Consider the following 71,323-nt stretch of genomic DNA (forward strand, 5'->3'; position numbering starts at 1 on the left):
TATCAAGGAGGAAAAAGTGGTTACCAAAACAGTCAAGTTGGTATTTGGGGAGGATATAAGGTGGGCACAGTTACCAGTGAATTGTAGCATGAGGTTGGTGAGAGATATTGTTAGGGATCGGTTTCCTGGCTTGAAGGGTGTTCTTGTGAAGTATAAAGATCAGGAGGGTGATTTGGTTACAATCACTACTACTGATGAGCTAAGGGTGGCTGAATCATCGGGTGATCTGCAGGGTTCACTTAGATTATATATAACAGAAGTCAGCCTTGATCAAGAACCAGTTTATGAAAAAATAAGCAATGAGGAGGGATCTGAGGGTGATAGAAAATCAAGTAATGTTATTGAGAATGGTAATATTGGAAAAGGTAGAGAAGTGGAGAAGGGGATTACTTCTGTTGAGAACTGGATAATCCAATTTGCTAGGCTGTTCAAAAACCATGTTGGTTTTGATTCTGATTCGTACTTGGATCTTCACGAGCTTGGTATGAAGCTATACTCGGAGGCAATGGAGGATACTGTAACAAGTGATGATGCTCAAGAACTTTTTGGCATTGCTGCAGATATGTTCCAAGAGATGGCTGCTTTGGCATTGTTTAACTGGGGAAATGTTCATATGTCTAGGGCAAGGAAGCAAGTGTCATGTCCAGAAGATGCTTCAAGAGATTCCATTATGGAGCAGATTAAGGCTGCGTATGATTGGGCACAAAAGGAGTATAGGAAGGCAGAGATGAGATATGAAGAAGCTCTGAAAATCAAACCTGATTTCTATGAAGGTTATCTTGCACTTGGCCAGCAGCAGTTTGAGCATGCAAAGCTCCATTGGTATTATGCAAGTAGGAGTAAGGTTGACCTAGAAAGTGACCTTGCAACAGAGGTTCTTCAGCTTTATAACAAGGCTGAAGACAGCATGGAAAAGGGAATGCTTATGTGGGAGCAGATGGAGGAGCAACGTCTAAATGGACTCTCCAAAGGTGATAAATATAGAGCTGAGTTACAGAAAATGGGATTGGATGGTTTATTTAAAGATATATCTGCAGACGAAGCTGCTGAACAGGCTGCAAATATGAAGTCCCAGATTTACCTCTTATGGGGTACCTTGCTGTATGAGCGTTCTGTCGTCGAATATAAGCTAGGACTTCCAACTTGGGAAGAATGTTTAGAGGTTTCTGTTGAGAAGTTTGAACTTGCTGGAGCTTCTCAAACAGATGTAGCTGTTATGATGAAGAACCATTGTTCCAATGAAACAGCTCTAGAAGGTAAAATCTTATGCAAAAGATTTTACTTCCTGAATCTTCTCTCTCTCTCTGTCTCCCTCTACTGAGTACCAGATAAACATATTTATAAGTTTGACATTTGCTTGCAGGTTTGGGGTTCAAGATTGATGAGATAGTACAGGCATGGAATGAGATGTATGATGCTAATAGGTGGCATATTGGCATTCCTTCTTTCCGGCTTGAACCATTGTTTCGTCGACGGGTGCCTAAACTTCATTCAATCTTGGAAAATGGAGCTTTCTTTTGATTGGGTATTCTTTATAGGCATTGAAACTTTGCTGCAGTTTTCCATGGTCCAATTTTTTGAAGCCGTGTAGTCGCATGCTAAGGTAGGTAATCACAAATCTATTCAGGATTGCTGACATGATTTAACTGTCTCCCTATTGCATGAAACCATTAAACCACCACTGTCTAAGTATATGTAATTTTCTATTGGGAAATATGATTGGAAAGTTTGTCATTTAGACTGACGCTGGAAGCACCATATCTCTTACTCTCCAAGCTTTGGTTTTAAGTGGTCTTATTAGTTGGTATTAAGTGGTCTCATTAATGTCATTCTTAAAACATTTTTGCTATGATAATTACCATGTTATTGGAATTATTCCCATGGTAAGTGAAAGATAGCAAAATTCAGTTGTCTTGGTTATGGAGACTAAAGACCTAGTAGTATCTCGATTAGTCATTGTTTGTCTTATTGTGGCATCCGTGAGTGGAGATTGTGTAGAAATTAATATCTGTCTATGTTAGAAGGCTAGTAGCAAACTTCGAATGAATTCTTAACTGTCCTTGGTATCTATTGAGCTTGCTTCACCAATAATATAGTGTATGAATTTCTGATTTCTCCCAATCTAACATGTCATTGATGTCAATGTACTGTGACTTGACTGAATAAAACATTAATCTCTTTCATTCTCTTTGTGATTGCAGGTCTGTTATTTTTCCTTTTAATCTTTGGACTGTCATATTCAGCGTCTCGTTTCCTATGGCAGGAATCAAAAAGTTTGCCTAGTGTCGGTTTTTGAATGTGAGATTGGGTGATTGGGTTTATTTTCCCATTTTCTTAAAGATTTTTTTATAGGAGAGTTTTTTACACTGTTTATGGGTAGTGGGTATATGATTGGATTTGGATTTGTTCATTTAAAAAGAATAAGCAATGGGGACCTTATTTTGCTGTGTTACTCATTGGGGTTTGTTAATTATTGTAAATTGTAATTTGTAACAATCTGTGGCTGTTTTTTTTATTTTTTATTTTTTATTTTTTATTTTTTATATGACAGGGAAAAGGTTTTATTTAATAGATTCATATACTTGTTTTACACTTTTTGCCATGTTTGTTAAAAAAGGAATGAAATCTACTGGTTTTGTTTGATCCCGTCAGTGGTCAAGAACCAAACGACCTTGCAGGTAGAAATGTCCTCTGTCATTATGAATCAAGCTCGGAGAATTTTTATTTTTATATTTCTGTTTTTCATTATCTGGGTCTTCATATGCATAGATTCTTTATACAGATTGGTCCAGTGCTTTTTACATATACTTTCTGTTCTCTAATAATTAGATAGATACTTTATTGAAAATTTTAAATTTGTTACAAAAGTAATATGTCGGTAATCGTCAAATTTACATGCCAACAAAGTTTAGTTGTTCTTGAATAAGTATCTCCAACTTCATATATCATAAGCTAATATTATCATCTTATAAGATCTGAAAATGGAGATAAAAAGTATTAACCAAAAGGTTACATGGTTTAACTAATAAGATGGTACTTTTTACTAAAATCTTAAAATTTATATCACTAGAAAATTGAACATTTATGTATATAATCTAAAATCTTAAAAATTGTGTCACTAGAAAATTGAACAATTATGTATACAATTCAAAATAGAAAGAATATGTATAATTACCAAATAAAAAAAAAAAAAAACTATGTGTATATGTGTAATTACCAAATAGAAAAACTATATGTATGATTACCAAATAGAAAAAACTATGTGAATATGTGTAATTGCCAAATAGAAAAATTATGTGACAACGTAGTATACTCTATCTATAATAGCAATGTCAATGTATTGGCTAGTGAAAAGACCACTATTTTTCTCTAACTCAATATTCAATTTCTTAAACTCAAAGATAAAAAATAAATAAATAAATAAATACAGGAATAACTATATTTTATTGTTATAGTTGTTTGCACTTTGCCTTCCATGTTAAGAAACTCTTCGTATTGCCCCTTCTAACTATTACTTGTCAATTAAGTCAAATTAAGCATTATTAACCAACAGAAAAAAAAAAAAGGGTCAAATCAAGCATTTGAAGGATGATTATAATGATTTGTTGAAATCAAACATACACAGTTCTTCTACCTCTTCTTAAAAAATTTTAATGGAAAAAACTCTCTTCAAATTATTTTGGGATCCGTTTTTGATGTACCTGATAAAAATAAAATTTTAGTTTATGAAGTTTTGTATAATAAAACTTTTTAAAAAAAATTTTTTATTAAAAAGCTAATAAGTGTTTGGTTGTAAATAAAAAAGCTGTATTAAATACTCATTAAGCTGTATTAAATGCTTATTAAATTTTCATATAAAATATAAAAAACAAATTTTAGACTCTAAAACAGTTTAAAAAAACTTATTTTTTAATCAATAAGTTCTTATTAATTTTTGTCAAATATTTTTATTTTTTGATAAAAAAAATTTTAACCTTTAAATAAAGCTTTTAACTAAAAAAACAAATAGAGACTTATTCTATCTTATTTTACATTTTACTTCTTTTATGACATGTATGATTAATTTTACCAAAATTATTAGGAAAAATTGCAAAATTATAAACTAAATTAACATAAAATAAAAATGTTCGAGGGTAATGTGAATGATTTTGCAGCTTGGTGGCGAGTTGCAAAAGATTTTTTAATTGTTTTTTTTCCTTCTTTTTACAAAATGTTGCTTGAATCCACTATTTACTACAAAAGAGAAATGGAAATTCAAAAAATTATATAGTTGAAGAAGGTCCCAAAAATATATAAGTTGTGAACCTGTGATAAATAATATACAGAAGAGTGCCAGATGCAATCGCTTTTTCGTTTACTTCAGCACTTCCTGCTTTAGGAAGGTTGTCACTTTCTTCATTACTTTTTCAACAATACTAACATAATCAATGTACAGTAATGACCTTTTGCAGGTAATTACAATATTACCACTCTTCGAAACGATATACATCTAATATTATTTATTATAAATAAAAAAAAAGATATAAATTTTTTGGGTCAATTAAAAGAAGATACCGATTTAATAAAATTAGCATAGAATAAAAAAATAATATAACATAACTTATTTCAGTAATTCAAACACGCTCATATATATATATATAGTCTATATTTATTAAGACTAATATTTATAATATTTAATTTTTTACGAATCATATAAAATATTTTACTTTAAGATATTACTTTTCTAATATTTTTAGTAATTTGCTTTATATAAATACTTTTTATTCACAAGTGAAAAGTAAATGTTAATTGTTTTGGTTTTTACAGTAAAAATAAAAATATTTTAAAGAAATCAATTATTAAAATAATTTGCATTTTTTACTATTTATTAATTTTAGTTTATTGGTATTTTAATTTTTATTTAGGCTAAACAGTAAAAATATTTAATATTAAAATCAATGTAAATTGACCGTCATTTGTTGAAATGGCAATATTATAATTGTCTGCAAAAGAAAGGTAATCGTGTCATATTGATTATGGTATTGTTGTTGAAAAAGTAACGAGAAAAAGTGGTAGTCTCCAAAGGCCGCGAGTGTAAAAGTAAAAAAGCTTTTGCAAACCCAGCATTCCTCTAATATATACATATATATATATATATATATATATACACACATGTGTATAGTTATATACACTTGAATCAATATACGTGCGTAGTATATATCATCATAATATATAATTTTAAAAATAATATATAATAATTAGTAATATATGAAATTTTTTTTATCTATTATATTAATTTTATATATTATATAGATAACATACATATATATAATTATATAATATCATAAATAAAGGTTAAATAATAATATTTAACCTTTGATATTGCTATGTATTTTATGCATGTTTACATATAAAATTTTTAATTATATTATATGTTATTTTGTTATAAAAAATAATTTAAAATAATATGAAACAGTAAATTAAAAAGAAATAAAAGTTAAATATACTAAAACTGATAATAATAATAATAAAGATAAAAGTAATAATAATAACATATAATAAAAATTTAGAAAACAAAATTGTTTATCCATTAAAACCATTTTAACACTATTAATTTTTTATTTATTACTGTATCTTGCTAGTATTAACCTGGTTAATAAAATCAACCTGTCCAATTATATTTGAAAATTTATTTAAATATTTTATTTTTACTAAATATATTTAAATCTTAATTTTTTCATCTATATCGTAAAAATTGGTTAAAAATGAAAAGTTTAACAGTTATATATAATACTGTTCAATTATAAAATATACATTCAAAATTATTTACCAGTCTAATTTTTTCCACTTATAAAATTTAAATTTAAATTCAAATATATTTATATATTTTTTATCTATAGAATTCAAATTTAAATTCAAATATATTTTTTTATTTACTATAATAATTAATTTTTCTATATTAAATACTCATAATATAAATTAACTATGTTTATTATTATTATTATTTTCCCAATAAAAACTTTTTTACCTAATAAAATAATTTATTTATAATTACATATATTTTATGAACATTAAATAAAAAGATCAATTTTATTATTAAAATCTATATATTTTGATATTAAAATTCTATTATTATATATTCATATATATATATATATATTTATATATGTATATATAAATAATATATTATTCGATAAATAAATTTATTGAATATTTTATTAAATTTTAGTATATTGTATATATATAATCAGTTTCAAATAAAATTTACCTTATTTTGTTAAATGTTCATTCTTAATGATTAAAATTTAAAATTTAAAAATTAGTTTAAAACATATAATATTAATTTAATGATATATTAAAATTTTATTTAATAAAAATAAATTTATCGAATTCCATAATTAATAAATTTTATTTTAAATTTCAGCATTTATACGAATTAAGGATTGAATAATAAAGTTTTTATATTAGAACTCATATTAAGAATCCTCTTACTATATATATATATATATATACACACAACAAATATGAAGTTTTCATTTTTTAACTTTTTAATCATATTAGGGTTGAAATTTAAAATTGTATTTAATAAGTATCATATTTTTATAAATTTAATTTTTTCTAAATAATTTAGTATTTTAATAAATTTATATTTGATTATTTTATAAATTTCAAATTTTAATTCGATATTATTCAATAATCATTAAAAAAAAAAATTCCTTCATCGTTATGCTTAATACATAGTGGTAAAAAAAAAAAAAAACAATTGATATCCAAATTTTGGTTTAAACATTTTTAACGACACTATTCACAAAAAAAAAAAAGAAAAGAAAAAAAAAAGAAAAGAAAAGAAGCATTTTTAACAACACTAAAAACCAAAGCGGATGTTTTTTTTTTTATTTTTTATTTTTTATTTTTTATTGCATAGGAATTTGATACGCTATCTATCGTATTCCATCACCAGTCAGAGCGTCATAGACTAAATTTACATTCTCCAACAAGGCACACACCCTTTCTCAGCAAACCAAAAAAGCAAAGAAGAAAGAAAGAAGAAGAAGCAAAGTACAGCATACAAACCCATCTCAAACCCCAAATCTCGTTTGCAGTAATTTTAGGGTTTTCTTACTCAATTTTTTTATTTTTTCGATGGAGAAGGTCAGAAGAGCATCGCATGCTGGTTCCTGGTACTCCGACAATCGTAAGTCTTTTTTTCAAATTTTTTTTTTAAATTTAATTATCCGTCAGTTTTATCGCCGATTAAATGGAAGGAAAACGGGTAAATCTCCGTTTTGATGAAGTCTCTGACTTTCAAAAAGTTAAAAGAGATTTGTTTTCAACGTTATTAGGTCGGTTAATTTCTATACGAATTCCATGGAATTCGATTTTCAAGTGGTTTTTTTTTTTCTTTTATTTTTTTGGCGATTGCTTTTTTCGGAAAATTACTTGTGTAGACAGTTGTGAAGGAAACTGAGGAAAATAAAAATGTAAAGAAGAAATGATAATGGAAAAGAATTCCTTGTTTGTAATTAAGTATTTATTTATTTATTTTAAAATTCCAGCTAAAATTAAGACCACGTTAAAAATTTGATAGAAATAGGAGAAAATAGCTTATGCATGTAGTCTCTTATACTGAAGCTCACATGTGTTTGGAATGGCTATTCAGAATTTCATTTGCTTTCCACTGTTGGGTGATAGCGCATATAAACATTGGGAAGTGATTCTGATGTAAAATAAATTCTGCAGAGTTCCGAAGGTGCTTCTAACATTTTGTATCTTATTTATTTATTTATTTTTCAGCTAAAAAATTGACAGAAGAGCTTGAAGGATGGCTGAGAGCCTCTGGCCTAACTAAATCTCCTGATGTACGAGGTGTCATTGCTCCGTAAGTTATTATTATCCACCTATAACTTGCTGTTTTGTTAACAAGCATGGATGGAAGTACTTATGCATTCTAACGCTATATCATGGGTCAGGCATGCTGGTTATTCTTATTCGGGTCGTGCTGCTGCTTATGCATTTGGAAACATTGATCCCACTAACATGTAAGTCATGTTCTCGCTGCCCCAGTAAAGAGTAAAGCTTATATGGAGATCATTGATTTTATAACTCTGGCATTGTTCTGACTATGAATTTGATTTATTTAAGTAGTTATTTATAGACTCATTCTAGACTTATTAAGGGTCAGTTAAGTATGGAGCTCTCAACTTTGTTGCTAATACGCGAGGGAACTTGTAATTTCAGTTCTCGGGTGTTCCTTCTTGGGCCATCTCATCACTATTACACTCCGAAATGTGCTCTTTCAAGGGCTTCAGTTTACAAGACACCTATAGGGGACCTACCTGTTGATTTGGAAGGTATAGTTATTTTATTGTTCATTATCAGCTTCAAACAACCAACATTATTTTGTGTTGATACCTTTTCCTCATTCCCTTCAGATTACGTGTCCTTAATATGTCTTCAGTGGAATGTTGGATAGTTTGATTTGTTGAAATTAATCATGCACTCACTTATAATGTCTTAGATGATTTAACTTCGATGGTGTTTGTTTTTATATTTGGCTGTCAAAATCATGTTGCTTTTATATTTCAGTGATCGAAGAGCTAAAAGCTACGGGAAAATTTGAACTAATGGATATTCGTGTTGATGAGGCTGAACATAGCATGGAAATGCATCTGCCCTATCTTGCTAAAGTGTTTGAGGGGTATTCCTTTTCCCATATGTTGGTGCTATTCTTTAATGATTTTTCACTGTTGCTGACTTTTGTTGATCTTTATGCAGGCACCCAGTTAAAGTTGTACCCATTTTGGTAGGTGCTCTTAATGCTGAAAATGAAGCCATGTATGGAGAATTGCTTGCCAAATATGTGGATGATCCCAAAAATTTCTTCTCAGTGTCGTCAGATTTTTGTCACTGGGGATCTCGGTATGTCCCTTTTTTAAACCAATAGTATGTTACTATATCTTATAATCCCAAGATTAGATGGCTCTTTTCCCGTATTACCTTGAGACAGACATTCATGCAAGTGTAGTGAGTGTAACTATCTATCTCTTTTCAACCTTTGACTTCTTGCAAAATTGTCTTGCATCCTACTTCTCCATTTCGCCTATTCAAATCCACATTCTTCCTTTTGGAACTACCAAAATTGTCCTTGTTTTGGAGTTTTTATAATCAGTGCCATTTCTTGGATATCATGTTACATTTGGCATTCATTAATATAACTTATTCCTTAGTTTGATAGCGACTCCATTAAAGTGTGTATGCCTTACGCACAGATACACATATTTTTAAGAGTAAGAGGTTATTGTTTGTTAGCTATGAAGTGTTTAAGTAATATCTAAATACTTTGGTGAGTTCATGTCATGTGCACACTCATTATTTTTTCTTATCGGAATGTTTTCTACATATGCTTGTGAACTTGGAAGTTAATGTCATGTGCACACTCATTTTTAATTGCAAGTTCATTTTGTATATAATTAATTTTTTCTATTTTACTCAGATTCAATTACATGCACTATGACAAGAAACATGGGGCCATATACAAATCTATTGAGGCGTTGGACAGGATGGGCATGGATATAATTGAAACAGGAGATCCAGATGCATTCAAACAATATCTTTCGGAGTATGATAATACAATATGTGGACGCCATCCAATTAGCGTTTTTCTCCACGTAAGTGCCTCATTTTTTATTTTTATTTTTACTCTTTTTTATTTTTTATTTTTTTTTGGTCTGTGGAAAGGATGTTGATGTAGAATCCTCCATTTTCATTTTTGCATGAAGGCATGTCGTCCTTTGGTAGGTCGTCTAAGTGTAAAAACAAATATGATTATAATTATTATTTTTTAAAAATTTTGTATCAAAGAAAACATTATTATAGTGAAATCAATCTTATGGCTCTTTTTATGTTGCTTGAAACTATTAATCATGTTTAGAGGAAGAAATGTAGGGATTCTGAATCTGATAATTTAGTCAAATTCTTAAGAGCATTCTTACTTATACGGCCCAAGGTTTTTGCTGCTTCCTTGTTTGTATTTTCCCAATAATAAATAGTTGAAATTTGTCCATCATTTCTGAATTTCTTCAGATGCTGAGGAACTGCTCAACAAAGATAAAAGTCAATTTTCTCCGATATGAACAGTCTAGTCAATGCAAAAGTACAAGAGACAGCAGTGTAAGTTATGCATCAGCAGCAGCAAAAGTTGATGCTTGAAGATGTAAAAAGTACAAGTACTGCAGTATCTCCCTTGGAAACATTCAATAATATAAATTTCATTCAATTGACTACTATTTAAGTAAATGCATCTCTAAAAACCTTATGTTCCTTGTGTGTAAATTGACACTGACCATATGATGATGTTGGGATCTTTATTATCTAATGACCTCTGAGCGAGTTAATGATTTTTCTCTTAACACTCCTTGAAGATTCCCCACAAAATTTCCAACCTCTAGCCAGTGTCTAGTGCCTGGAAGCACAGTATTTATGATTGCAGAATTGACTATTTTTCTCTATTTTGATTTGTGTTAATGTGTACTCCTTGTAATTAGGTAGTGAAAAGGAATGAATAGGTGCGTGGTGATGGCTGATTTAGTGTAGCTTCATCATGGGAGATGTGTTGGACATAGTCTTATTATGATTGTGGTGATATTGTGCAAATGTCTGAACCTTGGCTGTTTTGCTTATTGCAAAAGTAACTGTTGACGGGTTGAACTGTTTGATTTATGGTGTTTTGGCATTGGTGAGAAATTTTCAAAGAGGGCAGTGACATTTGGACTAAAAGAAAGTGAGAAAGTTTCAAAAGAGAGGAAGTGAGAAAGTTTTTTTTACTATACCATTCGTATTGTGTATGTATTTATGTGGTAATTCCGCCAATAGAAAGTAAGAGAATACGTATTTAATTTTTTACATGCTTAAGGTAGAGTTCATTCCACCACGGGACCTTTCAACTTTGAGTCTTTAAGAGGCTAATGGTAGATGATCAATCAACTCATCTTTAGGGGGTCAAAAGCTGTTTCTTCTTTTTCAATGACATAGCAATCACCGTTGCTGAGGCCAACAGCAAACTGGTATGGTTTCTTTGGATGTGCAGCAATAACCGGTGTGTGCCCAAAAGACCTGCATATATAGGCAACCATTTTATTAAATCATATTTGTATGTAAACCATAAAAAAATAAATTGAGTGATAAAATTAAATTTTGGTGAGAATTTAAGAGAACAGAGAAACAAATATAGGGGACGAGTATTTGTGGTGAGATTTTTGAGGTCTTGATTAATGGAGTACCTGTTTTTCTCCATGTAAACCTCGCCTAGAATTACATAAAGCGGTCCTAATGTCGAACCATCAAAAATGATTATATCTCCGTTGCAAAAGCTAGCGTATACTTGGCCATCACATGAGAATTTTGCAAAGGAAATTGGTATACGAATAGATGGAGTCCACTGGAAGCAGAAAGAAAGACATTTTATTGTAACTACATCTTCAACAAGCAGCTTACTTTAAAATCATTCACCAAAAATAGACTTGAGAGAGAGAGAGAGAGAGAGAGAGAGAGAGAGAGATAGAGGACACCTTAAGTTCACATTTTAGTGTATAAGCTCTATAAATTGCAAGGCGATATTTGTGTACAAGAAGAAAATGTCGCTGATCCTGGTGAAACCAGATGTCGATGTATAATGTTGGTCGAAGAAGCAATAATGTCTTTAGCCTTTTCTTCCACCGATTTACATTCCATGTAAAAATCTGCAGATTGTCACAACATTAAAAATCAAATTCCCATGAAGCTCTCAATGCAAAAGGAGAAAGAAATTGGATAGTGACCTTTGCATCGGCACCAGACGAAACAAGTATATTCAGAGCTTTTGAGAATGCAAGGCCAGTAACTCTTCCAGTGTGACCCACAAGCTCAGCTTCAATCTGTAAAATGAGAGCAATGAATCCTGAGTCTCATTTTTTACATTGACATATACATATATTTATATATATATATATATATATATATATATATAATCACAATTTACTTCTTTACATGAAGGAAAAAAAAAATAAATAAAAAAAATAGTACCTCCTTTGAAAGACGGTTATATATTATTATTGTGGAATTTCTCATTCCAATAGCAACTTTGTTGCTATCAGGGTCAATAGCAATGCATGTTGCTGCAGGCGGTGGAGGCATGATGCTATCCTCTTTCTTTGTTTTACAAAACAAAATGTGAGAAATATGATCAGTTACGTCCCAAAATACTTGCCAAAATGACTCAGCAAAACCAAAATATGTGAAGCATTTGCTAAAAGACAAAAATTTGGAGTCGAGAATAACAAAGTAGTTAAATTTAAGAGATTAACCGAAGAATATGTTATGTTTACAAGCTCAAAATGATGCATAATTATTAGTTTTAATTTCAGATGTGATAGTTGTGAATGGTCTATAAAAATGTCTGACACAAATCAAAGCTGTGTATGTTTCCAACACTTCATAAATTTAAAGAAAATTGTTACCATACTTTTGTCCATGGAAAAGTGCTAGAACACCATTTTTGTGGTTACCTCTAATGTTTTCATGTTGAACACAGAAACTTTCCCTCCAGAGGCTGAATAGAGATATGAATCATTCGTGCTCAAAGCAAAGTAGGGATCAACCACTTCATGGTTGATGCCTCCATATTCATTCTTCATCGTGAAGGCATCCTTTGGTTGACATATCCAAGGTCGATCGATGGCATTTACCTATGTTAAGCCTCGCATCATAAGGACCGTATTACTTAATGTATTCTTAATGGAAACCACTTACACAATCTTACTCCTGTACCTGCCCTGGCCATTTCCAAAGTATATGAGCATTTGTTAATAGCAACAAAACTGCATCACCTTCATTTGTGTAGGTCAGCGCTGATATCTGCCTTGATTAAAAAAACAAAAAATAAAGCTAATGAAAACCATTTTGGAATTTCTTTATTTAACTATTTTTGGCATAAATTCTCAAATCATTCAGTTTCATAGATTATGACATAACTAGAACAAGCACGATAACACAGCACTTTTAGGTAATTACATTGGCAAGAGAATTTTTTTAAGTGTAGTAATTTACTGCCTATCAAGGAACATGGTTCAGCTAGACAACACATCAAGCCTGCTAGATATGCCAAATGAAAATTGAAAAATAAAAAAACAAAGTCATGACAAGATAAGAAAGTAGGACAAGAAATGTATTTAACCAAAAAAGAAAAAAAAAGAAAAAAGAAAAAAAAAGGACATACGTCGTATCCTTCTGTATAACTTAGCCGCATACATTGCCATTTTATACCCACCGCATTATTCAGATATGTATCCTGAAGAAAGACAATTAAATTTGTAGGATTCACCACAAATCCTTAGGAGACATACTATACATGACATTGAAGGCCTATTTCAATTATGGAATGATGAAGAGGAAAGAAGAAGTCAGTTTAAATTAATCTCGCATAGGATATATAGACAATATGCAAGATGAGATAAAACCAGATACAGCAATTGGTTTAATATACTGACCTTTCTCTCAGTTTTAGAGATTTTGCTAGATTCAGCGTCATCCAGATCACTTGTTTATAACAAAAAACAAAACAAAAACCACAATCAATTTCCAAGATCATATTCTGCTTTTATTGGCAACAACAACCAATGTTGTAATACCAACCTCTGGCTTTTGATGCTAGGAGACTTCAGCTTGCTATTGAAAAGGGGATTTGCCTCAATTATGTTCTTAAGTTGTAGAGCTGTATTCCTCCTAAGAGACTCAAAATCCTCAAACTCCAAGACTGATTTATGTTTCCTGTAGAATGTAAAGAAACTCAATAGAACATCTTACATTTACCATATTATGTGAATTCATAAAGCTCCTAACGAAGTTGTACCATATATCATCTAATTTCAAAAGCTGAGCCATTTGTTTGAAGAAATCTCCATTAATTGGCTTAAACATTACAAGATCATTTACGAGGATCTCTGTAGCCTTGACATGGTCCTTTCTGTTGACATAAAACAATTCCATGTCAAGGCAAGGGATGCCATTTCTATGAAAGTGAGTACTTGAGACCAAATAGAAGTGAAAAAAAAAGTGAGAAATTAGATATTGAAAAATTACCTGTCCAGTGCCTCAAGGAACTTACACTTCCTGATTAGCAAAAAGATATCATTTGAGTAGCTATTGTCACCAATCTTTGTGAAACCAGAAATATATTTCTCTGCCTCATCCCAGTTCCCACTTAGCATCATCTCCTCAAAATATTTCATGTCAAAGCAATAGCCACTTTCAACCCTAAACATAAATGCACAAATTATTTAGCAGTATCATTTGCCTAGATTGATCATCAAGCAGAATGAATGATTCTCAGTTGCTTTATAACAAAGCGAAGGCCACAATCAATTGCAGCAACAGCCAGTAATGTATTATTACCTTTGGTTAAAGAGACACTGCAAACTCTGGCTCACAATGCTAGGAAACTCCAGCTTGCCAATGAAAAGGGGATTCATTTCAATCATCCAATTCAGTTGTAGCACTGTATTTCTACTTGCATTCCCTAAATTCCCGTACTTGGAGAGTGAATCATGTTTCCTGTAGAACGTAATAAAACTCAACAGAAAATCTTGCATTCACTATATTATGATAAATCACAAAGCTCCTAAAGAAATGATACCATATATCATCTAATGTCATAAGTTGAACCACTTCTTTGTAGAGATCTACACTTCTATCACTAAACGTTTTAAGATCCTTCTTGAAGATCTCCAAGGCTTTGGCACGGTCATTTCTATTGATATAAAACAATAATGTCAAGGCTAGCAGGGATGTCATTTGTATGAAAGTGAGTACTTGAAACAAAAGAGAAACGGAAAATTTATATAAACATAAATATATATATATATATATATATAATGAACAATTACCTGTCCAGTGCCTCAAGGAATTTATTCCTTCTGATCAGAAAATAGGTCTTGGTTGAGTGCTGATTGTCATCAATTTGTGTGAAATCAGAAAGATATTTCTCTGCTTCATCCCAGTTTGCACTTAGTACCATCTCCTCAAAATATCTCCTGTTAAAGTAGCATTTACTTTCGCGCTCAAACCTAAACATAAATGCACAAATTAATTAGTAGTATAATTGAAAGGAAAGTTGTTAATGAGTGAAAGTATAAACAGGAAACTTACATATGAGCAGTTTCTTTGTAACCTTTCTCATTAAAAAACTTCAACACTGAGAAGATGAGCTCTTGATTAGGATTATACATCTCTGAAACCATCAAAACATCCACTTCTGTTATAGAGCAATAAACTCTACTTAAACAGAAGTAAAATAAAGTTTAGATGTATTTTGTCAAATTTCTTTAACCGGCTACATAGAACAATTTCGCTCACCAATCTTTTACTAATTTGTTTAATGCCTAACGTGATGATTAAGTAGTACAGTTTCCATTAAAAAACAAAAAAAATTGAGTGCAAGAAAAGAAAATTGAAGGAATGAACTTTCATAACAATCACAGATTACACAGCAACCAAACTAACCTTGAAGATTATATCCAAATGGAGACGAATCCAAAATTAAATTGAATCTACCTATCAAAAAAGTGTTAAACTAAAGAAAAATTAATAACTTAGTTATATTTGGGAATCAAATTAATAACTCTGTTAAATCAAATCAATAACTCTGTTGACAAATAGAAATTCTGTTTCGTTATAGACAAAGAACACTATAATTATAAAGCAGAGGAAAAAAAACCCATCGAATAAATTATGGAAAGCACTTCTTCTGAGCTAATTAACTTACTAAATAACCGAATCATGATCTGCTAAAAAGTACTATTGGAAAATCAAAACTTAAATTGGAAAAAAAAAAAAATTCGATTAAACAAAATATGGGTTCCACAGAAAAGAAATTAATGTGTTTCCTTATGAATAAAAAAATACCACAATATTTATCAAGAAATTCATTATCTTGATAATTGAAATGCAAAAAAACCTGGGTGACTAAATTAAGGAAACCAATATATATATATATATATATATTTTTTTTTTTTGGTGCTAAGTAGCAAAGGGAAACCGAATCATTTTCAGCTAAGAAGATGAAACTGGAAAATGAAAGATAAAACACAAACTTACAAGAAAAGAGACAGAAAAAAAAAAATGATCAAACAAGGAAGAAATTAAAGCTTCGATCAAGAATTGAAGAAAGAAGAATTAGAAGAAGAAAAATTAAAAAATGGAAGCAGACCTGAAGCTCAAGAAGAAGAAGAAGAAGAAGAAGAAGAAATTTCCAGTCTCTCTGATTTTCTCGCAGGAAAATTTTAGCTCTCTGATTTTCTGGCTGGAAAATTTAGCTCTCCGATTTTCTCTAAGCGCTGTACTTTTACCGGTGAAAGAAATTCTGTGAAAACAGGCGCGCGATTACGAAATATTTAGATAAGTATGCGTGATAAGTAGATCTACGTATAACAATAAGTAAGGTAGCATATAAGTTTGTTGGAGATAGTAGTTATAGTCCGTTAGATGGGTCCCGCTCAAAGCGAGAAGGGGAATGGGGACGTGAGTGATTTTATTTTATTTTTGTCTTTTTCTTTTATTGGAATCCCCAAAAAAAAAAAAAAAATTTTGTTTCAATTTCCTTCTTATTTTTATTTCACTAGAAGCAATATCTCAGAAAATTTTTATTTTTTGTAACGCATTGAAAATTTAAATTTCCAAGGTACACTATTCAGTTCGAGCGCATAGGAGTTGATAACTATATATTATTGAAACTTTTAGGAGATGAGATGATTGATATTAATTATGGACAGTAGGGAAAAAAATGAATAAGATAATAGTTAAATCACAAATGTGCATTATATGTGTATATATATATATATATATATATTCTGATCAACATGAGAATTTTATTCATAAGAAAGACGAATGACATCCATTCAATCATGTCATATGGTTAAGTAATCATACTCATTTTAATACGATTGTTAACACACGATTCCTCTTCTATGCTTCGTGGCTTGAACAATTTCATGAATTCTCAACCAAAATTCATTACAGAGAAAAAAGATTACCAAATACTCCAGCCACTTCAAGGTGGTGATGTTTCTTCAAAAAAAAAAAATGTGTATATATATATATATATATATATAGAGAGAGAGAGAGAGAGAGAGAAGTAAATTAAAATTTGACAGTTTTTTTTAGAGAGTCATTCAAATCTTCAAAATGGCTTCCGACTTTTTAGAATCATATTGGAGGCAGAGAGAATTGCTTGAAATCCCCATTGATATTGTGTATTATGTCTTAATTCCACCAGTAGAAAGCAAAAAGAAGGCATATTTTACATGTTTTACATGCTTAAAAAAGTAGCTTCTTTTTTTCAGTCCATTATGGGACCTTTCAACTTTGAGTACGTAGAGGCCAACAGAAGATTATCAATCTACTAATCTTTAGGGGGGTCAGAAGGAGCTTCAGGAGGGTCAAAACCTTCTGCTTCAATGACATAGATATCACCATTAGAGAGGCCAACAGCAAAGTGGTATGGTTTATTTGGATGTGCAGCAATGACTAGGGTGTACCCAAAAGGTCTGCATATATAGGCACAACCATTTTATTATATCATGTTTGTATATAAACCATTAAGAATTGAGTCATAAAATTAAGTTTTGATGAGAATTGGGAGAACGGAGAAACAAGTATAAGGCGCCATATATTTGTGGTGAAATTTTTGTGGTTGTGCTTGATGGAATACCTGAATTTAGCAACGTACTCTATGGACGAAATATTAGAAAGCTGATCTAACGTCAAACCATCAAAAATGGCGATATCTCCGCTGCGAAAGCTGGCATATACAATTTGGCCATCACATGAAAATGTTGCACTGGAAATTGATGCAGAAACTCTTTTAGGCCACTGGAAACAAAAAAAATGAAGACATTATTATTATTATTTTTCTACCAAACAAACAGTTTACTTTACAGCCAATACATGCTATGCTTATCAGTATCTATGTGTGTGTGTGTGTGTGTGAGTGAGAGAGAGAGAGAGAGAGAGAGAGAGAGAGAGAGAGAGAGAGAGAGAGAGAGAGAGGGAGAGAGAGAGAGAGAGAAGGGACACCATCTTTACGCATTCTAGTTTACTAGCTTCATAAATTGCAAGGCGATCCGCGTGTACAAGAAGGAAATGCTGCTGATCCTGATGAAACTGGATATGGATGTGTGACTTTCTTTGAAGACACAGTGTTTCCTTTTTCGTTTTCTTCCACCCATTAACATTCCATGCAAGAATCTGCAGATTGTCAAAACGTTAAAAATCTAGTCCAGGCCAGGCCATGAAGCTCTCATTACAGTCTTTGTTAACTTCAAATCCAAAAGAAAAAGAGATTGGATAGTGACCTTTTGACCAATACAACAAGAAACTAGCATATTCAGAGTTTCGGAGAATGCAAGACCAGTGACCTTTCCAGTGTGACCCTGAAGCTTAGCTTTAACCTGCCAAATCGTAGCAATAACAAAGTGTAATTGCAAATTACTTGTTTACATATAAAAAAAGGGAAAAAGAAAAAATACCCTCTTTGAACGGTGGTTATATATTATTATTGAGGAATCGTTCATGCCAATGGCAACTGTGTTGTCATCTTGAGGGTTGATAGCGATACATATTGCTTCAGCAGATGGTAAATTCATGATGCTATCCGCTTTCTATGTTTCGCCAAACAAAATGCAAGAAGTATGATCAGTTAGATCCTAACATACTTGCCAAAATCACTCGGCATATAGGCAAACCAAGATTTATTTTACTAAAAGATTGAAATATGGAGTCAGAATAACCAACTAATCGAAGTTGAGCGTGTTTCTGACACTTCATAAGTTTATAGAAATTGGTTACCATTCCTTTGTTCATGGAAAAGTGCTGGAACTCTATTTTTGAGGTTACCTTTAATGTATTCATGTCGAACACATAAACTTTCCCCTCAGATGCTGAATAGAGATATGATTCAGTTCTGTTAAAAGCAAAGCAGGCTGGAACTGCTTCCTGGTTGATGCCGTCATATTCATTGTTCATTCGTAAAGCACCATCCAGTAAACTTACCCAGGGTTGATCCATGGTATTTACCTACATTAACTCATCCATCACATGGATAGCATTACTTATTGTATTCTTAAATGGAAATAACTATTAAGATATTGCTCCTGTACCTGCCCTGGCCATTGCCAAAGTTGATGAGAATATTTTGCTAGAGACAAAACTGCATCACCTTCATTGGTGTAGGTCAGTCCCAATATCTGCCTTGATCGAAAAGGAAGCTAATGAAAACCATTTTGCTACTTCTTTATTTTAAATATTTTTATCACTAATTGTCAGATCATTTAGTCTCATATATTATGACATAATTCATCGGTATTTTAATAACCATCAACCACTATATTGGTCTAGAACATCTGCATAGAATGTTGATTACTAATCGAATGCATATAAACATTGTAATTGTCACTTGCTTGAAGATGATTGAAACACCATGATATCAGAAGTTTTACATAATTTGATGTAACAGTGCGTACTTATAGTTGACCACAGGAAAAAAAATAAAAAATAAAAAATGGATACCCAGAACAAGCACAATCAGAGAGCCATTTGGGTAACTATTTTGGCAGGAGAATTTCTAAAGTTGTCATATATTGCCTGCCCAGTGGCATGGTTCAGATAGAAAACATATTAAGCCATCTAGATAAGTGATAAAATAAAAAGCAAAGGCATAATGAGATAAGAAAATAGGAGCAAAAACTGCTTTGGATGAAAAAACCAAAAAAAAAAAAAAAAAAAAAAAAAAGAGAAGGGGGTCATACGTTGTATCCTAGTACATATGTGGACAGCAGCAAAGATTTCCATTTTAAATCCTCCACATCTTTCTGATATGTAGCCTGCAGAAAGACAATTTAATTTATGGAATCATGAAGAGGAGAGAAGACACTAGTTCAAATTAATCTCACATAGAATATATATATATGTTATGCATATATATATATATATATATCGATCTTGTGCAACAGGGGAATAAACCAGATAACCAAGTTGGTTTATGGTACCAACCTTTCTCACGGTTTCTGAGATTTCCCTTGATTCACCATCTTGCAGACTGCTTCTCAGTTATTTATAAGAAAACCAAAGCCACAATCAATTTCCAATATCATATTCCCTTTTTATTTGCAACAAGAGCCAATGATGTACTACCAACCTATGGCTTGCAATGCTGGGAGACTTCAGCATGCCAACTAAAAGAGGATTTGCCTCAATTATGTTCTTCAGTTGTAGAACTGTAATCTTCCTTAGAGACTCAAAATCCCCATACTCTGAGATTGATTTATGTTTCCTGTGGAATGTAATGGAACTCAATAGAACATTTACATCACCATATTATGAGAATTTGTAAAGCTCCTAAAGAAGTGATACCATATATCATCTAATTTCCAAAGCTGAACCATTTGTTCAAAGAAATCTCCATTAATTTGCTTGAACATCATAAGATCGTTCACGAGGATCTCAATAGCCGTGACATGATCCTTTCTGTCAACATAAAACAATTCCATGTCAAGGCAAGGGATGGGATGCCATTTGTATGAAAGTAAGTACTTAAAACCAAAGAGAAACTGAAAAAGTGTTATTGAACAAGTACCTGTCCAGTGCCTCAAGGAACTTACACTTCCTGATTAGCAAAAAGATATTGTTTGAGTAGATATTGAAACCAGTTTGTGTGAAATCAGAAATATATTTCTCTGCCTCGTCCCAGTTCCCACTTAGCATCTTCTCCTCAAACTTTCCCATGTCAAAGCAACATTCACTTTCAAGCCTGAACATAAATGCACAAATTAATTAGCAGTTATCATTTGCAAAGATCCACCATCATGCAGAATGCTTCTTAGCTGTTTGTAACAAAACAAAGGCCACAATCCATTGCAGCAACAGCAAATGAAAGGGGGACCAGGAAGATGGTATTACCTTTGGTTAAAGAGACACTGCAACCTTTGGCTTGAGTTGCTAGGAAACTTCAGCTTGTCAATGAAGAGGGGATTTTTCACAATTGTGTGGCGCAGTTGTAGCACTGAACTCTTCTTTAGATTCTCAAACTTCTCATGCTTGGAGAGTGAACGATGTTTCCTGTAGAATGCATATAAACTCAACAGAACATCTTACATTTACCGTACTATGATACATCACAAAGCTCCTAAAATAGTGGTACCATATATCATGTACTCTCAAAAGTTCAACCATTTCTTTGTAGAAATCTTCATTTCTATTGTTAAATGCTTTGATATCCTTGTTGAAGATTCCTACAGCCTTGGCACTGTTCTTTCTGTTGATAAAAAGGAAAAAGGAAAAAAAAAAAAAAAAAAATCTCCTTGTCAAGGCCAGGGATGCCATTTTTATGAAATTAAGTACACTTGAAACCAAAGAGAAGTTAAAAAAAGTGAGATATCAGATACTGAGCAATTTACCTGTCAAGTGCCTCAATGAACTTGCACTTCCTGATCAGCATAAAGATTTCATTTGAGTGCCTATTGGCATCAATTTTTGAGAAACTAGAAAAATATTTCTCCGCTTCATCCCAGTTTCCATTTATCACCATCTCCTCAAAATATCTCATGTCAAAGAAACATTGACTTTCACGCTCAAGCCTAAATATGAATGCACAAATTCAATAGCAGTATCATTGACAAGAAGTTTGTTTATGAGTGAAAGTATAAACAGGAAACTTACATGTGAGCCGTTCTTACGTAACGTTTGTCATTAAGAAACTTCCACACCCAGAAAATGAGCTCTTCATTAGGAGCAGACATCTCTGGAACAGTACTATTTTACCTCCAAAACCTCAAGAACCATAAAAAAAATCCACTTCTATCAGTTGCGTTTCATATACATACCAATAAAATTTGCTTAATAGTTCAGATGAATATTGTAGGCAGATTTCTTTACCAATGTAAAAATAGATCAAAATGTCACCAACAAAAATTAAATGGAATCAACCTATCAAGAAAGTGTTAAATTAAAGATTTAAAGTTTAATCGAATTATTGCTTTGTTGTATTTGGGAATCGGGTTAGCAAATGGAAATTCTGTTTCGTTATAAACAACACTATAATTGAAAAGCCAACCAAAAAAAAAAAAAAAAAAAAAAAAAACTATAGATTGAAACCATTTCTTCTGTTCTAATTAAGTAACTAAGTAACGAAATCATGAACGGCTAAAAAATACAATTGGAAAATCAAGATTAATTAAAACCAAACCTTAAATTCGGTTAAACAGCATCTGGGTACCACAGACAAGAAATTAATTACTCTGTTCATTTATAAATAAAGAATACTACTATAAATATATTTATATACATACATACACATATATATATATATATATGAAGAAATTTAATATGTTTATAATCGAAAAGCAAAAAGAAACCCAGTTTATGAACTAAGGGAAAGCCATTTCTTCCGTGCTAGAGAAACTAAGAAACTGAATCATGATCAGACAAGAAGATGAAATTAGAGAATGGAAGATTAATTAAAACCGAAACTTACAAGGCAAAAATTCGTTAAAACGAAAAAGAAATTAAAGCTTTCTATCAAGAATTGAAGGAAAAAGAATAAGAAGAAGAAAAATGAAAATGGAAGCAGACCTGAAGTTCAAGATGAAGAAGAAAATACCTCCAATCTCTCTGATTTTATCGCCGGGAAAATTTATCTCTCTGATTGTCTCGTTGGAAAAATTGAGTTCTCTGATTTTCTCGCTGGGAAAATTTAGCTCTGGTTATCCTTCTACTACCGTGTAACAAATTCTGGGAAAAAGAAAAAAAGCAAAAAAAAAAGCCGCGTGATTAAGAAATATTCAGATACGGGAGCGATAACTTGGAACCAAAATAAGTAGTTCTACTTATAATTTAGTCACAGAGGGTAGTTACAGTCCATTGGGTGGGTCCGGCTCAACCAAAAAATAACTATCTTTTAAGTTAGTTAGAGAGGGCAGTTTTGTCTTTTGATGAATTGAAAGAAGTTTTGGAGGGACACTGCTCGATTTGAATATAAATATATAGTTGATAACTATATATTATTGGAATGCAAAAAAAATAAAAAAATAAAAAAAAAAACTATATATATATATATATATTTTATAGTTCTAAGAGCATCTCTGTTTAATGATTAGGCGGGCATGAATTCGAATAATATAGACAAAGATTTTTGGATAACTTGTAAAATAAATGATTTGTTCAATATATATGTACATATTTTATTTAAAAAAACTACATATTATTGGAAATATTATACGGGAGGTGATTTTTTTTTTTTAAATAATGGAAGATAGGGAAAATTTCACCCCAAAAAAAAAAAAAAAAACACTGTTCATTTAGTTAATATATATTTGTATGGCTTGAACAATTTCATCAATTATTAACCAAAATTGATTGCAGAGAAAGCTAATCAAATACTTCACCCACTTCAAGGTGATGCTCTTACAAAAAGAAGTAAACTATATTTGACAAAGTTTTGGAGAGTCATTCAAATCCTAAAACTTGTTTGAATTAACTATTAAGTGAATGCAGAGTGATCCCCCTAAAAAAAAAAAAAAAAAAAAAAAATCCTGGAGGCATAGTTGCGGGAAATCCCCAAAATCATACTTAAATTACAATTATATTAGTAGGGTTCATCTATAATGCAAAAAAATAATTCATATCTTATATATATAACAGAAATGTAATTGTTCCAACTTCCAGGTACCGTTTGTTAACGTATTTGTTTTTGTTTTCGTTTCTGCTCTTTTGTTTTTTTTTTTTTTTGTTTTTTTTTTTTTCATTATAAATTGTGTGTTATTTATTTATTTCAATTATTTGTTAATATTAATTAGTAATAAAAATAAAGAGAAAAACAAATTAAAACATAAACATCATCAGAAACACAAATAATTTTCTTTTTTTTTTGTTTTTTAATATTAATAATTAATCGATGTAACTAACAAATTTTAATTATCACTAACATAAACAAACAATTTTTTTTTTTTTTTAGATAAACACTATCGAACAATTAAAATAAATTGGAAAACTTTTTAGCAGGAACAAATAGACATGACTCTCCGCAAAAGCTTTGATAACATGTAGAAATTAATATTTATAACTAATCAAAGAAATAATGTTGAATGCAATAATTCTATTCCCGTGATGTACCAATTTATACAATGGTACGTGAGTTCTTAGATAAGAAATTAATGAAGGATTATCCCACAGTTATAATACATTCGAGATTCATAAATAACATAAATACATTTGAAATTGAAATACACAACATAATTTAAATATATCACAATTTATCCTAACACCATACACAATTTACTAATTCAGTAAAAGATTTAAAAAAAAAAAAAAAAAAAAAACCAAACACGTTAGCAAATGGAACCTTAGATGTTAGTTTTGGTATATAAATCAAACAAATTCAATTATGTAAAAAAGAGTATGAGCTAAAATTACAGAGAGAAAAAGTACGAAAATTGTTTACCATATCATTTTGAATCATACAATCAATCTCAATATCATGAAAGAATGCACATATACATTTTTACATCACTAGGAGTATTTTGTTCACTCCACCAGAGAATCTGGCACCTTTGAATCATCAAAATCCCATTGACCTGTAGGGTTTGAAGGTTCAATAACACATACTTCGCCACTTGAGAGGCCAATAGCAAACTGTGCTGATTTTTTTGGATGTGCAGCAATAACGAGTGGGTATGAAAAGTGACTAGTGGCAACCAAATATACAAATGATAAGTTTTGGTGAATTGAGAGAATGAAAGAATTATAACACCTAATTGACAAACAGTAGCATATACCTTCCAAAAGAATGAAGGTAGGTATTGGGAGAAATTTGACAAAATGGTATTAGCTCCAGAGCATCGAAAATGACTATCATTCCATTCTGAAAGCTAGTATATACAATTTGGCAATCAGCTGAGAAAGTTGCACTGGAAATTGGTCCGGACAGGAATCCTTGAGCCCACTAAAAGCAAAGCAAAATATTATTAACCATTACTTCAACTAACAGTATATTGTGAGAGAGAAAGACAGAAACAGACATAGAGGACACCACTACCTTAACACAATTTAGCGTATCAGCTTCATAAATTCCAAGGAAGTTCTTGTGTACAGCAAGAAAATGCAGTTGATCCTGGTGAAATTGGATGTGGGTGTCAGACAGTGATTCCAATTTCTTCCCACCAACCTGCAAGAATGTGCTTTTCCATTTTTTCCACCGTTCAAAATTCCATGCAAAAACCTGCAGATGACACAGTATTAAAAATCACATTCATATTACCCATGAAGCTCCCATAGATGGAGTGTCACATCTGAATCCAAAACAGTAAAACAAAAAAAATTGGAGTCTTGTTTTTTCACTTAACAATATAGTTCATGCTAATGGTTTGAATGCATACAATTGGACCACATCTGGGTAAAGGAGACAGGCAAGTAGGAAAAAAAAAGGGGGGGAGAGAGGGGGGGAAGAAAAAGGAAAAGCAGAAATAACTAGAATCTCCCAAAATGACTAACCTGCGTATCAGCACCAGAAGAAATGAGTACATTCTTAGTCTTACAGAAGGCAAGACCAGTGACTCTTTTAGTGTGACCCTCGAGCTTGGCTAGAACCTGACAAATGCATCCCAGTGAGAAAAAAATCTTGGGTTTCCTTGACCAAGGTATAATTTCCTTTCGCTCGTTAAACCACAATACCTTCTTGTTAAATAAATAAAGAAAACAACATGTCAAATAAATAAAGAAAACAATAACAAAATAAAACCAACAGTACCTTCTGTCTTTGGCAGTTAAATATTATTATTGTGGAATCATGCTTGCCAATAGCAACTATGTTGTTATCTTGAGGCTGGAAGGCTATACATGTTGCTGCAGGTGGTGGAGGCATGAAGGTCACAAGATTCTATGTTTTTACCAACAAAATTGAAGAAATATGATCAGTTAGATCCCAAAATACTTGCCAACAATGCTCCGTGTATAGGAAAACCAAAATTTCTGAAGCGATAACTGGAAGATGATAACACCTTTGGAAATTGAGATATAAGCATTAACCACACGCTTTTACAACAAACGTCAAGCAAAACCAACTAATTAAAGTCAACAGATTTAACTGTAGAACATATTTTGTTTTTAAGCTCAAAATGATTATATAAATTATTAACTTCAGTTTAAGAACCAATAGTCGTGAAGATTTTATGTAAATTTTAATAAGAAAATGATTACCTGAAATGTCAATGTATTGAACAGAGAAATCATCCCCCCAGATGCTGATACGAGATATGAGTCGTTCTTGCTCAAAGCAAAGCATGGCACAGCCACTTCATGATTGATGCCATCAACATCATTTATCATCGGTAAGGCATCCTGTGGTTGTGTGAACGAAGGTTGAACCTTGGTAGTTGCCTATAGAAGTCTCCCATCATATGAACAATATTACTTCCTGCTCCAGTATCTATCATCAATGAGAAAAAAGAAAATAAATAAATAAAATAAGGATATCACTCTTATACCTCATCCCCTAGCCATCTCCAAAGTAGGTGAACATTTGATGCAAGTGCCAAAACTGCATCACCTTTATTTGTGTAGATCAGCCTTGATATCTGTCTTCATGAGAAAGAAAGCTAATAAAGGACATATGAAAAAATAAATAAATGAATAAATAAATAAAAATTTTAATAAAAAATTCAAAATATTCAGTCTCATACATTATAGAACAATTCTATCAATATTTCAAGAATCATCATCTCATGTCAAAAGGAATGTGCATTGGTCCAGATGATCTACAGAGAATGTTAGACTTCAGGGTGCCACTTTGTGATTCTGTAAATTTATCTATTTTAGCCCACCTAACAAATCTCTTTGTGACTGCATGCATAAAACATTGTCATTGTTGATTTCTAGAAGATTAAATCACCATGCCACGAAGAATTTCCATGATTTAGAGTTACAATGCGAACTTCATCAGCCTAGGAAACAAAGTACCTATAAAAGAAAACAACAACAATGCATTTGATATAATTATTTTGGGAGGAAGAATCTTTAAAAATGGCTTTATTTCCCATCAAAGGCCCTGGTTCAGTAAGAAAATATAAACAGTTGGTAGATGTACCAAAAAACAATTTAAAATAAATGCAAAGAGAACTTGACAAGATGTGAAAGTAAGACCAAAACTGCTTGAACAAAAAAATGACAAACCTCATCGGGTTCCACGGGATTGTGCAGTCTCAAAGACTGGCATTGAGTATTTTTGATCTCGAGGAACTTCCCAACCTTTTCTTTAACATTGACTCCTGGAGATACTAGCACTGCCACATCCTCCGCATCTTTTGTATCCGTATACTATAGAAAGCGAGTTTACTTTAATTAATTTGTATGGTTTTCCAGAAGTACTTGGGAGATATGCAGCACTTCGTGACTATATACTTCTTTAGTTTCAGAATGATAAAGAGGAGATAAGATATTGGTTCAATTTATCTTACATAAGGTACAGGAGTTATGCAACATGAGAAAAAACCAGATAAAGTTGTGGGTTCAATATGCTGACCTTCCTCACAGTTTCAGAGATTTCCCTAGAGGCATCGGCAGAATGCTTGTTAGTTGTTTGTAACAAACCAATACCATAGTTAGTTGCCAAAATCTTGATTCTGTTTTCATTTGCAACAACAGCCAATAATGTTCCCTTCCTGTTGAAGCAAATACTAGGGGTTTCCTAATTATTAAAAAGGGTAGATTTATACGTTAGTTTGCTCTTGTCAAATTATTTAAGTTAGGCAATTAAATTTAAACAACCACCTTATACACAGAAGCCTAAATCATTGCTCACATTACATTCTATATTAGCAAAAAATAATACCATAACAAATAACTTACTGGTAGTCCTCCTTCTGCATCGATGGTTATCAAGGGCTCTACATTGTCCATATCCCAAAATTTAATCTTATGGTCATGACCAGCAGCCAAAAATTGGTTATTTGCTATATCGAATTGAACAGCAGATGAGGAGGACGCCTGAAGTCCATGGTAAGTTCTTCTCACAGAATCTTTACACTGGCTCCATTCAACAAGGAATGTCTTCCTACCTTCATCAGTCCCGCATAAAAAAAGCCTTACTCAAGTGTGAGGCAGTAACAACATCAGTATTTATTGTTGAGAAGGTAAAAAGAGAGACCACACCAGTAGGGGCTAAGATCTATGCATTTACAACCTTTTATTATCAGCACTATAAGCCATTTTTGTGTGCCCAATACCAGGAGCTTCGAAATTAGACTGGGCGACAAATGTTTTGTATTCCCATGCTTTAATCTTGCCATCCACTGATACTGAGAAAAAGTGCTGAGGCATGAAAGCACAGACAGGATTACAAAAAATATATGGAATGTCAACATTAGACGCTTTGAACACGGCCAACATTGAATGTAGCCCTTACTTGATTGCTAGAGGTAGGACAGACGGAAGAGACAGGAGCATTATGACCTCTAAAAGTAAACTGCTTATTGCCAGTATCCACATCCCAAACCTCAAACATTAATAAATATGTAAGAGTCATTAGGGGGGAAAAAAAAGAAAAAAGAAAATCTTACTATCTTACTTTAAACGTTAAACATAAAAGCTTACCTTAATTTTCTTGTCATCACCACATGTTATGAGCAAAAGTTGGTTCTCATAAGAAGAGAATGCTAGATCATTTATCCCACCCATGTGAGCATAAATCCACTATATTATATGTAAAAAGGTCAGAGTGACATTTTAAATAAGACACTCAAGAATGTAGTTTAAGTGTTTTTAAATAATGTACCTCCCATTGTAGATAAATATCATTACTTTCAGAATATGAATAAACTTGCAAAACGTGTTTGGAGTATGCAACCCCTGTTTAAATGAAGTGCACAACAGAATCATCAACTAAAGAGATATTATTGATATCAGCAACTACCAAACAACATAACTGTTTTAATGTCCGTGCTTACCAAAAAAGGTACCATCAGGACTCCACAAGATGCGTTTAACAGAAGCACATAACTCTTTGTCCACACTTACCTGCACATGATCAAGACTGGTTGAAAGAGTACATTTAAGCTCTGTTCTCCCCTAGAGAATGGATTATTCTGGGATAAGGCAAACCTTGGACTTCATATAATTTTTTGCAAGCAACCTTTTCCCAGAACTAACATCCCACAGCGTTATGTCTCCAATAGAAGTTCCAACTGAGGGGTAATATTCGTGGGATAAGTGAATAATTCCAGAATATATTAAAAATCATAATATCTATATCATATGTTTGGCCTGAAAAGAACAAAGTAACTTGAAGAGGTGAAAGAAAATCTGATTTATATCAGTTAACCTAGCAAAAGAGTGTGTTTAGTGGGATGAAAGTTCATGCTTATTGGAGATGAGCTAAAATTCAATGTCTGAGCTAGAGTCATGGGCAGGTAATTGTGTACAGTGGGTAACAAGATGTGAGTTTGATCAGGATCACTGACATTTGACATTGCCTGCATATAACGTATAACGGAGATATGAAAAACAAGAAATTATTAGGTGACTTTGCAACCAAAATTTGTTGAGCTTACCACATCCAAAGTTCCATATTTTCGGATGAGCGATCCGCATTTTGCCCCGTAGACATATGCACAACACGTTTAAGCATCAGTTATGAAAAACAAAAAAAAAATAATGATAAAATAAAGAACTGAATAAATTAATCTATTACATTTGGTTAGTGAGACACCGTAACCTCTCAGTTTCAATGTTATGAAAATTCAGCTTGCCATCAAAAAAGGCATTCGCCTCAATCATTCTTTTCATTTCTAGCACCACATTCTTCCTTGCAGACTTAAATATATAGTCGGAGAGAAAAGGATGCTTCCTGTAGAATGTTATAAAACTCGACAGAACATGTTACATTCACCATATAATTACGAGAAATCACAAAAATCCTACTGTCAAAAGTTCCTAAAGAAGTTATACCTTGTATCATCAGATGTCAAAAGTAAAGCCATTTCGTTGAACAAATCTTCGTTCATATCCTTAAACTCTTTAAGATCTTTCTTGAGGATCTCTTCAGCCGTGGCATGGTCCTTTCTGTTGGTATAAAACAATTCCACATCAAGGTTAAGGATGTTATTTGTAGGAAAGTGAATATTAGGAGGAAAAAAAAAAGAAAAAAAGAAAAAAAGAGGGGGTAAGAAATCAGATATTGAACAATTACCTGTCCAGTGCCTTAAGGAACTTACCACAGTTCACGACTAGCAAAATGACATCATTTGAGTGGCTATTGTCATCAGTTTTTGTGAAACTAGAAAAATATTTCTCTGCCTCATACCAGTTCCCACTTAGCATCATCTCCTCAAAATATCTCATGTCAAAGTAACATTGAGTTTCGCATTCAAGCCTATACATCAATGGCAATCTCAATGACTTCAGATTCACACTATCTGAGACTGAAAGTATGGTTTGGAAACTTACATGTGAGCAGTTCCTTCCAAACCCTCTTCATCAAAAAACTTCAACAGTAAGAAGTATAGATCTTTTTGAGAAGTTGACATCTTTGAAAAAGCACTATTTTACCCTCCAAAACCCCAATCAATTTCCTGTTAGGTGTATTTGATTTTTTTTTTAAAAAAAAAAAAAAAAATTAGAACAGTGGGATTCCTCCTTTCCTCAGAAACCACACAAATCGTCAAAAGATTTTATTCAAATGGAGACCAACCCCATAATTAAATAAGATCAACTAAACATCTTACTAACAAATTCACAATCCATCTTCAATATATAACTTCAAAAGTATCCAAGAAAGAAAGTTAAGTTAAATGGAGGCAAAAAAGCAGAAATCGTATTTATATTAAGAAATTCAATATCTTCCTAATTAAAAAGGAACTACGAAACAATTTCTTCTGTGCTAAGTAAACCAAGAAACCGAATCAAGATGAACTAAAACGATATTATTAAGAATCAAGATTGATGAAAACAAATAACCTAGAAAAGAACATTTCCATCAAATAAAATTAGGGAAACTATAAACAAGAAGTTAAAGCCTCCGACGAATAAGTGAAGAAAATAATTAAAAGAAACCAAAAAAAAAAAATAAAAAAATATCGAAACCGTACCTGAAGAATCAACTTTTGCTCTCTCTCTCTCTCTCTCTCTTTCTCTCTGTGTTTTCCTCGGCGGGGAATTTTGTCCCATTTTCTCTCTCTAACCCAGTACTTATACTGCGAATGAAATTCTGGGGAAAAACGCGCGAAAGGAAAATTTTGATAAGTACGGTCTAATAGTGTATTTTATTTTATTTTATTTTTTTTTGAAAAACGGTCTAAGTAGTTTATGTATAACCTCGTGGTAATAAGTACAGCGGCTTATAAGATGGGTCGGTTATGTGGGTCCACTCAGAAATTTCTTCAGTTCGTTTTGTTTGTCTTTTTTAATTATTATTAAAAAAAAAAAAACTGAAATGGGGCCGGTGAAATTTTTTCAGTTTGTTTTGTTTGTCTTTTTTAATTAGAAAAAAAAAAGCTTTTTTCTTAAATTTTCTTTTAATTTTCATTAATTATGATATTGGAGTTTGGAGATTTTCTTGCAACTGCTGTTAATCCCATGCGCTAATACTGATCATGGAATGGGTTGAATAAAATAAATGGAGCTAACAACAACCACCACATCAATTGTCATAAAATTTGACATTTTTGTCCGATTAATAATGAAAATACTTTCGTTAGAATATTCCTCAATAACATTTTTGTTTGCATGTTTGTCTTATCCATAAGGTTGAATTTTATAATGCTTCACATTTCTTTTATTTTTTGTTCCTTTTAAATTATACTCCAAACTTTTTTCAGCTCAACATTTTCTTCAAATATATTTTTTTTATTAAATAATCATAAATGAATAACAATAATATAATAAATATGTAGAAAATATGAATGTGAATGCCACTAGAAACTTGACTTATGACCAATCTCAATCTCAATAGCAATGAAACTTGCAACAGTAAGAAAAAACAGTACTTATTTTTTATTTTTGAAATTAAAAGCACTACTTATTTGAATAAAATATACATGAACATCTGACTATAAACCAAATAAGGAAATTAAAAAAAAAAGAAAAAAAAGAGCCGAATGGATCCAAATGAAACTTGCTAGCTCTTCTAGTTAATCACTTCAGGTAACAATTGTGCAAACAAATTGCACATTCAAGCTCAAAATGAGGTAGACTTATGAGTTTTAATTTAAGAACCAATAGTTGTGAATAATTTACAAACACTTCAAAAATTTAAAGAAAATGGTTACCTTAGTCAACATGGTGGACAAAGAAATATATTCTGCCCATGCTGTTGTGAGATATGAAAGAGTCTTTGTTCAAAGCAACGCAGGGCACAGACACTTCACGGTTATTGCCATCAACATTATTTCTCACAGGAAAGAAATTTTTTCTTAAAAAAATTGAACCTTCTCAGTTGCCTACAATAAGTCTTCCATCATAAGGGACAACATTACTTACTGCTCTAGTATCTATCATCAGTGTAAACAAAAAATAAATAAGTAAAATATTAGAATATCATTGTTGTATCTCATTCCCTGGCCACTTCCAAAGTAGGTGAACATTTGATGCTAGTGCCAAAATTTCATCTTTATTGATGCTGATCAGCCTTGGTATCTGACTTCATGAGAAAGAAAGCTAAAGATGAACATTTAAAAAAAAAAAAAAAATTAAGCATAAATTCTCAAAATATTCAGTCTCATACATTATAGCAGAATTTTATTTATATTTCAATAATCATCACCACGTGTCAAAAGGAATGTGCATTGGTCGAGATTATCCATAAAGAATGTTAGACCTCAGGTTGCCACTTTGTAATTCTGTAACTTTATATCTATTTTAACCCACCCAACAACAATATGTCTCTATGTGACCGTATGCATAAGCCACTATCATTGCTGATTGCAAGGAGAAGATTAAAATTTCATGCTATAAAGAATTTCCATTATTTGGAGTTACAATGTGAACTTTGTCAGCCAAGGAAACGAGATACCTAGAAAGCACAAAAATGCATTTGATGTAATTATTTTGGGAGAAAGAATCTTTGAAGTTGGCACTATAGCCCAAAGAAAGAACAAAACTGCTTGAACAAAAAAGTGACAAACCTCCTGTGGTTCCATATGATCATCTTGTCCCTCATGATTGTACAATTGCAAAAACTGGCATTGAATTTTTGCGATCTCAAAGAGCTTCCAAACCTTTTCTTTATTATTGACTCTCGGAGTTACTAGTAATGCCACATCCTCCACATCTTTTGCATCCATATACTATAGAAAACCAGTTTACTTACATTAATTTGTATAGTTTTCCAGAAGCACTAAGGAGATATGTACCTGTTCAGGACAGTAAGACTTCTTTAATTTCAGAATGATAAAGAGGAGACAAGATATTGGTTTTCAATTAATCTGGCATAGTGTACATGAAATATGCTGACCTTTCTCACAGTTCTAGTGATTTCCCGAGAGCCATCAGCAGAATGGTCACAATCAGTTACCAAAATTTTGATTCTGTTTTCTTTTGCAACAACAGCCAGTAATGTGCCCTCCTTGTTGAAGCAAATGCTTGGGGTTTCCTAATTATTAAAAAAAGTAGATCTGCAAGTTAGATTGCTTTTGTTAAATAATTTAAGTTAGATAATTAAATATAAACTACCACCTTATGCACGGAAGCCTAAATCAATGCTCACATTAAATCCTATATTTGTAAAGCTTCCTTATATTTTGTTTTCCCTCTCATTTCAAACGAAATAATACCATCACAAATAACTTACTGGTAGTCCTTCTTATGCATCAATGGTTATCAAGGGCTCTACGTTGTCCATATCCCAAATTTTAATCTTATGGTCATGACCAGCAGCCAAAAATTGGTTCCTTGTTATATCGAATTGCACAACAGATGAGGAGAATGCCTCCAGTCCATGGTAGGTTCTTCTTACAGAATTTTTATGTTGGCCCATTCAACAAGGAATGTCTTCCCACCTTCACTGGTCCTACATAAAAAAAGCCTCAATTAATTTTGAGACAGTAATAACATCAGTATTCATCATTGAGAAAGTGAAAACAGAAAACACAGCAGTAAGGGTTTAAAGTATATGTATACCAGAAGCTTTGAAATTAAATTGGGAAAATGTTTTGTATTTCCATATTTTAATCTGACCATGCACTGATGTTAGCAATACTGGGGGATGAAAGCACAAATAGGATTACATAGCATACATGGAATTCAAAAACATATCAGAAACTTTAAACACAGCCAGTGTAGGCAACATTGAAAGTAGCTCTTACTTCACTTGTAGAGGTTGGACAGATAGAACAGACAGGAGCTTTATGACCACTAAAAGTAAACTGATTTCTACCACTATCCACATCCCACACCTTACACAAACATTAATAATTTGTCAGTTTCATTAGGAAAAGCAATCTTACCGACATAATGAGCTTACCTTAATTGTCTTTTCATCACCACATGTCATGAGAAAAAGATTTGTTCTCATTAGAAGAGAATGCTAGATCATGTATCCCACTCAAGTGAGCATAAACTATCTGTATGTAAAAAATTCAGAGTGAGATTCAAGATAACATACACAAGAATTGTAGTTTGAGAGTTTTTAAATAATGTACCTCCACTTTTAGACAAAAATCACTACTTCCAGAATATGAGCAGAGTTGCACAATGTGTTTGGAGTATACAACCCCTGTTTGAATAAAGCACACGACAAGATAATCAACTAATTATTAATATCAACAACTGCCATACAACATAACCATTTTAACATTTTTTCTTACAAAAAAAAAAGTAACATCAGCACTCCACAAGATGCGTTTAACAGAAGCACATGAATCTTTTTCTAGTGCTTCCCGTATTTGATCAAAGATTGGTTGAAACAGTAGACTACTAGACCATATTGCTAAGCTCTATTCCTGCCTATAGAATTAAGTAATCTAGATGAAGACAAACCTTTAGTTGAGATGAGCGTGCTCGAGTATTCCAATCTGTAAAATTTTTTGCAAGCAACCTTTTCCCCAGTACTAACATCCCACAGCGTTATGTCTCCAACCGAAGTTCCAACTGAAGAATCATATTAGTAGGATAGATAAAAATTTCCAGCATATATTAAAAACAGTAATATCAATTTCGGCCTGAAAAGAACACGGTGACTTGAAGAGGTGAAAGGAAATCTGATTTATATCAGTTAACCTAGCGAAAAAGTCTGTTTTACGGGATGAAAGTCCATGCTCATTGGACACGAGCTCAAATTCAATGTCCGAGCTATAGTCAGTGGCAAGTCATTGCATGTAGCGGGTACCAAGTTGTGACTTTGACTAGGAACTCTGAAATTTGACATTGCCTGCGCCTAACATATAACTGAGAAGAAAAACAAAAATTCATTATTTGATGTTGCAACCAAAATGTTGAGCTTACCGCAGTTGAATTTCCATAGTTTTTGAATGAACCATCCGCATTTGGCTTGGTAGACATATGCAAAACACGTCTAAGTGTGAATAAACGAAAGAAATTGAATAAATTAATCTATTACCTTTGGTTAATCTGACACAACAAATTCTCATTTTCAAATGTTACGAAGCTTCAGCTTGTCTCAAAAAAAGGGATTTTTCGCAATTAAACTGCTCATTTCTAGTGCCACACTCTCCCTTGCAGACTAATACGTATAGTCAGAGAGAGAATGATTTTTCCTGTATAATGTGTTAAAACTCAACAAAATATGTTACATTCACCGTATAAGTACGAGAATCACAAAGCTCCTAATGTCAAAATTTGCCGATATATAATGTCCATAGGTTCCTAAACAAGTCATACCTTATATCATCATATGTCAAAAGTAGAGCCATTTCATTGAACAAATTTTCATTAGCACCTTTAAAAGCTTTAAGATCCCCATTGAGGACCTCTAAAGCCTTGGCATTTTTTTTTCTACCAATACAAAACAATTCCATGCCAAGGATATGGATGTAATAATTTTCATGGAAAATGACTATTTAAAAAAACAAAAGAGAAATGAAAATAAAAAATTAAAAGAAAACAAATCGGTACCTGTCCAGTGCTTCAAGTTACTTACTCTTCCTTATAGAAAAAAGATCTTGTTTGGGTACCCATTCTCATCAATTTTTGTGAAACCAGAAACATAGTTCTCTGCCTCATCCCAGTTCTCACTTAGCGCCATTTCCTTAAGATATTTCATATCAAAGTAACATTGACTTTCGCGCTCAAGCCTATACATCTATGGAGATATGAGTAAGTGCCTCCATCAACAGTGCCCGAGACTGAAAGTATATAGTTTGGAAACTTATATGTGAGCAGTTTTTTTCAAATCACCTTCATGAAGTAACTTCAACAGTAAGAAGACATCTTCTTCACAAGAAATAGACATCTTCACAACCTCAATCGATCTCCATTTTAGCACAATGAGTTCCTCCATTTTCTTGGCAACCAAACAAATTGTCAATGATTATATATATTCAAAATTGGAGATGAATCCACACTTAAATCAGATCAACTAAGCTTCTTATTGATATATTCAGAACACCCACTTTCAATAATAGAGTGTCAAAATTGTCAAATTAAGATAGAAAAATTAAATTTTTGTAACTAAGAAAAAGAAAAATTGATCAAACAGGAATCGTTTTGATATAAATAAAGATTCTATAAAAATGATCTAATATTTTAAACGATTTCTTCAGCACCAAGTAACTAAGAAACAAAATCAAAATAGAGCTAAAAGGATACTATTAGAGAATCATCCAGATTGATCAAAACAAAAGCTTAAAAAAGAAAATTTCCATCAGAGCAAATTAGGGATACAATAAACGCAAGATAAAAGACTTCGACCAATAATTGAAGAAAATAATTAAACGAAAAAAATATTTAAATCACACTTGTAATGGCTCATAACAAATTCCTCTCTTGTACTTATCTGTAACAATCTATGTATAACCTTATTATTTTTATGTCTATCTGTTATACCTAACCTTTTGTATTTATATGGTGATTCAATACATTAATAATATACATAGTTCATACCACAATCTCTGCTATTCTTTATGGTACAAGAGCACTAGAACTTCATCAAGTTTTGTATCCTACCTATTCTTCATGGCCCAACACTCCACAGCCGAAGTTTCCTCCTCTGCACCTATTGTCGCTAAGCAAAATGAACCAACACTCTCAGGACAAAACCTAGTTGTTTTGAATGTTGCTTCTCAAGCCCCTCTTCATCTGACAGATACTACCTATTTTCTTTGGCCCACCCAGTTTGATTCTTTACTCATTGCCTACGATTTGTCTGGCTATGTCAATGGTTATAAGCCTAGTCCTTCTCCAACTACTACTAATTTCTTTACCAATCCTCCTTCTCTTAAATTCAATCTAGATTACATTTTTTGGGTGAGGCAAGATAAGTTCTTGCTTAACGTCCTTCTTGCTTCCCTCATTCCGGAAGTTGTTCATTTAGTAGCAACTGCTACAACCTCATATGTTGTATGGACAACACTAGCGACTTATTTCACAAAACAGTTTAGATCTCATATCTTTTATTTAAGACAGCGCCTCATCAAACCATAGGGAACACTACCAATTGCTACATCTTCTTGATGTTCGCACAGTAGCAACTGAATTTGCTCTTCTTAACATGCTAGTAATTGATAAAGATCACTCACTTTATATCATCAATGGCCTCGGTTAAGAATTGAAAAATATTGCAGCTGCCTTTTGAACTAGGGAATCTTCGATCTCCTATGCTAATCTTCATGAGCAACTTATTGAACATGATTCTTACCTAAAAAAAGGATTGACACTCAAGTTGACAACATGACCATATCAGCCAATTCCTCATCCTCCATGAAGTCTTAATGATTATCTTCTTCTTCAACATTAAATTCTCCTACAGGTCATTTCAAACCTAACAATTCTGGCCGCTCAAGCAATTATAGACGAAAGGGTCAACTTTGTGATCAACAAAGTCATTCTACTCGGTTTTATCCTTCACTCAAACAGTAGTGGACTTACACTCTTGCCAGGCAACAACCACCTCCTTCATGATATAATACACCACCACAAACCTATCATATCAATCTAGTGGATTATCGCATTTTAGGCCATCATTCATCAATTATAGCCTCTCCTTCATCAAGTTGGTTGCTTGGAACTGGGGCATCCCATCATGTTGTTAATAGTCTTCAAAATCTTGCCCTTCATTCAGAGTATGACGGCACAAATGCAATTGCAATAGGTAATGGTTCAAAACTTCCAATCACTCATATTGGTTCTATCAATCTTCAAACTCCTTCTAAATCCTTTTTGCTATTTGATATATTATCTGTGCTACACGTGACCAAAAACCTCTTGTTTGTATTAAAATTATGCTATGCTAACAATGTTTCTATTGAATTCTTCCCTAATTTTTTGTTGTTATGGATTTGAAGATGAGCTCACCTCTGTTCTGGGATCCACACAATCAAGTATTCTATGAATGGCCTTCCCAAGTCTCCTAGCCGGTTGGTTTTACTATTGATAAAGCCATTCTATCTTATTGGCATTCTTGCTTGGTCATCCATCCAATCCAGTTCTTCGTCATGTAGTCTCCAAATTTTCTTTTTTAGTGTCTAGTCTTAAACCGTTTCATTGTGATGCTTGTAACTACAATAAAACACATAAACTTATGTTTGGTGTGTCTTCTATGTTCTGCAGTAGGCTTTTTCAACTAGTTTATTCTGATGTATAAGGATCTACAAAAATTAAATCTCATGATGGTTTCAATTACTATGTTGTATTTGTTGATTATTCTCCAAATATATGTGGATGTTTCCTATCAGATAAAAATTTGATGTCTTTAAAGTTTTTATTAATTTTAAAAAAGTTGTTAAAATTTTTTTTTCAAGCATCTACCATCTCTTTTTATTCTAATAATGGAGGAGAATTTTTAAAATAAACTTTTTTTTTTTTTGTAGATAATGGAATCAGTCAATTTTTAACAAAACCTTATACACTAGAATAAAATAGCTATGATGAAAGATGTCATAGGCATGTTCGTGAAACTGGTTTAGCACTTCTCTCTAATGCCAACCTTTTTCTAGAATTCTGGTCCTATGCTTTTACCACCACTGTTTATCTCATTAATTGGCTTCCTACCAAAACTCTTCATAGTAATTCCCCTTTTCAAATATTATTCAACAAATCTCCAAATTACAATCTTTTAAAAAAAATTTGGGTGCTTTTGTTATCCTTGGTTGAAACCGTATAATTCGCATAAACTTAAGTCCAATTCAAAACCATGTGTCTTCCTAGGCTATCTACCTTCTCAAAGTGGATATAGATACCTTGATCAGCTAATAAAATATATATATATATATATATATATATCATGGCATGTGGTATTTGTCAAGTCTATTTTTCCTTTAAAACAAATTTTTTTCATACCAACTTAAAGAAACATCAAACCTCATCTCTTGACATGTCACATATACCAATTTCTTATCCACCTCATTAACTACTATCATTTCCTACTAAACCCCAAGCCTCCAAGACTTTTACTCCTACCCAACCTCTTTCCACACATTCAACAGGCACTCCTTACCTTTCCAAAATCTAGCATCCCCATAAGCAGTCACTTTAACTCGGTTATGGAATCCTCTCCTTCAATACACTCGTAGACGCCATTTATAGACTCCTCCATATGCATCCTCATGTGCAGTATGTAGTCCTTTACTTCTCAACAATCACATCTGCTAACCCCCTTTCCTCCTAAATGCATCCACAATATACGTAATAGATCCTTCAATAACATCTTTAAACCTGGGCTGAACTTTTATCTGGCCACAAACTCAGATACCATAGCCATAGAAGAACCATGAACTATTGCCCAAGCCTTGGCGGACAAAAACTAGTTCGTTGCCATGCAAAATGAGTATCAATTTCTTCTAAAAAAATATCACCTATGAATTAATACCCCGTTCTCCTTATCAAAATATTGTTGGAAACAAATGGGTCTTTCACATAAAGAGAAATCCAGATGGTTCCCCTAATCAGTGGCCTGGTGTTGATTACTTTGAAACTTACAGTCCTGTGATCAAATCTGCCACCATACGCATTATCTTAAGTCTTGCTCTTGCCAACAACTGGCAAATTCGCTAGTTAGACACTATAATGCCTTGTTGAATGATACACTAGATGAGGAGGTATTCAAGAACTAGCCTTTCGACTTGGTTGATTCGTCCAAGTCAACCTTTGTTTGCAAACTCAAGAACGCTCTTTATGGATTCAAACATGCCCCCTGAGCTTGGTACCTCGCTTTGAAAGCCTTTTTTCTTCAATATGGCTTTAACAACTTAGCCTTTGACACTTCCCTATTCTACTATGCTCATAATGGCTGCATCCTGTACTTATTAGTGATATTGTTATTACAGGAAACATCCCTTCGTTCACCCAAGAATTCATTCATGCTCTATATAGACATTTCTCTCTAAAAGATCTTGGTGAACTTCATTACTTTTTGGGTGTGGAAGTCTTATATTCCTCTATTGGTTTACTACTCTCCCAACAGAAATACATCCATGGCATCATCCTTTTTCCTTTCTCTTTTTGATGGATAAAACCTCTCGAAAAATCAAAACCTCTTTTTGATGGACATCATCCATGCACCACAACATGTTTACTAGAAAGTATGATTTTTTCAGGAGCTCTAGCTTTCACTTCCATTTCTCTTTCTGTTTTTTTTTTTTTTTTTTTTTTTTTTTTGGGTCATGGATTTTGTTTGGCTTCTCCTGAAATTTAGTTGAACTGAATTGAATCCTTCTGCTGTCTTCAATACCTGTTTATCACTCGGCTTGGCATCACATTTACCGTCAATAAATTAGTCCAACTCATGCACAAACCAATAGAAGTACATTGGAGTGTAGTTAAACGAGTACTATGATATTGGAAGGGTACTTCGAATCTCGGTCTCTTTCTATGTTGCTCCTCACCTCTCTCCCTCCATGCCTTTTCAGATACTGATGGGGCTGGAAACAAAGATGATAGGAGTTCAACCATAGCCATTATTATTTTTCTATGTGCCAATCCAATTTCTTAGACATCAAAAAAACAAAAGTCTATCTCCAGGTTCTCAACCGAAGCTGAATACAAGACTTCTGTAAATGCCACTGTCGAACTATGTTGGATAGAAATTGTACTCACAGAACTTGGTATTCTCCTTTTCCATGCCACCAGCACTCTACTATGACAATTTTAGGGTTATGTATCTATGTTCCAATCCTCTTTTCACTAAAAAGTGAAGCATGTTGGTGTAGACTTCAACTTTCTCCAATGGGTTCAATCCGGCACTTTTTGGGTAGCTTATGTCTCCACAAGTGATTAGCTTACTGATATTTTGACCAAATGTCTACCTCGGTCATTGTTCTTGGTTAACAGGTCCAAAATTCATGTTCTTCAAGACGACAAATTTTGACTAGCTCATAACAAATTCCTCTCTTGTAAAACCTATGTATAGTTTTATTATTTTTATGTCTATCTGTTGTTCTTAACCTTTTGTATTTTTATGGTAATTCAATACATCAATAATATAAATAGTTCATACCACAATCTCAGCTATTCGTTAACTTGAAGAGTAAGTTAACTTGAAGAGCCAAGACGAAAAAGAAAACACTATTCTAACTTTTGGGTGCTCTCTCTCTTATTTTCTTGGTCTTTGATTTTCTCGGTGGAAATTTGGCTCTCTTTTCTCTCTCGCCAAGCACTTATGAAAAGGAAATTCTGGAAAAAAAAGGTGCGCAAGTAACAAAAATGTGTAAATGCACGATTTGCAGTACGGCTTATTAGGTAGTTACACTCCGTTAGGTGGTCTCGCCACTAGGCAAAGAGGAATGAGGGGCCCAAGAAATTTTTTGATTTTGCTGATTTGTCTTTTTCTTTTCTAAAATAATAATAATAAGGAGCCATCTTTTTAATTATTTTTATTTTATTTTTCCTTAATTAATTATTGCATGAAAGTTTGAGAAACGTTATTCAGTTCGGACTTGCATAGTCTTTTGCCTTCAATTTCAATTTAGTGTCTCATGTTTTATATTTTTCAATGGAATGCTTCCATTCTTATTTTGTTTTAATTTAGCCTCAATTTTCAATTTTTTTCAATTAAGATTTTCAGTTTTAATTTATTTTCGACGTGGATAAAATTTAATGCAAATTTTCTCAAAATAAATGTTTTATTACAAATCCAAAATTATTATTTTTAATTTTAAATGTTCAAAATTAAATTAAACTAAATTACTTACCATAAAGGTTAAATATACAATGCTCAAATTTAAATAAAACTAAATTAAAAAAATTGAAACTTGTGGGCACTCAATTGAAATTGAAGTTAAAAGCCAAGCTCTCATTTTTATTTATCTAGCATTTATTTATTCTAACATACTGGGGCGGAGGTTTTGCATTAAGGCTTTTTTTCCCCTAAAAAACAGTAACTTTGTAATTAAAACTGTCTTTTAAAAAACTAATATTGATATTAAGTTGATATTTACTCTCGTGTCAAAATTTACTTTTCACTTTTCTAACTATTACATCACTAATTAAAATAAAATTTGTATATTTCAACCCACGGCTTGAAGATTAATTTTTTAAGGAACCATTTTTTAGGTATATATATTTATATATATGTAGATTATCAATTCGAATGAAAGAGTTAAATTAATGTAATGAACTTAAATCTTATAGCTTCGCTTCCTATTCAGTTTAAACCTCATATGTGCTAAAATGTTTGAATAACAATATTCTTAAATAAATATCTGTATCAGAAGAAGACATCTTTTAACACCCAAAAAAAAAAAAATAATAAAAAAAAAATAAAAAAAAATCAGCCAAATACAAAAGCAGAACCAAACCTACAATGAAGTCCATATCATGTATTATTTCCAACTCAAAGAAAATACCAAAAGAAAAAGAAAAAAAGGAAAAAAGGGACATGATCTAGATGATCTTGTCCTGGAAAAAGGGCAGGCAGCGATGGAATTAAAAAGAAAGCAGGAAGTTTATAATCTAATTAATTGATCCTGAGGAATGGATCAACTTTTGCATAAAGAAGCTTATGATCAGGATCCGCATCGGCATTCTGATTATGAACCAACTTAAAGAGCATCGGAGGCCCTGCATTCATAGCTGGATACAGCAACTTCCCTTTCAGCAGTGGATTTTCTTCTAGGAATCTCCTAATCTCTGTTACCATTGTTCTTCTTGCTTTCTTCATATCTCCATATTCACTCAGCGATCCATGGCTCCTAATTGAAACGTCATATATAAACCCCTATATCAGTCACTTAAAACTCAATGAACAATTATGATCATATAAAGAATTCAAGATATTGTAATATTATATGATGTCGATAATTCAAAACAAAATACAGATAATTAATTTATCTTGGTAAAATCGCATATATATTTTGACTTATAAAATTAAAATATTTTGATGCAAGACAATATGTGTGTATATATAATGATTTCCTTATTCAAGAATAGGTTGTCCATAATCACCTTGTTACTAATAGGATCCTTGATAAAAATAAAATGAAATAAGAAATTGTTTATAATCATGGATATATAAGAGAATATATACTTACCTGAAGTCGTCCAATGTCAGGAGCTGGGTGGATTCGGGGATCAAGTTGGCATTATACTGTTCAAAGGTCTTGAATTCGTCCATCACAATGTTCAGGGCAGCCGATCGCTCACCACTAAGATCAGTACAAATAGATTTGAGAGAGTATAGTAAACTCTACGTAGAAATACAATTGCATGAAGAAAATTAGTCGTTTTTAGATATTGAAAAAAAAAAAAAAATGAATATAACAGTGGCTATATTATATACTTCTCAAGGGCTTCCAGAAATTTTTGTTTTCTTATCTCGAAGATTGTCTTGGTGGAGTAGGCATTGTCATGAACAGTGGTGAAGCCCCCAATATATTCCTCAGCTTCATCAAAAGAACCATTAATCACTAGCTCCTCGAAATACGTCACATTAAAGAACATCCCAGATTCACGCTCCAGCCTAGCATACATATATATATATATATATATGTTCATTTTTCCAACACAAAAAATCAATTTTAAGTGCGGACCAAAACAGAATTGATTAACATGATGATTAACTAATATTACATCAATGAATTAATTAAGAGAGAAAAACCAATTAGTCCTTACGTGCGAGCAGTTTCTGCAAGATCAACCTTCCCCAGGTACTTCAAGATTGAATAAATTATGTCTCTGTCTGTTGCAGCCATTTCTACTGTTAGCAGTTTTCTTGGCTTAATTTACTACTGAAAATGTCAAAAATGGAAGAAGAAATTACTAATCAAAACCAAACTAGATCATAACAATTATCTAGAAAATTACCACAAAAGGTTATAAACCAAATCTATACGAAAACAACAAATTAGATCTTAAAATGGGGTAAATAAAATCGAAAAAACCAGAGAAAATGAGTTTGATCACCTGTGAAATTAAATTGTCTGAGTTCGTTTTGCTGAGAAAATTTGTGTGCATGGAAATTAGGCACAGAGGAGCTTGAATTTATAGGAGTTGGAGAGGGCACGTAGATATAAGACCCTTTGTCCTTATATGGGGAAATGATCTAGTGCCTCGTTGTCAACTTCATGTGGGTCCCACGACCAGTGACAGATATGCATTACTTCGGAAAATGTTATCACAGCCTCATCTGCGGCGTTTGAGATGCACTCTCCCAACTTGCGGAATAGAGGCAATGCTATGCTGGAAGCGTTTTCGTTGTGTTATGGTGAACGCTCACTCCAATGGACTGCATCAAATCGACGGAGGTGATCGGGTATAATGTTTTTGAAGGTCCTAATGGTAGAGAACAATGCTTTAATAATTAATATAGAGGAAATTAGTCATTGTCATAATTTTAATAGTTAGAATTAAAAGGTTTTATAAAATCTACTCAAATCTATAAAATAAAATAAAAATTTATTTGTGAGATTCCAAACAAGAAATTATAGATTTTTTCAGGAAAGAAAAAAAACCAAAACAAATAAATAAATAAATATAAATTACTTTATTTGTTTTTGTACATGCTATACACCAACACATAATAACTATACTTATAGATAGCGTGTAAAATTAATCATTATTAGGCGCTAGAAAAGATTTTTTTATATAAAATTTATCATGCTTTTTTATGTCAAATTTATAAAAAAGTATCGCGTAAAATTCATGATCGATATATGTGTAAACATAATAAAATTATCAATTACTTTTTTTTTATCCCAAATTTATAGAAAGATATGCAAACTAAGTTAGACACTAATGCTTGTTTCATTAAAAGTGGGAATCTAAAAGCAATTTAACTCACTCAACCATTACACATACAAACCTGAGAGTTGTAGTTCGAGTTTTGTCAAACTTTATTATTGATTCGAAGAATTCCATGCTACTATACTAAATGCCTACAAAGTACCAATATGATATTTATGATATTACTAGGAGAACTCTTTTTAGCAAAAAAGTAATCATACAAAGTTAATTAAATTTTACATTAAATATTATTTGTGTTGTCATGACTGTGTTATATATTGTTAAATTGTTACATAATAAATCTAGTGTCTAAATTTTAGGACTAAAAAAACACATGAAGAGAATATGACTTTAAAATTTGTTTAATTATTGAATAAAAAATTCATACAACGGTACATATAAACTGATACTAATGATAGTTTCATTAAGTGGCAATTTAAAGAAATCTTGGGATTTCAGAGTTGTACAAGAATATTAATTGTATTTTCATGCATGATTTAGAGGCAGTTTAATCCTTTTGTACAGTATGGCATATACTTAGTTGACATACACTTTACTACATAATCAATATGCACCATATCTCCAACTAGATAAATCTCATCTGTTATGATGAACATATAGAAAAATTTTAAATAATAAAAGGTTGAAAAAAAAAATGTTAGTCTTTTTTAACTACTTGATATTTGCTAAACCAACATGTCCGTATAATTGGGTAGCTTTGAATTGTTTAAGTTCTAATTAATAACATTCTTCTTAATTTTCCCACTATAGTATTCCTAAAGAGATATTAAATCTTCTAATTCAAGGGCCTAAAAAACGAAAAGGAGCAGAACACCATATGACTGAATATTTAGCTTCAACTTAAAACCAAAATTAGCAAGTCTATCAGCTCAATAATTCTCTTTCTTGATTATTTTGTTTCAAAAAGCAATTCCACTACTCCATGTGGAGATGTACGTATAACTTTGTTAATTGCAAATCAAATTGTACATTGTTGATGACATCTATTAATTTACTTGCTTCTAAAAACTAAGAAGATTACAAAAGGTAGACTCTACCTCAATGCAAGTAGTAATAGCTTTGAAACTTTTACCCCAAGCAAACTTTAGTCCGACATCACCAATTAATTCTCATATTAATAGTTTTAGATAGTTTGGTGGCATTACTACTATTTTCTCTTGAAATGAATAATGATTTTCAATTAGTTCTTCAACTTTCATACTTATATATATATATTTAAAAAAGCATCATGTTATCAGCATTTATGTATTTCCTAATACGAAAAATTCAGATTAGAAGCGAAATCCTATATTAAACTTAAACATATATAACAATCCTAAGCCAAAAAAATTTTGAGATCTATGGAAAATGTATTTGTTGTTGAATTTGTGAATTCAACATGATATTAAGCATTTAAGACATCTTTGAACATTATAATGATTTCAAGTAGAAATTTACACTAAAAAAAATTAATATTGTTTTGAATTCTTTCAAAATAATCAATAATTTTATCATTTGAATCATATACAATTTAGATATAGCTTCTTCTCCTTTTTCTTCTTCTTCTTCTTGTTTTTGTTTTTTTGTTTTTTTGGGGTCTATTAGCCAATTATTTAATAAAAGTAAATGAACAGAAAATAAATAAATATACAAGCTATATATTCTGTGAGCCCTTACTATAAAAGACTTAAAATTGAAATAAAATTTAATATTTTCAAAAGAGACTTGTACAATTTGCCTAAATTTTTTCTTTAATTTTTTCAAGGTAAAACCATATAAATTAATCTTTAAATTAAAGAGTGAATACATCCAGTTCAATAGTTTGACTTGATTAGCAAAGAGTTAAAACACTTCAATAATAGGGTTTACGTGGAGATTTCTAATTTTAAGAAATTGGGAAAGATGGAAAATATGATATAAATCTAGAGCGCCGGTGGTCCACTGCCTCTTACATTTTACTGCGCGCGTGAAGCTGCCGCTAAAGATGAAAGCAAGTCCCCATTCAGTTGCCACGTGGAACCTGTGTTTTAAGAGGATGGCCAATTCCCCCGTGTGAAAGCTCGAGGGAGTATTGCCATAAAAGTTTGTAAAGGTTGTCAGTTTGGGCCTGAATAGGCTTCGAATTACACCCGTGCCATGGAATTAAATTTGGATGAAAGCCCGTCCAATATCAGTTGCCACGTGGGACCTACGTTTAAGAGCATGGTTGGGTCCACATAAAAGTCCCAAGTCCAATTCACCGTGTGAAAGCCCGAGAGACTGGATATTTGGCCATAAAAGTTTGTAAAGGTTTTCAGTTTTGGCCTGAATTACACCTGTGTCATGGAATTAAATTGGGTTATTGGCTTTGTTTTTCAAAATAATTTCTAATGTTTTAAAGAAAAAATAGACTCCAATTTCAGTCTGTACTTCTAATTCTTATTCATATTAGACAAAAGCAAAAAAATATGTAATATATAGTTTTTGAAAATGTTAGTTTTTCAATGAATTACTCATTTTTCTTATATTTTGTAAGCTTTCTATATAGTCTTTGTATTTATATAAATCACAAAGAAATTATTTTGATTTTTATATTATTTTATTATTTTCCATTTCTATTATATAAATTTTTTAAATTTAAATTAAAGGCATGACAAACTTACATAATAAATGACAGTGCACCAAAAAGAAAATGTAATAGATATGTTTACTAGAATACCATAAATTAGCCTCATTTGTTTCTCCCCAAATCTTCAAGAGTCAAAAAAAGAAAATACATATTAATGTGTATTTTTCCATATCCATTTTTGGTTCATATATAATTAATGCTTGGCTGGTTCTATGAAATCTAAAGAGTTAAATTTATTGGATATTCTCCTTAAAACCATATCCATCAATTAATATTGGTAGTATTAGAACACCTTATATGGAAACAACTTTATTACTACCAGTATTAGAACACCTTAATATCAAAAAATTTTAAACAATTTAATATAAACATTTTTTGTAATAAATAAATTCAATTTACCTCCTCATCAATTTCTATGTCACTCATAGTAGAAGAACAAGCTCCAACATACAGTGAAGAAGATGAAGCTAACAAAAATGAGATTAATTAGTTAACAATAAATACAAAAATTATTTAACACAAAAAAATATAAAAATTTGGAAAGTGCGAGTGTTACTATTAAAATATATATATATATATATATATATATATATATCTATATATGTATATAAATAAATAGAAACAGAAGTTGGTGAGAGTTAATCCATGTTTTCAGCAATTAATATCTACACATAGGGGAATGCCTTTAAAATAAGACCTTCAAAGGATGGAAGCAGAAACAAAAATATGTTTTAGTTTAATCTAAAGAAAAACTTTCAGAAACTTTCCATCCACAATATTCAATTATGACTAAAGAGTAAAAATAAATTCACACCCAGCTAGGCTGATAAATATTTGAAAGATTACTTGCTATTTGACTAGAACAAGATGACGAGAACCGGAGTCCCCCCAATTGACAAACTTTTGGAAGAATAATTAACTAGGGAAGTATCAGATTTTCATCTTATCCAGTGGGGAGCAGTATTTGGAGTCTTCTGCAAATCTTTAAGACCTCAGAAAATTGGGAGTGGATATGCCTTGTATTAGGCAATTTGTTATAGCAAGTACATAATATCACATAATAAGTAGGTAATCAAGACACTGGTGCAGAGGATTTGCAGATGTTAAGATAATATTTTATTTTTTTCCCTAGAAATGCAACTCCTATTCTCTGCAGTAAATAGTTTGAATATCTCAATTCATGTTAATATTTAGTGGTTAATTACATTTGTGAACAAAGCTTTTTTATGAACTGGTTGAAGAGAATGGGTGCTTATGTACCGCATACTCTTAAATCCTAATCTAAAAGCCTAACTCATAATAGTTTTTATATGATATGACTACAAAAAGCTTGAATAAAAGTTGGTTCTTCCAAATACTTAATATGCTAAAACATACATACCCTCTAATTCCCTAGCAGCGCAACTAATCTTTAGCAATTGAACTTATATGTATCTTCAACACTAGGAATTCCCCCCCCCCCCCTTTTTTTTGTTTTTTGAGAATGAATTTAATGAAAATACTGAAAGCAGATTTCCATTTTTATTTCTTTCGTTCTTCTTTTTTCCCAATTATAAAATCATAGACTTCCTAGGTATTAAGCTGCGTGAAAGTAACAAGCCACTTAAGCAAGTTTGAGGGAAAAATTTTGCATCAATCCAAACAAAGGCTTTAGCAATGCAATTTCACCTTCTAAAATCACATCCATAACCGGCAAAAAGAAAATGGAAAAACCCATTGCAATTCATATCAGTTTCGACCTTTCCTCAATATTTCTCAGCAATCAAACAACACGTAAGGAAGCAAAAAGAAAAAAATGGCAAACCTTCGGTGGTGGCCGCGGCTGTGAAGAAGAATCGGCTGAGAGAGACCAAAGATGGTGGTGGCGGCACTGCTGGAGCTGACTGCTAAGGGAGATCGGAGATGGACTGTCGGCAGCACTACAACTACTGGAGCTGGACTAACTAAGCAGAGAGATGAGAGAGCTGAGGGAGATGGTGGTGGATGCTCGAGCTGAGTTTGTGTGAGACAGTGAGAGGAATATGTTTGTGTGTGTTTAGGGTCGGCTCGGGCTAGGAGAAAGGAAGGAATAATCGAATAAGTTTAATTTTAATTTTTAAAATATTAAAAAAAATATTGAAAAAAAAAAGGTAGTATATACGGGCCGGGTTCCGGCCGGGGTCTTTAATACCCGGTCCCGGCCCATCCCCGCTTCGGGTCTAAGAGAGTAAGCCCAAGCCCGCCACGTCATCCCGTTTTTGCGGGGAAAAACCGCCCCGTTAGGGGCGGTGCACCACGGTTTTCGGGATGAGCGGGGCAAATTGACATCCCTAGTCTAATACCATTAGCAGGAGCCGGATACTTTTTTATTATTTTCTAAAGAGGATACTTATTTATTTATTTATTAATTTTTTTCTTCTCTAAATAACACATTGTTGCTCTATTGATGATAAACAACTTGTCACATTCATTGTCCCAGTTGTTGGGCTTCAGTGGCAATTTTTTTAATGACATTTCTATAATTGTAAGTGGCATGAAGGTTGTAAGCTTTTTATTTTTTTTATTATTATTAATTTTTCTTTTTTGGCGTGAAATGAAGATTGTAAGGTTGTATGAATGCTTGTTTTTCCTTTTACTTTTATGAACAATATTTAAATGTAGATCAGGATTTTAGTTGCTCTAAAATTAAAATCATAATATTAATGTGAAATAAACACCTAATGAGTATTGAGTTGAATATTGCCGTGACAAAAAAAAGCAAAAAGGGAATATTGCGTTTTATTATAATTCCTAATTCAACAAGAGGTATAATTTATTAATTGAGCTTATTTTTTTAAATAAAAAAACTTTCTTGTATTAAAAAAAAAAAAAAACTATTTACATCGTCCTAGAAAGTTTTTGATAACCAACACTAGGACCATCTTCATACATAAGAATCTAAAAGTACAGCATTTATAGCCAACATATAAGTAACTCTATTAGATTCTCTATAAGCAAAAAGAACATCTAAAAGTGCCATTAGATTGCAATTGTTTAATATCATCAATTAAACGAAACCCTATAAAATCCATAGAATGTTGGATAATGGAAACAGCCATTTGTGAATCACTTACAATTCTTCCTTTATTAAAACCGCATGCGGAAATTTAGAGCTTCTTTGATAGCAAATAACTCCACTGTCAACCAAAGAAAAAACTAAGGCTTTTTCAGCAAAAATATAAGAATTTTAATGGTCCTTGTAGGGAAAGAATCACATCGGTTACCAAGCCAAATACAAATGATTATTAGAGCATCTCCTATAGTTGTGTCTATTGGATTTTATATGATGTAGGAGTTGAAAGATATTGTTGTTAGTGCAGCACAATGGCTGGATATGGATACTGTCTTTTGAAAATTGTTCTCTAATGGATTTCATTTAAAGTAAAATTCAATGATGATGTAATATTCTAAGTGATTATTTTAATTTATTTTATTATTTTTATTTGTTATTTTATGGAAATTTTAGATTTCGCTTCATTGCAGTACTATCACCATTATTGTCATCCATATATTCCAGTTAGAGATGGCAATTTGTCCCGTATAATCTGAAACCTGCAGTACATCGCCCTTAACGAGGAGGTTTTTTCCTGAAAGATCGGGGTTGTGGGGCTGGCTCGGAGTAAAATTCTAAAACCCAAATCGAGGTCAGGACGGGACTGGAAAAAACAACCTTAGTTCGAACCTGGCCTGATATATATATATATATATATATATTTATTTTTAATAATTTTGTTTATGTAATTAAATTTAATATTTATTTTTCTTCTTTTGTTTACCTTTTTTGTACCTTTTTTTTTTCGTTCTCTTAAGTTTTTTAGTTAGCCAATTATACGTACGTGGGCCTTCATAAAAGAAATTTGTTTTTATAAATTTGTCAAAAATAATTATATCAATTATTAAAGAAAAAAAAAAGGGGGTGGTAGTGTGGGGAATGGGTTGTCCCGTTTCCGATTGGAAAATCTCCATCCCTGCCCCGCTTTTAAATAAATGGAAAAAACCGCGGAGACGGGATGTAAAATTTTCCACTGGGACAGGGACGGAATTTTAAAAACCGGTTCTGTCCCGTCTCGTTGACATTGCTAATTCTAGCAACACTTTCACTTCAACATTGTGATACACAGCATGCACCATGGGACTCAACATCTAACAATCTACTTAATCATTCCATCCTGTAGGTTTAAGGATGGCAACAAGGCAGGGTGGGGCGTCCCATGATTCCCACCCCATGGGGATTGCCCATCCTTGATCCCGCCCCATTCCCTATGCATTGGGGAGTTGAGGTGGGATTGAGATTCCCCAGATCACGTCAAGGATCCCTGTTTTTCTATTTAATTATTTTTTCAGTTTTACTAAAAAAAAATAAAAAAATTTTGAAATTTTTTAATTCTTTTTTAAAAGAATATGTTTAACACTTAGTTAAATTTTTATGTACATTTTAAACAAGCAAAAATTATATATATATAACTTATAAAAATATATATAAAAATAAATAATAATAATATTTTTTATTATATACATGTAAATGGAGAAAGGTATGAGGCGTAGATTATATTCTTGTCCCATACCCCAACCTCAACTACAGGGAAAAATATTTTCCTGTCCTTGCCACACCACCCAAATTAACTGAGGAATACCCTCCTTATTAGAGATGGAGGCACCATGGACACATGGCAGCCCAGGGCAAATTGTCATCTCTATAGTGACTCTCCTTTGACTACTATTCACCAACACATCACCTGAAGATCTTCGTCATCTTTGTTTTCAATGTTAACTGTTCACTACACTGCCAACTCCATTTAATTCATATCCTGATGACCTAACCCATTGAATCCTTGCTCTAAATTCTTTCATTACTTTTAACCCTCTAATATCAAATCCAATACCATCGATTTCTCATTCAGTGATTTTGAATAGATGAGTTTGTTGTAATGTATATTTTATGTTTCCATATATTTTTCATTTTTTTCTTATCACCAATAAACCATAATTATAACAAAAATTTGATGAATTGCTACACTGCAAATTTGATTGATCATGTTTTGTACATTTATTATTGTTGAAAAAATATGGCACTAAAAACCATATTAAATGATTGTAACAGCCATGTTTAACGATAGGATTTAGGGGTGGGTATGGGTTGGGTTTGTTTGGTTTTTGACCAAAAATACAATCCAATCCATAAATTTTGGTTTAACTAATAGAAGAATCCAACTCAAACAATTGAAATTATAAACTCCAACCATATATGATCAGTTTGGTTGGGGTTAGTTAATCGGGTTGGAACTTACTGGTTTATAAACATAGAATACAAATTAAAAATCTTTCAAACATAAATTATAAACAATAAACTACACTCATCTAGATATAAAATACGATCATAGTAATTGAACATAGAATAAAATGCAAGATTACAATATATAAGTATGCAATCTATGATAATCTAGCAACACTCTTCAATGTTATTAAAAAAAAAAAAAAAATTCTTCAACACAAAATAAAAAAGGAAAGGTAGCAACTGACAAACATCATGCATTTTATCAAGTAGTAAACATATAACAGTCATCATCTCACTCCTATAAATCAAATTAAAATTGTTAGAACAAAAATGTAAAATAATACATTCATCAAATTCAATTGCTCAAAAATCAATGCATAATTCTTTTTTTTTTTTTTTACTTCAAAATTTTGGTAAATCATAAGTCAATCAACTTTGGCAGGTTTACTAATTTTAGTTGATTCTGTAAGCTCTACAAATATTAAGACAATAAAATTAGCAATAAATTATGTTTAAAATTTATATAAATATATATATATATATATATATTTAAGTAGCAATTGCATAAAAATACATATATATATATATATATACACACAACTTATATCCAATTTGTCATAATATTTCACATTTTCCTTATAAAATCTATCAACAACCAGAGAAACTTTAAGTCAGTTTTGTGTGCACACTAAAACTTCCACCATCCTAGGGGTTAAAGAACTTCGAAAGGGATTAAGAATCCTTCCACGGATGCTAAATGTACTTTCAGAAGCTATGGTAAACACTTGAATTGCAAACACATCTTTTACAAATTTGGACAAGATAGGATACTTAGTACCATTACCTTCTATCAATTAAGAATATAAAAATCCTTATTTGATATATCTTCACAAGGATCAAATAAGTACCTATCCACATCATTTTTAATATCAATAGATTCCTTTGCTGTTTTTTTCATTTTAAATTTGGACATTAGCAAGAAATTAATGTCGACATCTAAATTTTTTTCATTAGTCACACAACTTTCAAGTTCTTTACCCTTTGAATCCTGACTGCAATCAAGAATCACTTCTTGCTTTACAACAATCATAAAAAGACATTAAAGTTTCTTTCAAACTCTTAGTCATGATACCAGCAACATCTTCAACATAAATATGACCAAAACAATACTCCACATAGTCTAATTTATATCTAAGATCAAGCATAGCAACAATCAATAACAATGGATTAATATCGTTCATTTTACCCTGATATTTATCAAACTTTCTCTTCATTTTAGTTGCCATATAATTTAAAAGACGATTACCAATTAAACTCCATGCATCTAATTGAGATTGAATTAAACAAATTTCATGAAAATAAGCATTGGAAGTAACATGTAGTGAATAAGTAAACTTCAAAGTTATATCATAAAAACAAGAAACTTAACAAAAACAAGAGTATTGTTCCAATTAATGGGTTTAAGTGGTCCAACCCTTTTTCTACCACCATCATCCTCTCTAAAATAGCATACATAATGACCATCATCCTCCTTCAACCTTTCAAAAGCTTTTTGGAATTTCAAAGCTGCTTCCAACATTAAGTATGTAGAATTCCATCTAGTTGGAATGTCCAAAAATACAAGAGAATTACTTTTAATTTTCTCTTGAGCAGTATATTCTATAAACTTTTGTAATCTAGCAAGAGAATATCTAACGTATCTCACTGCATTACGAATAATAGCAATAAAGTCATGTGCTTCCTTCAACTCTTCAAACACAATCAAATTAGCAATATATGAAAAACATCTAATGTGTAAGTGAGCACCATCCAACACAAATCTATTTCAATTTATTCAATTTCCTTTTAAGACAGTCTACTACCACATTATTTGCAAAATCATTATCAATTGTGATTTTAAACACCCTCTTAATACCCCATTCATATAAACAATTCTCAATTACCTTTCCTATTGTCTCTTTTCTATGATTAGAGAATACACAAAAACTCAGAATTCTTTTGTGAAGCATCCACATAGAATGAATATAATGTATAGTGAGAGACATGTAATTGACATTCTAAATGGAAGTCCAAGTGTTAGTGATAAAACAATGTCAGTGATAAAACTAACTCTTTAGCAATTTAAAAAAAAAAATGTATTTTTCAATTGCAACTTCTCATCCAAATAGAATGCATAAATATTCCTAACAGCTATTCTTCAAGATGAAAGATCAAAGTTTGGACATATTACACTGCAAAACAATCTAAACCCATGACCTTCAACAAAACTAAATGGTAGCTCATCTAAGATTGTCATTTTAGCACATGCAAGCCTGCATGTTTCCTTACTAAAATCAACAGCAAAAAGATTTCTCCCACCACTCTCATTTTGGGCTTCAAAAGTTAAGATGTTTTGCTTTTTATTCTCCATTCTATAAGGGTATTTCTTACAGTGATGGTTTATATAGTTCAACAAAGTACTTGTACCACACTTCTTAATGTTAGAAGTATAGTCTAGCCACAATAATTGCATTTACATCTAGAGTTATCAGGATCTAAATTTTCTATTTTCTCATAGTGATCCCTCACCATGTATGGTTTCCTAAATGGTTTTCTTTCCCTAAACTAGATGGTCAAAGTGGAGGATGTAATGCAGGTGCTGCTGATTCTGATGGTATTGTTGATGGGGTATTACGAGCTACAGTATCATTACCACTGTCCATATCTACCACACAAACTAAATTCCAACAAAGAATTACTAAATCTTGACACGAATATTACAATCTCACAAATTTTCAACATAAATTTTCAATCAAATACAATCTCAAAAATTTTCCTACATATATAAATTTATAATACTTTACACATATTACAAATTCATATGTATATTCATTTAGATACAAACTCAATATAAATTTTCAATGTCACATGCATATTTGAAGTAACAAAAATTTTGCACCTTTGCAATTAATCACCATTGAAGGTGCACATATTGATGAACACCCACTTGATAAAAAGGAAATCATGACCCATATAAAACCAACCAATGATTGCTTAAATTAATAGTAATAGTAATAGTCAAGTGATTATGAGGCATTCAAATGATAATAGTAAACAAGAAATACAATAAACAGAGAACAAAATACAAACTCAGGTTCCCATCCGAAGAAATAAAAATATCACAGCTAGCTTTGTACTAGGATCCATAGCTTGTATACTTAAGGTGATTTTTAAAAACATTTGCAAGCTATGAGAACAAAAACACTCATATTAGTCCCAACTATTCTGCTCTCTGGAATAATATAATGTTGAAAAAACAAACCCGCAGGTCATAGCTTAATATAGGATAGAAGCATACAACTCAAGTAGTTTTGATATCATAGCCAGGACATTGATATTCCCTTGTCAGATAATAATCCTATCAATATGTCATGAGATTCTATTAAAATAGAAAATTTAAAAAACCAATTGAGTTGAATAATTTTCACAAAAAAGAGAAGGAAAAACAAAACTAGAAATTGAAGGAAATAGAAGCGGAATGATTTTAATAAAATAAATAAATAAGAGAAGCAAACAAGGAAGAATGCTTAGAAAGCCAAAGAGCCAAGAAAATATGAAAATAAAAAATAAAAGCATAAAAATATGAGAGTTTTTTCTTTTTTTGTTTAAAGGGAAAATAAAAGCATATTAAGTAATGGAAAAAAAATCAAAATCAAAATGCCAATCAACAACTACACTTTTTAACTTAAGAAAATCTATCAATTTAACCAAATATATACATACTCCTTCCATGAATAATTATCAAGTGCCATCATTTTCTTCCTCCAAATACCAACAATAAAATAAAAAGTCAAAATGTTGTTAAGAGAAGAAATTGACAAACCTTGACTTTATTGCTGCTCAACAAAGCAAAATCCTAGCTAATCAAACTCCGATGTTGAGTTTTGAAATAGAGAATGAGCAGCAACAATGAAAACTCATATTTCAATTTCTAGTTGGAGATTTTAACATGCACAATACAAAATCTAAATCAAAGAAAGCGCAAAACAAAATCTAAATCAAATAGCTATAAATCAAAACTTTCATGAAAAAAATTCTCATCTATCACATAAATATCTCCTATTACAACTTACAGACAAAATCTAAAAGCAATCTCTCATATATTATCTTTTTTTTTTTTTTTTTTACTTCATATTTGGATATGAAAACAAATATTAGATATAAACATCATCTAGCATAATCCTTCAAAAATATTAACAAAAATACCAACTATAAGATCTTTTGTGAAACTGATCTGGACTCTAGGTAAACTGAGACCCAAAAAAAAAAAAAAAAAAAAAAAAAAAAAAAGAAGATAGAAACATAGAGAGCTTGGAAGAGAGTAAAAGAAAATGGAAGAAACATGGATCAAACTTTACCTAGGTGGTCTTCGTAGAGTTGTAAACATTAAAGAACAAATCGATGAACATTGGAGAAGACAAAGACAAGACACCATGAATAGAGAAGATAATGGATTCAACTGATGCCGTGAGTTTTGTTGGTAGTGTAATGGTCTAAACTCTATATAAGGTGGTTATGATGGTGATGGTGGCAACATAAGAGGTGTAAATAATTGAGGCTGCTTAAAGTTTCATTTGAGAATATGTTAAAAAAAATGTATTAATAATTGATATATAAAAATGAAAAAAAAAAATTGTAAAAAATATATAATTTTTTATTCATATAATATTTGGTTTGAGTCAGGTTGGGTTGGGTTTATATTTCCAAACCAATAACCAACACAATCCAAAAAGTTTAAAGGTTGGATTTATATTTCCAACTTGATAACCGGTCCATTCTAAAAAGTTTATGATATTTTGAACCCAATCTATATAAAAAATCCAATCCAAATTGTTAAAAATAATTTGGGCCAGTTGGTTTGAAGAGGTTGAGTTGAATTTTACCCACCCCTAGCAGGATGTTTTTTTTAATCATTTATAATAATTTTCCTTCCATGCCGGTGTCTCAAACCAATGACCTCTTAGATGTAAGTGTGGGTAGCTTACCAACGGAGTAAATATCGATTGACATGACAAAAGTTACATATGTAGGTTGAAATTGAATTGGTGTAACAGCTAAGTAAATTTCAAGATTTAATGATAGATTAAATTAATTATTATGAACTAATGATAGATTAATTTGACTATTAGACCGTTATGAATTAATGATAGATATTTTAAAATGTTTCAAAAGCCAAGATTAAATGGCCTATTGGTAACTCTCTGCATGGATGAGTATAAATTGACTTCCATTTTCTTGAGTTTTTTATATGCTCTCGAGCTTTCTTAACATTGTCACTCAAAAGTATTCTTAATAGCTATAGGGTCTCACTTTAACAATCTTTATTTTCTTCTCTGCCATATTAACTTAACAAAGCTTCTCCACAAAAATCACTAGAAAGAGTTTAATTTAAAAACTGTGCATTTATCTTATAGTGGCAAATTCTTTTAGCAATGGAAAGGCCATTGGAGCCTGAAGATGCTCATACTTACAGATAAACATCTTTTCAATCACCTTAGAGACAAACATCTTTTTCTTTCTCTTTGAAGTGTTAATTTCCTAACATGATTCCTCAAATGTGATTCAAAGGGTGATTTTAAAACTGTGTTTTAGGCAAAATATGTGTGTTTTAGGCAAAAGATGAGAAAAAAAGAAATTAAATACTCTAAAGCAAACTAAGAAATCCCAATAAACCATTGTATTTCAATGAAATTTTTATAGAGATTCAGTTGCAAGATCTTGTTTTTACTCCTATCGGTTTCAACATTTTATATGGCTTTTAAAGCCTCACTACAGACACTACTCGTACCTTTCTCTCCATGTTCTAAAAAGCAAGGACCTAAACTGCCCATTCTCATACGGCCAAACAATTACAATAAAAGTCGACAGCAAGTAAATTCAAATCCTACAGCTCCCACTATTAAACAATGTTTGATTAAGAGCATGCAATACTATAAAATAACAACAAAGAAAGGAAGAAAAATTGAAGGACCAAATCAAAGGCAAATTAAAAAAACCCAGAAGCAAAATATATGATAAAGATATCAGGTTTAGCCTTGCAGAAATACAGAGCCGACACAACCATATAGATGGGTAGACAATTGCCTAAGGCCCTCATCTAGGTTAGGCCCTGTGTTTTATTTTATTTTATTTTTTTTGGATAGGTTTTATTATTATATTTTTTCAATATGTTAAATAGTTTTACAAGTAAAAAGAGTTGAGTACCATTTTTTTTTTTTTTTTGTGGGTAAAAAGTTGAAGCTTTTTTTGAATCATGTAAGAGTTGAATTTTTCGTTAAAATAGTTATTTTTATTAATCTTTTCTGATTCCTATATATCGTAATTAATATCTTTAAATGTTGTACATATAGTTTCCAAGAAAATCAACAACCATAATTTTCTCTTCATTCCTTACAAATTATCTCTTCATTCCTTACAATAATTATCACTCATATTTCTAATATTTCCCATTTGAGGGCCTAACATAAGAAAAAAATGAATGAAATAAATAAATAAATAAATAGGGTGTGTATTTAGTTCTTCTCAGGGACTCTTTTAACTGGGGTAGACGACAAATGGTTTTCGTAAGAAACTTTTTTCAAATTTTTTTTTTTGTTTGTCAATGAGTGCTTCTACTTGCACATTTTTTTTTTATTTTTTTTTTCTGTGTACAAGATTTTTACAAAAATTTATAAAATGCCCATTTGAATACCCATTTTCTCTTTTATTTTATATTTTCGGGTTCATTACTTGTTGTCTTCATCAGTTCATGTGCGATTTTGGTTGGAAGGTGGCGTGAAAGTAAAATCAAAGATATGTTCACTTCTGATTAGCCCAAACATCTCTAGTTGGCTCGGTTGCATGAAACCATGGATGACTCCTACGGCGGACCAGTAGGGCCCATTTCCAAGTGGGCCCCCTCTACATTTCACTACCATAAACCTAGTACAGTAATTTGCAATTTTTATTTTCCATTTCTTTTGGTTTTAATTAATACTTTTTTTTTTATTAATTATCAATATAAGTTTTTTAAAAAAAAAATAATTATCAATATAATTTATCTTCCTCTTACTGTCTTTCACTTCTTAAAATTATAATAATTTGATATTGTTATAATATTTATCTAAACAATTTTAATAATACAATACTTACTAATTACTATTTTCGAATATATTAATTTATAATAAAATATTATAAATTAGTTAATGAAAAAATAAATATGTAACTTATTTATAAAATAATACATATTTAATTACTATTTTATTTTTTTTTAATTATTGGGTTATCAATTCTTTAGTTTTAATTGCCTGATTATTTTTGTTATTTGTTTTTTCTAGTTTTCAAATTACTTTGATTGTTTAATTTCTAATAAAATAGAAAAAGATTATTTTTTGATTAAGTTAATCATTCCCAAAGCATTGAAATTAATTTTTCTCCAATAAATTATAGAGAAATTAAAAAAGTTACTTATTTAGAGAAAAAAATATTTAGTTAGGCTATGATAGAATACAGTATGTTATATAATGTATGCATATATATATATATATATTTTTGTGTAATATTTAAACCATAAATTAGGAAATAGTAAATGTCATCATACTAGTTTTATACATACATAGATAATTAAAAAAGAAAAAAAAAAAAACAATATGTCATCATACTATGTATGAAACTGAACATTTTAACTATTGTTCGGATAGGGTATACTGAATACTTAAACAATATTTAGTACTGTAGCAATTTTTAAAAATAGAAAAGGAATTTCACAGAAAATGCAGCGTAGAGACAAAAAGCATCCTGCAAAAAGAACCTCTCTATCATGTTTTTAGAATGGGCTTATGTTTGGGAACTCGACTTTAAAAAAATCTACCCCAACTACATTTATATTTGGGCCTTTTATTTCTAACTTACTGTTGGGCTGATTGGATTGAGGAGTACTGAAACAGATCAGTCTTCTGCCGGCAAAAATGAAGGTCGTCTTTGGCTTTCTGATATGTTATGCAAAAGCATTTTATTTTTAAAATTTGATATGGACATAATTTTTTTAATAATAAATATTAATATCAATGTTAAATTTTAATATTAATATATTATTTTATTTAATCATGCTGCATTTGATCGGTCCAAAAACTAAAAAAAGAAATGTTTCTCCTAGAAATATCAATGCACAAGAAAAGAATATTCTATGCCTCCCACTCTATTTTAGTTTTATCAATTAAAAATTTAAAAATTATATTAATAAATAGTATGAACCCGTCAAACTTTATAATAGTGGGTCTACTATTAAAATTTTGCTGACTGCATTTTTAATATCAAATTTGGCACCACAAATGTGTTTGACAAATTTTGCCCTTTACAATTGATGGGGTAAAAAACTACAATCATGGCAAAATTTGGTAATGTAATATTATTGGAGAGCATCTTGAATGGCCAATATAGATTGCAGTATATGTGAGAAAAAAAATTGATAATATCAATCTCTAAGTAGCATAAATGCAGAACTAAAAATTGTTCTTCGATAATATTTTGCAAAAAAAAAGATGTCACTTAATTATGTATTGTTATTAACTTTTTCCTTTTTAGAAAAAATTGACTTTTAAAAGAAAATTTAATTTCTTATAAAGAATAAAGAATATCTAGCAAAGCATCTAAAAGTAAATATTCACCTTAATAACATTGCTACATTAGACATTACTATTAAAAAGTAGTTTGTTTTTTACTTTTTGTTGTTTTGGTAAATATTTTCTGCAATATTTATGTATTATATTTATTTTTACAATCCACATCTATTTGAATTGTTGGTCACGGAAACACTAGTTGACATAATAGGTAAATCACATATAACTTCTTTTTTTTTTTTTTTTAAATCATACATAACTCAATCTCACCAAAAGATAAATCATAATTACTCATTTGAGAAAATAAAGGCATGTTTGATAACGTTTTGCAAAACAATTTTTCATTTTACAAATTGTAAAATAATCAAAAATGTATTTCTCAGTTATTTCTAAAATATAGAATCTGAAAAAAGCCTAAAACATTTTCTAAAATATAGATAAGTTTAAAAATATTTTTATTATATAAAATATATTTTTATTTTAAAAAATCATGATTTTAAAAAATATTGGAGGATGTATTTTTTTTTTTTTTTTTTTTTTATAAATTACAAGATTCTTTTAGTTTGAGTTGACAGAAAATAAACGGCCTCGTCACCCAGTGTTTATCAGTTTGACTAACGGCTGAGACATGTGGACCACCCAACATTTCTATTTTGATTTTTTCCTTATTTTCTGTTGTCATATTTTGTCCTAATCTTAACACAATAATGATTGCAAGCAGTCACTTGAATATTTTTTTGTTGGCATTTAATTATTTAAATTGCTTCATTTATCTATTTATTTATTTCTATGAACAACCCTGCTAAATGTTGTATTTTTTTCTTTTATATTTATTATTAAAATTCAGCGAAATGAGTTCATTCTTAACTATCTTAAATGTCTATTTGGCATCATTTTTTTTGGGAATTAAAAATTCTAGTTAAAGGTTAAAATTTTTTTATTAAAAAATAAAAATATTTAGTAAAAGTAAATAAATATTTGTTGACAAAAATTTTTTTTTTTTAACTATTTTAAAATAGCTCAAATTTTATATTTTTTTTAAAAAAATTTTCGTTTTAATTTATAAAAAAATTTAATAATCATTTAATGTAGTTTTTTTAACTTATATGATATAAAACTCTATAAACTAAAATATTATTTTAATCAACTGTATTAAACGGATCCTAATTTTATTTTTTAAAATATATATGACATATATTTTTATTTCTTTTTTAGATTTTTTTTAAGTCCTCAAATATATTTTTGCATGTAACCTAAGAATTATTAATTTTGAATAATTGTATTGAAATATTTATTCATTGTTGGTCATAAGAAAAACTTTTTTATGTGACCAATGTATTAAAAACATTGTACGTAACAAACTATTTGTGTAATCTTTTTTTTTTTTTTTAACAAACCATTTGTATATTTGTATATTCTAAACAATAAACAATTATTTTATAAGGTTTATATATTTATTTTGATGTTATATAATAACTATTAAATATTTTTATATATGTTGCACATGATGAAAAAATAATATATCTGCTATGTGCAATGGCCGACCCATGCTCGGCCAAGAGGCACATATACCCCACGGTTGTTTTTATTTTTATTTTTATTGTGTTTAATACTGCTTTTTTCACTTAATTACTATCTTACCCTGTTTAAAACAAGTATATACGAACTGTGTCCCCACTCCTTTATATCTATACTACACTACACTCGGGTTAGAATTTTTACTTTTCCATTTTTTTTTTTTTTAGTTTTATTACTATTTTAAACTTATCTATTTGTATTTTTGGTTTCTCTCAATTATCAACAGTTATTATTATTTATTTTTACTATAATGCTTATCTACGATTCCATAGTAATATAATACTTGTTTAATTTATATATATATATATATATATATATTTAAAATAATACTTGTTTGTACACTTATCAATAATTATACTTTATTGATACAATTAATTAATAACAGAAAAAAATATGTAATTTGACACAAAATAGTACTATTTAATTACTATTTAAGACATTTTTCTTTTCTTTTTCTTTTTGTCTCAAGGAGTCTTTAGTGTGTGAATACAAAAATAATTACTATTATTTTAAAAAAAAAATAGTTAGGTAATAAATTTATTGTGAATACAAAATCACTTTTGCAAAAGTATTGAAATCATTACTCTCTCTAAAATTTCTTAAGAAAAAAAAAAAGTTTCATCGTACTTTGTGACTATTACTAAACATTGTATGTTTATATATTTTTATATTAATATTTCCTCATAATAAAAATTAGAAAGTATTATGTAAAGGTGCCCCTTTAATTTTATTTATTTATTTATTTTTTGGGGATCTGCCACTAACCACACACGATACCTTCTTCTGATGTATTTCCCATCTTTGGCCCGATTAGTGTACCAGATATGTATGTAGGATTTTGCTATTTGAACCTTTTTTTCTTTTTTTTTTCTTTTTTTTTTAATTTAGTGTTCCTTAAGTAGGACATTTAATTGGAGAACAAGAAAAATTGTGGAAGTATGAAATAGAGCGTGTTGATGCTTATATATATAAATAAATATAGATATATATTAATTTATATCACTTTTGTTAAATAATACTTAACAAGAAAAAGTGTTTCATTAAAAATTATAAAAAGACTTCTTAAAGCCGAACGAAGAAACTTGTGAGAATTTTAATATTTTGAAAAAAAGTAGTGAGCGCTTTCGGGTTTGAGTAAACGCCTGGTAGGTACTATCTTAAAATAAGTACTTTAAGCGCTATAATTGATTGGGATGTCCAAACTTTGAAATGTGTTTATAATTCACAAAACAAAAAAAAATTGATTACTTCTTATGAGTAATGTTGTATATTATTCGGTGATTGTCGGCTAGTTTTCTATCAGATTGTCTTAATAAATTTTCTATCAAAATATTATTAAATGTTGAATTATTTAATTAATAAATTTAAATTTAAAAATACATTTAGAGTTTACCGTATAATAACTATATATATATATATATATATATTTTTTATATTAAACTTTATATATTGAAAAATTAAATTCATCTAATTCCGCTGTTAATTAATGGTTATGTAAGTTTTTGGTTCCGTTGGTAATACTCGTCACTACAAGCAAATAATCTTTTCTATTCAAATCAATTAAAACAAGAAGAATGAGCATGAGTTTCATAAAAGAAATGATTGAGACCATATTAATATGAACGTAGAGCCACATATGTCGGAGGTTTCTGACTTCTAGTCTTTTTAGACACCAATTGATGATGTTAAGTTAATGGCCAAGATAATTATTTGTCAATAATTTTGATAATTGAACATCATATATGAAGCAAACAATCACCTAGGAAAATATTAACATCCACAAAATAAAGTTTGATATAGTCCATGAGAAAATAATATACAAAATGAGGATATGAGGATCAACATATATTAGATACATATTTTATGGAAATACAAATATTACATACATAAAATAAACAGAAGTCCCATAAAACATGATAAAAAAGAAAAAAAGAATAAAAAGTTGCATAAAACTAGCATCAATAGCTGGAAATGTTTTTATAGCAGGTAATGTCATTGTCATGAAGGATTAAATACGAGGAAGTCCTATTCACACTATAAAGTATGGTAACAACACTATATTCTATATATATCCACTTTAAAATTTCTTTTTGCTAGTTACACTAATATTTTGTTCCTATTTTTTCTTAAATGATTTAAAATTAAAGCTATATACACTACAACTGATAATTTCCCTTAATACCTTTAATGAAATAAAATAATAAAATAAATAATTTTTTATCCCCAATTTTTTGGAATCTATATTTTGGGATTAGGTTTATAAATAGAAGAATCTAATACCAAGCCGACTTGCTTCTTCTACTACTCATTCTTCCTCCTCTACATCTCACTTAACAAAAGAAGAAGAAAGAAAGGTATGCAAACTTCCATGCAAATAAGAAAGTAATGGTTCTTTTTTTTTCCCCTATGAAAATATATTCAAAGATCCACTGAGATTGTGTAGTATAGTGAATGAAACTTCTCTTTAATGTTCCACATTTACTTGTAATTAAAAAAAAAAAAAAAAGAAGAAGTAAAGATTAGGGAGTGTGAGATGGTCTAAATTTTATACTGGAGTATATATATATATAATGTCATGATAGCTTGCATATACTGGATAGCAAACTGCATTGATATGTAAACACCGAAAAGAAAAAGTGATACAAACTTAGGCCAACTCGTGACTAAACCCGTATTATATTAGTCCGGATCGAAAAATTAAGTTCAACTTCTTATGGTTACCTTAACCCCTAATCAACCTTTGACTAAAAACCTTGATATATGATGAAGATGCCACAATAAATGATGAATGTTGATACAAACCTAGGTTAACTCCCGCCTAAACCCGTATTATATTAGTCCGGATCAAAAAATTCAGTTCAAGTTCTTATGGTCACATCAATCCCTAATCAACTTGTGACTAGAAACCTCAGTATATGATGAAGACTCCACAATAGATAATGGATGTCCTATTGATAAGTCAAACTAAAATACTCACTTTCTAATGGTGTTTTAGGTGTTCAAAGAGAACAAAGAAAATTCTATCTCACAAATAATTTTCTGATTAATATGGAGTCTAATTTTTCATTGAAAATATGCCTTTAAATAGGCTTTGAATGAACAAAATAAAACCTTAAAAAGGTTAGAAAATTTTGGCCAACATAAAATCAAATTTGAAAATTGTCTAATTTCATACCCTTTCCTAATCTAATTTGTATTAATTAATCCCCTTATTTTGAATTAGGAATTAATTAATTTACAATTGAAATAATAAAATAATAATTTTTCTAAGTTAATTTGTCTAGAAAAATAATTAAATAAAACCAAAATAAAAGCTAGTTTCCTAATACAAAAAGTCAAAATCAAATTAGGAAACTAGTTGACTAGTTTGACTACTAAACTAATTTTAACTAATTTTCAGCTTGTAAAGGCTCCAAATCAGATCCAATAAGCCACGTAGGATGCCAAATAGGATTAATGATGATTCCCACATGTTACCCTTGATTGAAACAAAGAGAAAATGCCAAATCATCAAAATACAGTAAAGCCAGCAGCAAAAATAGCATTTTCGGCCCAAAAATCCTTGCGCAAATCATCATTTTGGTTGCTTTTGATTTTGTCTTGAGTTGATTCCATGACCTTTTAATAATATTAACTGAAATCAAGAAGTGTTGAACCCATTCCGTGCTGCCTAGAGTCCATATTTGTACCAAAACAGCTATCCGGGTCCGTATCGGCCTTCACCACCTGGATGCATAAAACGGATCTTGTATCTTCGGATATGGATAAACCCTTTTGAGAATTGATAACTCCCTATATGAATCCAGACAGATTATCTTTAAATCTCTTGGCTTGTGCTTTAGTGATTGGCTCAGTCTTCATCTGTATTGGATTAGCACCTCAACAGATAGTCGGTTGTACAGGTTTGGATGGATTCTCATCAGATGTCCTATTAATAAGTCAAACTAAAACACTCACTCTCTAATGGTGTTTTAGGTGTTTAAAGAGAACAAAGAGAATTCTTTCTTACAAATAATTTTCTGAATAATATGTAAGTTGATTTTTCATTAAAATATGCTTTTAAATAGGCTTGATATAACAAACTAGAAAAACCCTAAAAACTAAGACAAAACTGGCCATATATTGACACATTCCTAATGTGGCTGAAATTTCCATTCCTTTCCTAATCTAAGTTTGATTAATTAATTTTTTTTATTTTGAATTAGAAATTAATTAATTAATTTACAATTGAAATAATAAAATATTAACTTTCCTAAGTTAATTTTTCCAGCAAAATAATTAAATAAAACCAAAAGAAAAGCTAGTTTCCTACAATAAAATGTCAAAATCAAATTAGGAAACTAGTTGACTAATTTGACTACTAAGCTAATTCTGACTAATTTCTAGCTTGTAAAGGCTCCAAATATAATCTAATGTGCCATGTAAGATGTCAAATAGGATTAATGATGATTCCCACATGTTTCCCTTGATTGGAACAAAGAGAAAATGCCAAATCAACAAAGTACAGTAAAGCCAGCAATAAAACAGCAATTTTGGCCAAAAACTCCTCCTATGCGCAAATGCCTTCTTTGATTGCTTTTGCTTCTGCCTTGACTTGTTTCCATGAACTCTTAGTGGTATCAATTCATTGCAAAAAGTGTTGAACCCATTCCTTGCTGTCGGAGTCCAAAAATGTACTAAAACAGCTACCTGGGTCCATATCAGCCTTCTCCACCTGGATGCGTAAAATGGGTCTTGTATCTTTGGATATGGTTAAATCTTTTTGAGAATTGATAACTTCCTGTATGAATCCAACCAGGTTGTCTCTAAATCTCTTGGCTTGTGCTTTAGTGATTGGCTTGGTTTTCATCTGTATTAGATCAGCATTCTAGTGGGTTGTCGGTTGTATGGGTACAGGCAGGTTCTCATCATTCCCCTCCTCTTGAAAAGGATTTGTTCTCAAATTAAAATCATCACCTGCAGCAAAAAGAGATAAATCAGCAATATTAAAAGTAGCACTCACATTATACTCACCTGTAAGTCAAGTTTGTAAGCATTTTCATTGATCCTTTCCAAGACTTGAAAAGGTCCATCCCCTCGAGGAATTAGCTTTGACTTTCGTTGCTTTGGAAACCTCTCCTTTTTTAGGTGCAAACAAACCAAATCTCCTGGGTCAAACACTATCAGAACAAATCCTAAAAATACAAGTTCATCTTTATAAAAGTCACACTTTTTTATGTTAACAAATAACCTTTCCTTCCTAGGAATATTTAAAACTTACCTAAGATGTTCTACATGCTCATCTAAGTGCCTACTATATACAAGAATATCATCAAAATAAACAACCACAAATTTTCCAATGAATGGGCGCATAACATGGTTCATTAATCTCATGAAAGTGCTAGGTGCGTTAGTTAATCCAAAATGCATTACTAACCACTCATATAAACCATATTTAGTTTTAAATAGGGTTTACCATCACCCTCTTTTATCCTAAATTGATGATATCCACTCCTAAGATTAATTTTTGTAAACATGCATGTACCATGTAATTCATCTAACATATCATCTAAGCTAGAAATTGGATGTCTATATTTAATGGTAATATTATTTATAGCTCTACAATCTATACACATGCGCCATGAACCATCTTTCTTTGGTACTAATAAAACAGGAACAACACATGAACTCATATTCTCACGAATATATCCTTTGTCAAGCAACTCACTTACCTGACTTTGTAGCTCCTTTGTCTACTCGAGATTACTCTTATATGTAGGCCTATTAGGAATTACAACTCCCAGCGCAAAATCAATTTGATGTAAAATCCCTTGGATAGGTGGTAAACCATTAGGAATTTCCTTCAAAAAGACATATTCAAAATCCTGTAAAAGAAAAGAGATAGAACTTGGCAATTCAAGTTCTTTGGGGTTAGCTTGATCATTTAAATAAACATCTTTATAAATCATGACCAGCAATGGTTTCTTATTCAAAATTTTTTTATTAATATCTGCAAAACTAAGATAAAAAAATTTTATTTTCCTTTTCTTTCCTCTCTTTTTCCTTCCCACTCATGGGTTCCATTGTTTTCACCTCACTCTCGGTTTTGCCATTGTTTTGCCCTCACAGTTGAGTTTAGAATACTTACCTTGGACAGCGAGCTCGGCCTTGACCTCATGAATAGGTGGTGAAACTGTGGGTGACATATTAGACCTCTCTTTAAGCTTTTCGGCCTCCCTTATTTGTTGCATTTGAATTTGGTTTCTAAATACCTCTTTTGGAGTTAATGGCTCCAGCTTAATCTTTTTACCCTTAAATTTAAAAACAATGGAATTCTCTCTTCCATAATGTATGCCATCTTTATCAAATTGCCATGGCCTCCCTAATAAAATATGACCAGCATGCATAGGAACCACATCACACAATACAATATCCACATATTTATCAATGCTGAATTTTACTTTGGCTTGTTTATTTACTTTCATTTCACCATTATCATTAAGCCATTGTAATGTATATGGTTTTGGATGTTTAATGGTTGCTAAGCCTAATTTATCAACTATCAAATCACTAATTACATTAGCACAACTTCCACTATTAACTATCATACTACATATGTTATCCTGAATTTCACGTCAGGTGTAAAAGATGTTCTCTCTTTGTATTTGATCCTCATCTTTGTACATGATTAGAACCTTTCTTGCCACCAAACTCAATTCAACCCTTGAAACCTTGAGTGTTTCAGATTCCTCATGCTCTTTATCTCCAATTTCTTCATCAATAAATTCGATTTCGGCATCACTTTCTTCACTTTCGGATTCCAAGTCTCCATTACCTTTCAACACTATGATTCTCCTATTCAGGTATTAACTAGCAATGTGTCCTCATCCTTGACACTTAAAACACACAATGTCATGAGTTCTAAAAGGTTTAGGATCAGATTTACCTTCATTCCTTGGTACTTGGACATATTCGGCCTTGGCTTCCCTTTTTGGCTAATTGGTGCTCTCATCACCTAGCTTTGGTTTTGGCTTATTGTCATATGTAAGATTGCTTCTCCAAACACTTGGATTTGTCCTCCCACTGCTTGTACCACCTCCAAACCGTGCGCTTGTATTCCTCCTCTTGAATTAATTCTCAAGTTTGATACCTATTGTTGTAATTCCAATTGATTGGCCATCTCTCGATTCAACCCTCCTTGAAACTGTGCCATGGTTGCTTTTCTATCTCCTTGTAGTAATCCTCCATGGTCCTACTATCTTGTGATAATGATTGGAGTTTTTGATGCAGAAACTTATGGTAATGACTGGGTACAAATCTCTTTCTCATGGCTTCTTTCATTTGTCGCCAAGTAGTAATATGTTCATCTCCAACTCTTCTTTAGGTACTTTGCTTATTTGTCCACCATTGGAATGCAAAGCTGCCAATTTCACCTTCTTAGCCTCTGAATAGTTTTGACAATTGAATATCATCTTCATTCGCTCCTTCTACTCTAGGTAAGCCTTCAGATCACTTTTTCCTATAAGAGGTGGTATGTTTATGTTAATATTTCCAAGATCATCATCCTTTTCTCTTGCTGGTCTCCCATAATGTCTTCCTTGGAGTGCAAAAATATCATCAATTTCTTCTTCAAGGTTATCTCCAAAATTACCTTCCCCGAATTCCTCTCTTGGTCACCCTCGGCCTCCTCGACCTCGACCTTGGCCACCATATGCATCAAACCTTGTATTTGGTCCACATTGAGAATTTTCCACTCTGTCCAATCTTTGATCTAGGCGATCAAAGTGAGCATTCATTCGTTGGAGTTGTTCCATAATCACCATCATGTCGGTATGTTCCCCTCCAACTCTA

The 71,323-nt window shown here is 31.2% G+C and overlaps 6 protein-coding genes across 19 annotated transcripts in view; 2 read left to right on the forward strand and 4 right to left on the reverse strand.

Moving 5' to 3' along the window:
* The window catches only part of LOC107421160 (protein PHOX1), a 4,153-nt gene extending 1,561 nt beyond the window's left edge, over positions 1–2,592 (forward strand). The window contains exons 2-4 of the mRNA XM_016030337.4: positions 1–1,256; positions 1,364–1,603; positions 2,202–2,592. The exon at positions 1–1,256 is cut by the window's left edge and continues 826 nt beyond it. Of these exons, the coding sequence (XP_015885823.3) occupies positions 1–1,256; positions 1,364–1,521 (1,414 nt within the window). The 3' untranslated portion in view covers positions 1,522–1,603; positions 2,202–2,592. The remainder of the gene's footprint in view (positions 1,257–1,363; positions 1,604–2,201) is intronic.
* Positions 2,593–6,936: 4,344 nt separating this feature from the next.
* LOC107421151 (uncharacterized) lies at positions 6,937–10,388 on the forward strand. Its single transcript, XM_016030330.4, has 8 exons — positions 6,937–7,174; positions 7,774–7,858; positions 7,950–8,018; positions 8,218–8,330; positions 8,566–8,677; positions 8,755–8,898; positions 9,473–9,647; positions 10,063–10,388. Exons 1-8 carry the CDS (start codon positions 7,123–7,125, stop codon positions 10,186–10,188), a joined length of 876 nt encoding a protein of 291 aa, XP_015885816.2. The 5' UTR covers positions 6,937–7,122; the 3' UTR covers positions 10,189–10,388.
* A 397-nt stretch (positions 10,389–10,785) lies between these two features.
* Positions 10,786–16,365, reverse strand: LOC107421149 (protein TPR3). 4 transcript variants are annotated; one of them, XM_060817741.1, is made up of 18 exons: positions 16,220–16,365; positions 15,514–15,564; positions 15,160–15,241; positions 14,898–15,077; positions 14,648–14,761; positions 14,407–14,565; positions 14,095–14,268; positions 13,865–13,978; positions 13,648–13,782; positions 13,503–13,551; positions 13,232–13,303; positions 12,784–12,870; positions 12,522–12,701; positions 12,040–12,165; positions 11,796–11,891; positions 11,547–11,717; positions 11,259–11,416; positions 10,786–11,091 (listed from the first exon to the last, which is right to left on the reverse strand). In XM_060817741.1, exons 3-18 carry the CDS (start codon positions 15,237–15,239, stop codon positions 10,959–10,961), a joined length of 2,028 nt encoding a protein of 675 aa, XP_060673724.1. In that variant the 5' UTR covers positions 15,240–15,241; positions 15,514–15,564; positions 16,220–16,365; the 3' UTR covers positions 10,786–10,958. The 4 variants fall into 4 exon arrangements, with proteins under 4 accessions (XP_060673724.1, XP_048332376.2, XP_060673726.1 ...); XM_048476419.2 differs by lacking the exon at positions 15,514–15,564; XM_060817743.1 differs by lacking the exon at positions 13,865–13,978.
* A 731-nt stretch (positions 16,366–17,096) lies between these two features.
* On the reverse strand, positions 17,097–22,833 carry LOC112492129 (topless-related protein 1-like). 2 transcript variants are annotated; one of them, XM_048476418.2, is made up of 17 exons: positions 22,636–22,833; positions 21,724–21,834; positions 21,462–21,641; positions 21,206–21,319; positions 20,965–21,123; positions 20,642–20,815; positions 20,419–20,532; positions 20,204–20,338; positions 20,059–20,104; positions 19,815–19,889; positions 19,167–19,253; positions 18,904–19,083; positions 18,537–18,668; positions 18,363–18,458; positions 18,085–18,255; positions 17,720–17,880; positions 17,097–17,555 (listed from the first exon to the last, which is right to left on the reverse strand). In XM_048476418.2, exons 2-17 carry the CDS (start codon positions 21,801–21,803, stop codon positions 17,411–17,413), a joined length of 2,049 nt encoding a protein of 682 aa, XP_048332375.2. In that variant the 5' UTR covers positions 21,804–21,834; positions 22,636–22,833; the 3' UTR covers positions 17,097–17,410. The 2 variants fall into 2 exon arrangements, with proteins under 2 accessions (XP_048332375.2, XP_048332374.2); XM_048476417.2 differs by having other exon boundaries at positions 20,059–20,107.
* Positions 22,834–24,477: 1,644 nt separating this feature from the next.
* Positions 24,478–31,262, reverse strand: LOC107421148 (topless-related protein 1). Of its 7 annotated transcripts, none has more exons than XM_060816932.1 (22): positions 31,140–31,262; positions 30,499–30,623; positions 30,242–30,424; positions 30,001–30,114; positions 29,744–29,899; positions 29,375–29,508; positions 29,155–29,237; positions 29,001–29,070; positions 28,829–28,902; positions 28,648–28,746; positions 28,460–28,549; positions 28,238–28,365; positions 27,904–28,108; positions 27,578–27,742; positions 27,229–27,372; positions 26,544–26,633; positions 26,257–26,436; positions 25,808–25,936; positions 25,552–25,647; positions 25,097–25,279; positions 24,837–25,003; positions 24,478–24,745 (listed from the first exon to the last, which is right to left on the reverse strand). In XM_060816932.1, the coding sequence occupies exons 2-22, from the start codon at positions 30,576–30,578 to the stop codon at positions 24,586–24,588; spliced, it is 2,730 nt and encodes a 909-aa protein (XP_060672915.1). In that variant the 5' UTR covers positions 30,579–30,623; positions 31,140–31,262; the 3' UTR covers positions 24,478–24,585. The 7 variants fall into 7 exon arrangements, with proteins under 7 accessions (XP_060672915.1, XP_024930349.2, XP_024930346.2 ...); XM_025074581.3 differs by having other exon boundaries at positions 24,478–24,635; positions 27,904–28,138; XM_025074578.3 differs by having other exon boundaries at positions 27,904–28,138.
* An 11,695-nt stretch (positions 31,263–42,957) lies between these two features.
* LOC107421155 (protein TPR3) lies at positions 42,958–44,657 on the reverse strand. Of its 4 annotated transcripts, none has more exons than XM_016030333.4 (5): positions 44,560–44,657; positions 44,269–44,384; positions 43,937–44,116; positions 43,689–43,802; positions 42,958–43,346 (listed from the first exon to the last, which is right to left on the reverse strand). In XM_016030333.4, the coding sequence occupies exons 2-5, from the start codon at positions 44,346–44,348 to the stop codon at positions 43,115–43,117; spliced, it is 606 nt and encodes a 201-aa protein (XP_015885819.2). In that variant the 5' UTR covers positions 44,349–44,384; positions 44,560–44,657; the 3' UTR covers positions 42,958–43,114. The 4 variants fall into 4 exon arrangements, with proteins under 4 accessions (XP_015885819.2, XP_015885818.2, XP_024931005.1 ...); XM_016030332.4 differs by having other exon boundaries at positions 42,958–43,349; XM_025075237.3 differs by having other exon boundaries at positions 42,958–43,375.
* Positions 44,658–71,323: the final 26,666 nt, after the last annotated feature.

This window comes from Ziziphus jujuba, chromosome 5 (assembly GCF_031755915.1).
Source record: "Ziziphus jujuba cultivar Dongzao chromosome 5, ASM3175591v1".
NCBI lineage: Eukaryota > Viridiplantae > Streptophyta > Magnoliopsida > Rosales > Rhamnaceae > Ziziphus > Ziziphus jujuba.

What these genes read in the sequence shown, in the direction of transcription:
- LOC112492129 (XM_048476417.2), bottom strand. Translation starts at nt 21,803, where the DNA reads ATGTCTGCTCCTAATGAAGAGCTCATTTTCTGGGTGTGGAAGTTTCTT. An exon ending in TCGACATGAATACATTAAAG is followed by an intron (nt 18,669 to 18,903) that starts GTAACCTCAAAA and finishes GGCGAAACATAG; the next exon opens with AAAGCGGATAGCATCATGAA. An exon ending in ATAACCACCGTTCAAAGAGG is followed by an intron (nt 18,459 to 18,536) that starts GTATTTTTTCTT and finishes ACGATTTGGCAG; the next exon opens with GTTAAAGCTAAGCTTCAGGG.
- LOC107421151 (XM_016030330.4), top strand. Translation starts at nt 7,123, where the DNA reads ATGGAGAAGGTCAGAAGAGCATCGCATGCTGGTTCCTGGTACTCCGAC. An exon ending in TTCCTGGTACTCCGACAATC is followed by an intron (nt 7,175 to 7,773) that starts GTAAGTCTTTTT and finishes TTTATTTTTCAG; the next exon opens with CTAAAAAATTGACAGAAGAG. An exon ending in TTTTGTCACTGGGGATCTCG is followed by an intron (nt 8,899 to 9,472) that starts GTATGTCCCTTT and finishes TATTTTACTCAG; the next exon opens with ATTCAATTACATGCACTATG.
- LOC107421155 (XM_016030332.4), bottom strand. Translation starts at nt 44,348, where the DNA reads ATGGCTGCAACAGACAGAGACATAATTTATTCAATCTTGAAGTACCTG. An exon ending in CTTGCAGAAACTGCTCGCAC is followed by an intron (nt 44,117 to 44,268) that starts GTAAGGACTAAT and finishes TATGTATGCTAG; the next exon opens with GCTGGAGCGTGAATCTGGGA. An exon ending in TTTCTGGAAGCCCTTGAGAA is followed by an intron (nt 43,803 to 43,936) that starts GTATATAATATA and finishes TACTGATCTTAG; the next exon opens with TGGTGAGCGATCGGCTGCCC.
- LOC107421149 (XM_048476419.2), bottom strand. Translation starts at nt 15,239, where the DNA reads ATGTATAATCCTAATCAAGAGCTCATCTTCTCAGTGTTGAAGTTTTTT. An exon ending in ATAACCGTCTTTCAAAGGAG is followed by an intron (nt 11,892 to 12,039) that starts GTACTATTTTTT and finishes CTCATTTTACAG; the next exon opens with ATTGAAGCTGAGCTTGTGGG. An exon ending in GTTTACATGGAGAAAAACAG is followed by an intron (nt 11,092 to 11,258) that starts GTACTCCATTAA and finishes CTATATATGCAG; the next exon opens with GTCTTTTGGGCACACACCGG.
- LOC107421148 (XM_025074578.3), bottom strand. Translation starts at nt 30,578, where the DNA reads ATGTCAACTTCTCAAAAAGATCTATACTTCTTACTGTTGAAGTTTTTT. An exon ending in GTGATGACAAGAAAATTAAG is followed by an intron (nt 28,550 to 28,647) that starts GTAAGCTTTTAT and finishes TTAATGTTTGAG; the next exon opens with GTTTGGGATGTGGATACTGG. An exon ending in CTTCTGGTGCTGATACGCAG is followed by an intron (nt 25,280 to 25,551) that starts GTTAGTCATTTT and finishes TGTCATCTGCAG; the next exon opens with GTTTTTGCATGGAATTTTGA.